The 72089-nt window shown below is 43.9% G+C and overlaps 1 protein-coding gene and 1 pseudogene across 2 annotated transcripts; both read left to right on the top strand.

The window, feature by feature from the left end:
- The first annotated feature begins 21534 nt into the window (after nt 1-21534).
- Nucleotides 21535-25439, top strand: LOC123092986 (uncharacterized; annotated as a pseudogene).
- A 6852-nt stretch (nt 25440-32291) lies between these two features.
- LOC123092985 (uncharacterized) lies at nt 32292-41864 on the top strand. Of its 2 annotated transcripts, XM_044514858.1 has the most exons (9): nt 32292-32543; nt 34441-34526; nt 34622-36874; nt 36967-37085; nt 37636-39294; nt 39492-39540; nt 39630-39868; nt 39984-40088; nt 40925-41864. In XM_044514858.1, the coding sequence occupies exons 3-9, from the start codon at nt 34667-34669 to the stop codon at nt 41151-41153; spliced, it is 4608 nt and encodes a 1535-aa protein (XP_044370793.1). In that variant the 5' UTR covers nt 32292-32543; nt 34441-34526; nt 34622-34666; the 3' UTR covers nt 41154-41864. The 2 variants fall into 2 exon arrangements, with proteins under 2 accessions (XP_044370793.1, XP_044370794.1); XM_044514859.1 differs by lacking the exon at nt 32292-32543 and having other exon boundaries at nt 32952-34506.
- Nucleotides 41865-72089: the final 30225 nt, after the last annotated feature.

Here is a 72089-nt window from a genome sequence, read left to right as displayed (position 1 = left end):
AACCATTTAGTGACTGAAGCAACCTTGGTAGGGTCTACTACTATTCCTTCTCCGGATATAACATGTCCGAGAAATCCAACTTCCTTCAACCAAAACTCACATTTGCTGAACTTGGCATACAACTGATGTTCTCTGAGCTTCTCGAGAACTAAACGCAAATGCTCCTTATGCTCTTCTTCATTCTTCGAGTAGACCAAAATATCATCAATGAACACCACGATGAATTTATCCAAAAACTCCATAAACACCTTGTTCATCATACTCATGAAATAGGCATGGGCATTAGTCAAACCAAATGACATAATTGTATACTCATATAGCCCGTACCTCGTGGTAAAAGCTGTCTTGGGTATATCCTGCTCTCGGATCTTCAACTAGTGATAACCTGATCAAAGATCGATCTTGGAGAATACTTTAGCTCCTTGCAACTGGTCAAACAAATCATTGATGGCAGAGGGTATTTGTTCTTGATCGTCACCTCATTCAGCGCATGATAATCAACAACCATACTCAAAGATCCATCCTTCTTCTCCACTAGAAGCACCGGGGCTCCCCAAGGTGATGAACTTGGTCGAATGTAGCCTTTCTCCAGTAACTCACTTCTTAATTTCCTCCAGATCTTTTGCGGGCATCTGATATGGTCTCTTGGATATTGGTCCGGTGCCTGGCAATAGCTCAATCAAAAACTCAATGTCTCGATCTGGTGGCATGCCTGGTAACTCCTCTGGAAATACGTCAGGATAATCCTTCACCACTGGTACTTCCTCCTGTACAACTCCTGATAAGGAATTCACTTGAGTCCTCCTTGGTACATGCCTGGATACATGCTTGATCCTCTTTCCTTTTGGGGTGGTGAGAAGAATTGATTTACTCGCGCAATCGATGTATCCCTCAAACTTGGATAGCCAATCCATGCTTAGTATCACATCCAATCCTTGTGACTCCAGAACAATCAGGTCGATGGGGAAAACATGTATACCTATGGTTACTGGCAACTGAGAGCATCCCCTACTAGCCATATACTCCGCTCCTGGGGAACTTACTAACATAGGTGACTTAAGGGCTACTGTTGGAAATTTATACTTATCCACAAATCCCCTTGATATGAATGAATGTGATGCACCAGTATTGAAAAGAACAAGTGTGGTAAATGCATTAATCAAAAACTTACCGACAACTGCGTCGGGTTGATCCTCAATCTCCTCCACACTGACTTGGTTCACGTGACCTTTGGTGAAGGGGTTGGGCTTCTTGGCAGAACCTCCATTGCCGTTTCCATTATTGGCTTCAGGACAATCATTGGCATAATGTCCGGTTTCTGGCACTTGAAACAAGTAATGTGGCTCAGATCCCTCTTGGCTGGTGTTGAGGTGTTCGAACGGTTATGACTGTTGCTTCCTTCATTCCCATTGCCATTATTGGGGCCACTGTGGTTGTGCGAACTTGCTTTGTTGTGCATGTGTCCTCCATGGTTATGTGTATGTCCTCCCGAGTACGGGGTATAGCGGGGCTTCTGCTGAGTTCCAGAATTGTTCCTCCCTTGTCCATACTTCCTCTTGCGATTGTCAATCTGCTGGTTCTTGCCTTCTATCTTGAGGGCCCTGTCTACCAACTCCTGGTAGTTATTGAATGTTGCCACCATCAAATACATACTCAGCTCATTGTTGAGTCCCTCAAGAAACTTCTCCTGCTTTGCGGCATCTGTGGCCACATCATCTGGGGCATAGCGTACTAACTTGCTAAACTCATCCCCATATTGTCCCACTATACGACCTCCTTGGTGCAAGTTGCAAAACTCACGCTTCTTCATGCTCATAGCTCCTGCTGAAACATGGGCGGTGCGAAAAGCCTGCTGAAACTGATCCCATGTAACTGTATCAATGGGGTAAGTGGCGGTGAAATTCTCCCACCAAGATGCTACGGGTCCATCAAGCTGATGTGCGGCAAAGTGCACTCTCTCTGCATCTATGCATCCTGCAGTGGTCAGCTCTCTTCCAATCTTGCAGAGCCAATCATCTGGAACAATTGGCTCGGTGCTACTAGAAACACCAGCGGATTCAACCTTGGAAAACGGGCTAGGTTGTTGATACGTCCATTTTGCATCATGCTTTTATATCAATATTTATTGCATTATGGGCTGTTATTACACAATATATCTCATTACTTATGGCTATTCTCTCTTATTTTACAAGGTTTACCATGAAGAGGGGGAATGCAGGCAGCTGGAATTCTGGCTGGAAAAGGAGCAAACGTTGGAAACCTATTCTGGACAACTCCAAAAGTCCTGAAACTCCATGAAACAACTTTTTGGGATTTATAAGAATTTCTGAGCGAAAGAAATAGGCCAGGGGGGCCACACCTTGTCCAGGAGACAGGGGGCGCCCCCCCTATAGGGCGCGCCCCCCTATCTCCTGGGCCCCCTGGTGGGCCTCCGGCGTCCATCTTCTGCTATATCATCACTTTTACTCTGGAAAAAATCGTGGGCAAGCTTACGGGACGAAACTCCGCCGCCACGAGGCGGAACCTTGGCGGAACCAATCTAGGGCTCGGGCAGAGCTGTTCTGCCGGGGACACTTCCCTCCGGGAGGGGGAAATCATCACCAACGTCATCACCAACGATCCTCTCATCGGGAGGGGGTCAATCTCCATCAACATCTTCACCAGCACCATCTCCACTCAAACCCTAGTTCATCTCTTGTATCCAATCTTGTATCCAAAACCACAAATTGGTATCGGTGGGTTGCTAGTAGTGTTGAATACTCCTTGTAGTTGATACTTATTGGTTTACTTGGTGGAAGATCATATGTTCAGATCCTTAATGCATATTATTACACCTCTGATTATGAACATGAATATGCTTTATGAGTAGTTACGTTTGTTCCTGAGGACATGGGTGAAGTCTTGCTATTAGTAGTCATGTGAATTTGGTATTCGTTCGATATTTTGATGAGATGTATGTTGTCTTCTCCTCTAGTGGTGTCATGTGAACGTCAACTACATGACACTTCACCATTATTAGGCCTAGAGGAGGGCATAGGGAAGTAATAAGTAGATGATGGGTTGCTAGAGTGATAGAAGCTTAAACCCTAGTTTATGCGTTGCTTCGTTAGGGGTTGATTTGGATCCACATGTTTCATGCTATGGTTAGGTTTACCTTAATACTTTTGTTGTAGTTGCGGATGCTTGCAATAGGGGTTAATCATAAGTGGGATGATTGTCCAAGTAAGGGCAGTACCCAAGCACCGGTCCACCCACATATCAAATTATCAAAGTACCGAACGTGAATCATATGAGCGTGATGAAAACTAGCTTGACGATAATTCCCATGTGTCCTCGGGAGCTCCTTTCTCATTATTAGAAATTGTCCAGGCTTATCCTTTGATACATAAAGGATTGGGCCACCTTGCTGCACCTTATTTACTTTATTTACTTGTTACTCATTACTATTTATCTTATCATAAAACTATCTATCACCTACAATTTCAGTGCTTGCAGAAAACCTTACTGAAAACCGCTTATCATTTCCTTATGCTCCTCATTGGGTTCGACACTCTTACTTATTGAAAGGACTACGATAGATCCCCTACACTTGTGGGTCATCAAGACTCTTTTCTGGCGCCGTTGCCGGGGAGTGTAGCACTTTTGGTGAGTGGAACTTAGTAAGGAAACATTTATATAGTGTGCTGAAATTTTCTGTTACTTGTCACTATGGAAACTAATCCTTTGAAGGGCTTGTTTGGGGTATCTTCACCCCAACTAGAAGAGCAAAGAGTTGCTCCTCAACCTACTGAACTTTATGAAAATATTCACTTTGAGATTCCTTCGGGTTGATAGAGAAACTGCTAGCTAATCCATTTGCAGGAGATGGAACATTGCATCCCGATTTACACCTTATCTTTGTAGATGAAGTCTGTGGATTACTTAAGCTTGCAGGTATTCCCGATGATGTTGTAAAAAGGAAGGTCTTCCCTTTATCTTTGAAGGGAGATGCATTGACATGGTATAGGCTATGTGATGATACGGGATCTTGGAATTATAAGCGATTGAAGTTGGAATTTCACCAGAAGTTCTATCCTATGCATCTTATTCATCGTGATAATAATTACATATATAATTTCTAGCCTCGTGAAGGAGAAAGCATCGCTCAAACTTGGGGGAGGCTTAAGTCAATGTTATATTCATGCCCCAATCATGAGCTCTCTTGGGAAATGATTATTTAGAATTTTTATGCTCGGCTTTCTCTTGATAATCGCAACCTGCTTGATACTTCCTGTGCCGGTTCTTATATGCTGAAGACTATTGATTTCATATGGGACTTATTGGAAAGAATTAAACGCAACTCTTAAGATTGGGGTTCCGATGATGGTAAGGAGTCAGGTATGACACCTAAGTTCGATTGTGTTAAATCTTTTATGGATACCGATGCTTTTCGTGGATTTAGCGCCAAGTATGGACTTGACTCTGAGATAGTAGCTACTTTTTGTGAATCTTTTGCTACTCATGTTGATCTCCCTAAAGAGAAGTGGTTTAAATATAATCCTCCTGTTGAAGTGAAAGTAGTTGCACCTATTACAGTCGAAGAAAAGACTATTACCTATAGTGATCCTATTGTTCCTACTGCTTATGTTGAAAAACCTCCTTTCCATGTTAGGATAAAGGATCATGCTAAAGCCTCGACTGTTGTTTGTAAGAGTAATACTAGGACTTATACAGCTCCTGAGCAAATTAATGTTGAACCTAGTATTGCTATGGTTAAAGATCTCTTGGATGAGGACTTAGATGGGCATGTCATTTCTTTTTGTGGTGAGACTGCTAATATTGCTAGGCCAAATACTAAGACACGTAGACCTGTCTTAGGCACGCCTGTTATTTCTGTTAAAATAGGATATCATTGTTATCATGGTTTTTGTGATATGGGTGATAGTGCTAGTGCGATACATTATGATCTTTATAAAGAAATTATGCACGATATTGCACCCGTTGAATTAGAAGAAATTGATGTTACTATTAAGCTTGCTAATAGGGATACCATTAAACCTATTGGGATTGTTAGAGATGTTGAAGTTTTGTGTGGGAAAGTTAAATATCCTGCTGATTTTCTTGTTCTTGCTTCCCCACAAGATGCCTTTTGTCCAATTATTTTTGGTAGACCCTTTTTGAATACTCCTAGTGCTAAGATTAATTGTGAAAGGAATATTGTCACTGTTGGCATAGATGGTATGTCTCATGAGTTTAATTTCGCTAAGTTTAGTAGACAACCTCGTGAAAGGGAACCACCTAGCAAGGATGAGATTATTGGTCTTGCTTCCATTGTTGTTCCTCCAACTGATCTGTTAGAACAATTTTTGCTAGACCATGAAAACGGTATGTTTATGAAGGAAAGGGAAGAAATAGATGAGGTGTTCCTTAAACAGGAACCTATGCTGAAACATAACCTCCCGTTGAAATTCTTGGGGATCCCCCTCCACCCAAGGGTGATCCCGTGTTTGAACTCAAACCATTACCTGATAATCTTAAGTATGCTTATCTTGATGAAAAAGAAATATATCCTGTTATTATTAGTGCTAACCTTTCAGAGAAAGAAGAAGAAAGATTATTGAAAACTCTGAAGAAGCACCGAGCAGCTATTGGATATACTCTGGATGATCTTAAGGGCGTTAGTCCCACGTTATGTCAACACAAAATTACATTGGAGGGCGATGCCAAACCAGTTAGAGATCCTCAAAGACGATTAAATCCCAAGATGAAGGAAGTGGTAAGAAAGGAGATACTAAAGCTCCTTGAGGCAGGTATTATTTATCCCATTGCTGATAGTGAATGGGTAAGCCCTGTCCATTGTATCCCTAAAAAGGGAGGTATTATCGTCGTTCCTAATGATAAAGATGAATTGATCCCGCAAAGAATTATTACAGGTTATAGGATGGTAATTGATTTCCGTAAGTTAAATAAAGCTACTAAGAAAGATCATTACCCTTTACCTTTTATTGATCAAATGCTAGAAAGGCTATCCAAACACACACATTTTTGCTTTCTAGATGGTTATTCTGGTTTCTCTCAGATACCTGTGTCAGCGAAGGATCAATCTAAAACTACTTTTACTTGCCCTTTTGGTACTTTTGCTTATAGACGTATGCCTTTTGGTTTATGTAATGCACCTGCTACCTTTCAAAGATGCATGATGGCTATATTCTCTGATTTTTGTGAAAAGATTTGTGAGGTATTCATGGATGAATTCTCTGTCTATGGATCCTCTTTTGATGATTGTTTGAGCAACCTTGATCAAGTTTTGCAGAGATGCGAAGACACTAGTCTCGTCCTGAATTGGGAAAAGTGTCACTTTATGGTTAATGAAGGCATTGTCTTGGGGCACAAGATCTCCGAAAGAGGTATTGAAGTTGATAAAGCCAAAGTTGATGCTATTGAAAAGATGCCATGTCCAGAGGACATAAAAGTTATAAGAAGTTTCCTAGGTCATGCCGGTTTTTATAGGAGGTTCATTAAGGGTGTGTTTGGTTCCGGTCATGAGATGGAACGGTATGGGTCCGACCTGCCCCAGGGCCTTGTTCGTGCGTTTGGTTTGTAAATGGAACGGAACCGAGTCGTACCCACCGAGCGAATATTCTCCCAATATCCGGAACGCGCCGAGACCTCCAAATCGAAGTAACCACGCGGAACCGGTCGTCGCTCTTTCCTCTCCTCCCCCGATACCCCATCGAGTCCTTTCTCAACGTCGCCACCCACTCGTCTCCCCCTCACCTGATCTGTGCCACCGGCGAACTCCTGTTGATCTGCGCTGCCGGTGACCTCCTCACCAGATCTGTGCCACCGGCGAACTCCTGTTGATCTGCGCTGCCAGCGACCTCCTCTCGATCTGCACCGCCGGCGAACTCCTGTTGATCTAAGCGGTCGGGGACCTCCTCTTGGTCTGGCCGCCGGCAACTCATCTCTTCCTCTCTCATGCGGCGGATCGAGCGGCTGGGTGGCAGCAGTTTTGCAATGGGGCGACGGGATAGGTGCTAACAGCAGCGGCATCGTCTCCTCTGAAGATACGACCTCGGTTCCTCTCCCTTGTGTCAGCTTCTCCCCATTTTCCTGTTCAGCCGAGAGACAGAGATATCTGATGTTTCGTTGCTGTTAGCACGAGACAGAGAGACAGGGATATTGAGATATGCGATGTTCGTTGCTCTTTCCACTTTTTTGATTAAAGTTTCTTGTTGTATGCTATCCAAATTAGTGTGTTATTTTCGATTTTTAATCGAACTGCTGCTGTACAGCCTATCTTTGCAAAATATGTTGCTGATGTACAGTCTATCTTTGCAATATATGTTGTTGTCTAATCTATGTGTTATTCTTGTCAATATATAGTTGTCATTCAGCTTCTCCCCATTCTTGTCAATATATGTTGTTGTCTAATCTATGTTGTTCGTCTTGAAAATGCAAATGAAATTTTGTCGTAATTTTGAATTTTAAGTTGTTTCAATTTTCATTCCACCTCTCGAACCAAACAACGGAACAGAACCAATCTATTCTACCTTTTTGCTGTTACCAAACACCGGAATGGAACCGGCCCGTTCCTCTGGAATGGAACCATTCCATTCCATTACACTTGGTTCCACAACCAAACACACCCTAAGGACTTCTCTAAAATCTCTAGGCCTCTGACTAATTTATTGCAAAAAGATATTCCTTTTGTCTTTGATGACGATTGTGTAGAAGCGTTTGAAGTGCTTAAGAAAGCTTTGATCACTGTACCTATTGTTCAGCCACCTGATTGGAATTTACCTTTTGAAATTATGTGCGATGCTAGTGATTATGTTGTAGATGTTGTTTTAGGGCAAAGAGTTGATAAGAAATTGAATGTTATCCAGTATGCTAGTAAGACTCTTGATACTGCCCAGAGAAATTATGCTACTACTGAAAAAGAGTTCTTAGCAGTTGTGTTTGCATGTGATAAGTTCAGACCTTATATTGTTGATTCCAAAGTTACTATTCACACTGATCATGCTGCTATTAAATATCTTATGGAAAAGAAAGATGCTAAGCCTAGACTCATTAGATGGGTTCTCTTGCTCCAAGAGTTTGATTTGCACATTATTGATAGAAAGGGAGTTGAGAACCCCGTTGCAGATAACTTGTCTAGGTTAGAGAATGTTCTTGATGACCCACTGCCTATTAATGATAGCTTTCCTGATGAACAATTAGCATTCATCAATGCTTCTCGTACTACTCCTTGGTATGTTGATTATGCTAATTACATTGTTGCTAAATATTTACCGCCTAGTTTCACATACCAGCAAAACAAAAAGTTCTTTTTTGATTTAAGACATTACTTCTAGGATGATCCACACCTTTATAAATAAGGAGTAGATGGTGTTATTAGATGTTGTGTGTCTGAGCATGAACAGGAACAGATCCTACATAAGTGTCACTCTGAATCTTATGGAGGACACCACGCTGGAGATAGAACTGCACACAAGGTACTACAATCTGGTTTTTATTGGCCTACTCTCTTCAAAGATGCTCGTAAGTTTGTCTTATCTTGTGATGAATGTCAAAGAATAGGTAATATTAGTAGACGTCAAGAAATGCCTATGAATTATTCTCTTGTTATTGAACCATTTGATGTTTGGGGCTTTGACTATATGGGACCTTTTCCTGCCTCTAATGGTTATACACATATTTTAGTTGCTGTTGATTACGTTACTAAGTGGGTAGAAGCTATTCCAACTAGTAGTGTTGATCATAACACTTCTATTAAAATGCTTAAAGAAGTTATTTTTCCGAGGTTTGGAGTCCCTAGATATCGTATGACTGATGGTGGTTCACATTTCATTCATGGTGCTTTCCATAAGATGCTCGCTAAGTATGATGTCGATCATAGAATAGCATCTCCTTATCATTCGCAGTCTAGTGGTCAAGTAGAGTTGAACAATAGAGAGCTCAAATTAATTTTGCAAAAGACTGTGAATAGATCTAGAAAGAATTGGTCCAAAAAACTTGATGATGCATTATGGGCCTATAGAACTGCATACAAAAATCCTATGGGTATGTCTCCGTATAAAATGGTTTATGGAAAAGCATGTCATTTACCTCTTGAACTTGAACATAAAGCATATTGGGCTATTAAAGAGCTCAATTATGACTTCAAACTTGCCGGTGAGAAGAGGTTATTCGATATTAGCTCACTTGATGAATGGAGAACCCAAGCCTATGAGAATGCCAAGCTTTTCAAAGAAAAAGTCAAACACTGGCATGATAAGAGGATACAAAAGCGTGAGTTTAACGTAGGAGATTATGTGTTATTATTCAACTCTCGTTTAAGATTTTTTGCAGGAAAACTTCTCTCAAAATGGGAAGGTCCCTACGTTATCAGGAGGTCTATCATTCTGGTGCCATAAAAATCAACAACTTCGAAGGCACAAATCCGAGGGTGGTAAACGGTTAAAGAATTAAACACTATATTTCAGGTAATCCTATCAATGTTGAAACTAATATTATTGAAACTGTAACCCCTAAGGAATACATAAGGGAAACTTTCTAGAACGTTCCAGACTCCGAAAAGGCATAGGTATGTGATACGGTAAGTAAACCGACTCCAAAACAACTCCAATGGCAATTTTTATTAGTTTTGGAATATTTAAGAATTTTAGGAAGAAAGAAGTAGTCCGAAAGGGACATGAGGCTCCCACGAGAGAGGAGGGCGCGCCCCCTTGTCTCGTGGGCACCTCGTGTGCCTCCCGGACTCCGTTTTCTTGCACGTTACGTATTTTGGTCGGTAAAAATTCATTATATATACTCCCGAAGGTTTTGACCACCGTATCACGCAAATTTCCTCTGCTTTCGTTTCGAGTTGTTCCTGTTGCATATTTAAGCAAGATGTCTTCTCGGGAGTCAGTTGGGGAGAGCTGGATGTCTCACCCAACGCCAGGTCCAGGAGCGAATAGTGATGCCTACCACTTTGGACCATCAACGGAGGATGAGATCGAGGCTGATTTGAAAAGGATAGATGCCATGGAAGAAGATCAAGAAGTCACCTCTCGTCTCCGAGCAGAATTCATGATAGGGGAACTACCAAGCATGGTTGTTCTAACTTTGGTCATCCCTTCCAATTCTAAATTTCTTTCTTATGAAAATATGAAAAAGAGTTTCACTTGTTCTCCAGAAGCTATGCAGCATCCTTGGGTAAAAGGAGCTTTGGCCGTTATGGGTAAGCTCCGTAAAGAGATTATGGATCTCAAACAACAACTCAATAAGCTCGAGGAGGAGAACCGCATCCTGAAGGGCATCATCGCCAACAAGATCATAACACCAACCGTGAAGAAGGAGAAATAATCACATGGGTATGGGCACTCCCCTTGGCAACTGCCAAGCTTGGGGGAGGTGCCCCGGTATCATATCACCATCACACTCCTATCTTTATTGCTTTATTTAGTTCGATCCTTTTAGTAGTATCTTGGTCTAGTAGATTGAAGTTTTGATATCAAGTAGTTTGAGTTTTGCTTTGTGATCTCTTTTTGTATTCGAGTCCGCGAGCTATCTATAATAAAGATTAGTGTTGAGTCAAGGGCTTTGCTATGTGCTATGATCTTGAGAAAGTAGAAAGAATAAAAGAGTTCGTGTTGATCTTATGGATAGTGATAACTTCACACATAGAAAGTATGAGGCATAAAAATTGTTGGGAGTTGATGAACATAGCCTTGGTCATCGTTGCAATTAATAGGAAGTAATAAGGGAAGAGAGGTTCGCATATAAATACACTATCTTGGGCATCTTTTATGATTGTGAGCACTCATTAAGTATGACATGCTAAAAGAGTTGACGGTGGACAAGGAAGACAACATAATGGTTTATGTTTTCTCACATCTCAGTTAAAATATGTTGTCATTGACCTTCCAAACATGTTGAGCTTGCCTTTCCCCCTCATGCTAGCCAAATTCCTAGCACCAAGTAGAAATACTACTTGTGCTTCCAAATACCCTTAAACCCAGTCTTGCCATGAGATTCCACCATATCTACCTATGGATTGAGTAAGATCCTTCAAGTAAGTTGTCATCGGTGCAAGCAATAAAAATTGCTCTCTAATTATGTATGACTTATTAGTGCGGAGAAACTAAGCTTTGTACGAACTTGTTGTGGAAGTAATAAAAGCGACGGACTGCATAATAAAGGTCCACACACAAGGGGTAATATAAAGTGGCGTTCTCTTGCATTAAGATTTTATGCATCAACCCTAAAAGCGCATGACAACCTTTGCTTCCCTCTGCGAAGGGCCTATCTTTTACTTCATGTTCTTACTTTATGCTTTTATTTTGCGCTTGAGTCAAGGTGATCTTCACCTTTCCCTTTTTCATTTTATCCTTTGGCAAGCTCTTCGTGTTTGAAAGATCATGATATACATATCCAATTGGATGTTCGTTAGCATGGGCTATTATTGTTGACATCACCTAAAGGTGAATACGTTGGGAGGCAACACAATAAGCCCCTATCTTTCTCAGTGTCCGTCTAAAACTCCATAACCACAAGTATTGCGTGAGTGTTAGAAATTGTAGAGGACTACGAGATAGTTGAGTATGTGAGCTTGCTGAAACGCTCTTTTATTGACTCTTTCTGATGTTACGACAAATTGTAATTGTTTCAATGACTGAGATTATAGTTTGTTAGTTCCCAGTGAAGTTTTTGAACCATACTTGACATTGTGAATTGCTTGTTACTTGAGCATAGGAAATCATATGACAAAATCTATATATGTTGTTGTTATTAGAATGATCATGATGCCCTCATGACCGTATTTTATTTTTATCGACACCTCTATCTCTAAACATGTGGACGAAACTCCGCCGCCACGAGGCGGAACCTTGGCGGAACCAATCTAGGGCTCTGGCAGAGCTGTTCTGCCAGGGACACTTCCCTCCGGGAGGGGGAAATCATCACCAACGTCATCACCAATGATCCTCTCATCGGGAGGGGGTCAATCTCCATCAACATCTTCACCAGCACCATCTCCTCTCAAACCCTAGTTCATCTCTTGTATCCAATCTTGTATCCAAAACAACAAATTGGTACATGTAGGTTGCTAGTAGTGTTGATTACTCCTTGTAGTTGATACTTATTGGTTTACTTGGTGGAAGATCATATGTTCAGATCCTTAATGCATATTATTACACCTCTGATTATGAACATGAATATGCTTTGTGAGTAGTTACGTTTGTTCCTGAGGACATGGGTGAAGTCTTGCTATTAGTAGTCATGTGAATTTGGTATTCGTTCGATATTTTGATGAGATGTATGTTGTCTTCTCCTCTAGTGGTGTCATGTGAACATCGACTACATGACATTTCACCATTATTGGGCCTAGAGGAGGGCATAGGGAAGTAATAAGTAGATGATGGGTTGCTAGAGTGACAGAAGCTTAAACCCTAGTTTATGCGTTGCTTCGTTAGGGGCTGATTTGGATCCACATGTTTCATGCTATGGTTAGGTTTACCTTAATACTTTTGTTGTAGTTGCGGATGCTTGCAATAGGGGTTAATCATAAGTGGGATGTTTGTACAAGTAAGGGCAGTACCCAAGCACCGGCCCACCCACATATCAAATTATCAAAGTACCGAACGTGAATCATATGAGCGTGATGAAAACTAGCTTGACGATAATTCCCATGTGTCCTCGGGAGCTCCTTTCTCATTATTAGAAATTGTCCAGGCTTATCCTTTGCTACATAAAGGATTGGGCCACCTTGCTGCACCTTATTTACTTTATTTACTTGTTACTCATTACTATTTATCTTATCATAAAACTATCTATCACCTACAATTTCAGTGCTTGCAGAAAACCTTACTGAGAACCGCTTATCATTTCCTTCTGTTCCTCGTTGGGTTCGACACTCTTACTTATCGAAAGGACTACGATAGATCCCCTACACTTGTGGGTCATCAGTTGTCAACAGGGGGTGGAGGCGGTGGGTTGTTGTTGTTGTTGTTGTTGTTGTTGTTGCCTTGGTTCTGGTTCTGAACTAGCATCTGCATCAAGGCATTCTGCTGCTGGATCAACTGAGTGAGCTTCGGTGGGAATGCAAATCCATTGTCACGTCTCGGAGGCATCTGATGGGTTAGAAGGGGTGAGAAAAAAGAATAGAATAAGGTTTAAGAGAGATTCACTACCCATATGCTCACGAGACAAACACAAGGTTCACACAAAGGATCTAACTACGATTACAACTCAATCGTTACTAACTACTTGGAAGAATACTACTAGTTACATGGTGGTCATCTAGAAATTTTAATCAGAGGAAGACTCCATGATATCTGGTCCAGCTTTGTCAACATACTCGTCATCACTGTCATCATTTGCATCACTGTCCATGTCGGTGTCGTCCAAGATGATTTAGTCCTCCGAATGGATCTCCTTTACTGGGTCTCACTTATGTCTCTCCACTGGTATTCCTAGCTTCCTCTTCAATTCTTCATGCTTCTCTAGTAGTACGGCAATTTCTTCCTCATATCCATCGTGTGTAAACTTGTGTTCCTCTTCTAGCTCGTTGTTCTTCTTCATCAGCTTCTTAGTCTTCTTCATGTTGAAACATAGTTGATTCTCTTGTCGACAAATGTGATCACCCATCTCCTGAATGTAAGCTGCAATTGATCCATCCCTCCTGGTACGAATCATCTCCCATTCTTCATCTCGGCGGCCACATATTTGGTAGATAGTGTTTTCCGGCTCCTTGTGATACACCTCACATATGCGTCCAAAGGTGATATGGGCCGCCATGCTCTTTCCTAAACTCCAGCTTGGTGCATCCAGGTAGAAATCAATAGGCTCCGTTGTTGGCGCGAACGTCCCCCCAGGTACCCAGACTTTGATCTTCCAGCGCTCCTCTTTCGGTACAGTTGCAGAGAAAGTCCCCGTGAAGCTTGGTAGTCCGATCTTCAGGTACTTAGTGACTTCCTTCAAGTGTCGTCCAAAAGGGGTGTCATCATCTGGTTGAGTGAACTTGTACCTGGGGTCCGCCATCTATAGAGTAGAAATAGAGGAGAATCAGAAATGAGCAAAGAAGAGAAAATGTGTGGCTTATTCTAGTGGTCACGTCCTACAGTCAGCGTGAGCTCTGATACTATCTTGTAGCGACCACGATCCTAATGGACCGAAGTCTCTGTGCATCAGTGTCATCCCTGGATCGGTAATGCTGACACACACAGTACTCGAGGAATTATAACAGAGTTCAATCACACACTTATTACATCGAGTCCTCATAAAGAGTATGATTACACAAAAATATCATGGCCGAAGGCCATCTAAACTAAATAATTGCGGAAGCTTTGAAGGTAAATGAGTCCATCAACTCCAATGGCATAGCTGAGTGAAAGACAACAACCTATCGCACCTTATCTGTCGTCTGAGTAGTCTGCAACATGAAACGTTGCAGCCGTGTAGGTCAGCACATTGAATATGCTGGCAGAGTTACATTGTAAAGCAATGAATGCAAGAACTATATCTACATGCAATATTTGGCTAGTGGAGGCTCTAAGTTTATGATTTTGCATAAAGCTAGTTTTTCCCTACAACGAAGGAATATTTATTTAACTACTCCCAAGTTGTGCCAATATTTGAGAAGGTTCCCCCAACTCAAATCCCATTCAAACAAGTATCATCATTAAACCCAAGTCAATTAATTATAGAGTGATGAGATCAACAATAATATCTAATTCCACATACTCAAGATGTCCATAACAGGGACACGGCTAACCATGATTAGTTTATACACTCTGCAGAGGTTATGCACTTTTCCCCACAAGACTCGACCACATCCATGATCAGAAGATCGAGACATAGTCTTTCTAAAGCATTAACTCTCTACTCCGGGCAGACCAGTACACCTACTTTCCCTCTACATCTGGTAGTCCGCCTCTTTGAGAGCTCATACAACTTACTCAACTATGCTAGAGCCCATAATGGCTTGTGGCTGCACACGGAAGTTTCTAGTCATGAAATATCATATGATCCCTTTGAGCTTGGGTGGCGAACCTAGGAAAAATCACACGGGTACCCCGGGATTCCCCTTAATGGACAACACTGGGTTCCCCAGTGCCCCAACCAATCCACCCAGATGTGTATTAAATTTGCCACCTTAATGTTATCCAAGATTAATAACTCTCATAACTTCCATGTGAATCACAATCCAATCCCCGTCTACGAGCATGGCTAAGCAATAATAAAGCATAACATACATTACCGGGGTGATCAAAAGGTATTAGGTTCCTACCTCAAGTACTACAACTAAACCACATGTTCCCAATCCTACTCATGCAAATATTTGAGGAGAAATAATAATGCATAGTGAAAACTGGGTATAGAAGAGTATGATCAAAGTGTAACTTGCCTTGCTGATGATCTGCAAACTCTAGGGATTTGTAGTAACAAGCTTCGCACTCCGGGTAATCTAGCATAGACAAACAGTAGCATACATAAGCAATCACTCAAACAAAACAACGAGAAAACAAGAAAAGATCCAAATCGAACATGAAATAAGAAAACGGCTAAACTAAAGTGAAAACAAAACTTAGCAGCTTTATTAACATGTGGATTAGATCTTAACAGTAGGTACATGTGATTAGCTACGATTTGCAAAAAGAAACAACTCAAACAGTGAAACAAAACTCAAGATACAAACGAAAAAGATCGTTTACTAATCTGAACTAAAGTCAAATTTTAAGGTGTCAAAATCATGTTCAAGTTTGTTAACTGGAAAGAACAGATCGTTACGAAGATTTAGGCGCTGGTTTCATCTAATTTGGACAAACGAGCAAAAAGTTTTGCTAGTTTTAAGATCAGGGGCTAAATCACGATAAAACTATTCATGAATAGGTCCCTGGCCAAAAATAAAACTAAAAAGAAAAATCTACCATGCGAACGTTCTTTAACAGAACTAATCTAACGAAAATCATTCATTAAAACGAACGAACGAACGTTCGTTGTATAACTAAATCGGCCTAAAAAATAAACCGAGGAAAACCTAAAAAACGGGCGGTTTCGGCGGTTTTACTGGTTCTCAAAAAAAACGGGCGGCGGCGGCGGGGTGCGGCAGCGGCGCGGCGTGGGACGACAGCGGCGGCGGCAGCACTAGTGGGGCAGTGGCGGAGCTGCGGCGACGCGGGCGGCGACGACGGCTCTGGTGGGGAAGAGAGGGCGGCGGCGGGGCGATATATAAAGGCAAGGAGGGCCATGGCATGCGCAAGGGGCGACGGGGTCGGACTCGGACTCCTCATCCTCGCCGGAGTCCAGCTCCCGCACGGCGGCGGAGGCGGCGGCGCTGGCGGACCGGCTGGGCTTCGGCCCAGTTCGGTCCGGAAGGATTTTTTTTAAATAATTTCACCATGAAAAAAATCCTAAATAAATAAAAAAATCCAAAAACAATTTTCATCATCCAAACCTAGTATTTAGGACAAGATGAACATTTTTCTAGACTAATATGCAATTTTCAAAAATGCAAGTTTTCTCTAATTCAAATAAAATACCAAAAAATTGATTTTAAAGTTCTTTCTCCAATATTTCTCTTAGGTTGAAGAAGTCATATTATCTTCTCTCATTTATTTTTATTATTAGAAATAATTGGAGAGAGAATTATTAATATCAAATTGATCCTCGTTTCAAATTTGAAATAAATTCAAAGATGAAATTTGTGAAACCTCCAACTCTCTCCATAGGTCCTTGAGTTGCTTAAGATTTCTAGGATCACAACCAGAATGCAAAAATAAAATATGATATGCATATGATGATCTATGTATAACATCCAAATTGAAAATTGGGATGTTACAAAATCGTCGCCATTGTCATCACCGTCGATCCTCTCATCGAGAGGGGGTCAATCTCCATCAACATCTTCACCAGCACCATCTCCTCACAAACCCTAGTTCATCTCTTGTACCCAATCTTTGTCTCAAAACCTCAGATTGGTACATGTGGGTTGCTAGTAATGTTGATTACTCCTTGTAGTTGATGCTAGTTGGTTTATTCGGTGGAAGATCATATGTTTAGATCCTTAGTGCTATTCAATACCCCTCTGATTATGAACATGAATTTGATTTCTGAGTAGTTACGTTTGTTCCCGAGGACATGGAAGAAGTCTTGTTATAAGTAATCATGTGAATTTGGTATTCGTTTGATATTTTGATGAGATGTATGTTGTCTATCCTCTAGTGGTGTTATGTGAACGTCGATTACATGACACTTCGCCATGATTTGGGCCTAGGGGAAGGCATTGGGAAGTAATAAGTAGATGATGGGTTGCTAGAGTGACAGAATCTTAAACCCTAGTTTATGTGTTGCTTTGTAAGGGGCTGATTTGAATCCATATGTTTCATGCTATGGTTAGGTTTACCTTAATTCTTCTTTCATAGTTGCGGATGCTTGAGAGGGGTTAATTATAAGTGGGATGAAAGTCCAAGGAAGGGCAGTACCCAAGCACCGGTCCACCCACATATCAAATTATCAAAGTAACGAACGCGAATCATATGAGCATGATGAAAACTAGCTTGACAGTAATTCACATGTGTCATCGGGAGCGCTTGCTTTATATAAGATTTTGTCCAGGCTTGTCCTTTCATACAAAAAGGATTGGGCCACCTTGCTGCACCTTAGTTACTTTGTTACTTGTTACCCGTTACGAATTATCTTATCACAAAATTATCTGGTACCGATAATTTCAGTGCTTGCAGATAATACCTTACTGAAAACCGCTTGTCATTTCCTTCTGCTCCTCGTTGGGTTCGACACTCTTACTTATCGACAGGACTATGATAGATCCCCTATACTTGTGGGTCATCATAGATACGTTGGAGACGTGTCACTCGCCTCCTCCCCCCACCTATATATATGTGGGAGGGGGCGCCACACATAACGATGACAATCTCTTAGCCGTGTGCGGCGCCCCCCTCCACAGTTTTGTCCCGCGGTCATATTTTCGTAGTGCTTAGGCGAAGCTCTGTAGAGATAGTTTCACCTTTAGTGACACCAGGTCGTCGTGTTGCCGGAACTCAGCCACTACTTTGCCGTCTTGCTGGATCAGGAAGGCAAGGACGTTACCGGGATAAATGTGTGTTGAACACGGAGGTGGCGTACATTCGGTACTCGATCGGTTGGATCGTGAATAAGTTCGAGTACATGAACCGCGTTACTAAACGCTTCCGCTTACGGTCTACAAGGGTACGTAGACACACTCTCCCTTCTCGTTGCTATGCATCTCCCTGGATAGATCTTGCGTGTGCATAGAATTTTTTTTGTTTTCCATGCAACGTTCCCCAACACCTACATTACTAATGTGCAAGCTAAAAATTATTTTCCAGAATTTATATGACTAAACTAGAGCACACTTGTAGTTCAAATTTGAATTACTCGATGTAAATCACTACAAATTGAATAAATCAATGAAATATAGACAAAAACACTCTCAAATTCATGAAAATTTGGCAGTTGGAATTCCATGTGGTCTAATTTAGGTGAAAATTGAAAGGGCAGAAACTATAATCTTATTTCTCGCACTTGCTTCACAAATAAAGTCATCTTGGGCACTAGAAAAAGAAAAAGGAAATTATTGTGGTATTGGCAGTCTATCATTTTTTTCCATAAGCTAGTGCACATAAAAAGCTCCCGTGCAAAAGGATTTCAATTTTTTGAGGCTTTTTCATTTTCTATAATTTGTTTCAGATTGTTGTCAAAATTGCATGGATGACTAATCATATAAAGTTGTTTGTACTTTGGCCTCTTTTGTGGCTACTGCCAACATTCGTAATGTGCAAGCTAAAAATTGTTTTTCAGAGTTTATATGACCAAAACTAGAGCGCACTTGCAGTTCAAATTTGAATTACTTGATGTAAATTGCTAGAAATTCAATAAATCAATGAGATATAGCAAAACACTCTCAAATTCATACAAATTTGACGGCTGGAATCCCATGTGGTCTACTTTAAGTGAAAAATCAAAGGGCACAATTTATAATCTTATTTCTGACACTTGCTTCACAAAAAATTCATCTTAGGCACTAGAAAAGGAAAAATTATATTTTGTGGTATTGCCAGTTTATCAATTTTTTTCACAAGCTAGTGCACATAAAAGGCTCCCATGCAAAAGGATTTCAATTTTGAGGCTCTTTTCTTTTTCCATAATTTTTTTTCAGATTGTTGTCAAAATTGCATGTATGACTATTCATATAAAGTGGTTTGGAATTTGACCTTTCTTTGTGACTACTACCTACATTCCTAATTTGCAAACTGAAATTGCATGGATGACTAATTTTATATGTGCTTCCATAAGAAGAACATATTTGCTCCGCGTGAAATCATAGTTGTTCTTCTCAAAAAATATATGTGCTTTCATGAGAATCACATACTTGATTCTCGTAGAAGCACAGATCTGCTTCTGAGTTTCTCGAGAGAAAAAATTGTGCTTCCATGGAAAGCACACATTTGCTTCTGTGAGCTTCTCGGGGAAAAAGTGTTCCCACAAAAAGCACAAATTTGCTTCCGCTAGAACTTATCCGAGAATGGGGGAAACAAGTATGTGCTTCTAAAAAATGAAAAATTACAATCGTACTACCGCTGGGTTTTTTCTTTTGTTTTTGGCATTCGATCTTTTTTTGCGTGAATCAATTGTGTTTTGGTTTTTTGAAACCTATTAATATGAGATTTAGTTTTGAAGACCTTGACACGAGAAATCAAACGCTAGAAAATGGTTCGGTATTTGGATGTGCGATTCAAAAGATAAAATATTTTGGAAAAACAAATTATGAAAAAAAAACACTTAGGTTACGACAAATGACGTCTATGCAATGCCCCATATATCGAACCAGAGAAGGGAAAGTGACATTCGCAAGGTTTTCTAGGCTAACACACGCTTACTCTTTATTGCTCAATAATATTTAAAGGAATACAATTGATAGCAGGTTGCAAAAGCCATAAATGACGGCTTTGAGATAAACTAAGAGCATGTTTAGCGATGTTATGTGCCTCCAAATTCGATGCTCTTCCTTCAAAAAGGAAAGAGCATTATTGGAATTCCTATGCCATAATCTTTATCTCCCGGATGATATGACTATGTTTTTCGCCAGTCCCATCCTTTATGTTTGACACGACACCTTTACAGTCTGATGCAACAATGGTGCTTGTTTGTAACAGCACAAATGACAGGGCCATGACCTCTCGACATGCTAAAGCTTCAACCATAGTGACATTTGCAAGATTTTTTTAGACAAACTCCGAAGTTTTTTATTCAGACGTCACAATGTTTACAGGGACGAAAGAGAGACCGCTCGGCTGTCCCAACCAAACATGTCGGCCAGACGGAAGGGATAATGCATGCTTCGCGAGCTTGTGAGCCTCAATATTCGAGCTCCTAAATTTGTGAGAAATATTACAGACTTGGAAAGCTAATGTATGCTCTATTATTTCATGTATGATCGCACCATACTCTGTTGGATTATTTTCTTGGATATCTTGTACCACCACCTTCGCATCCGAGGCCACTTGGATGTTTGCCATGTTCAAATCATCAGCTAGAGCTAGTGCCTCCCTGATCGACATGCATTCGAGAGTCGCCGGTTCAGATATGCCTCTGAAGACCACTGCCAAGGCTCCCAAGAAGTGACCAGCTGAATCTCTGGAAATCGCAGCTACAGCTCCATGTCTTCTTCCTCTCCGCACTGCAGCATCAACATTAAACTTTGCCAGCCCTCCAGGTGGAGCGATCCGACCTGATCGTCATGGCACAGGTCTTCCAGTTTGCCTTGAATTGATGGATTGCAGTGCGTTGAGTTCATTGACGTATGAGTGTACAAATGCTTGGACTGAAGACGGGCTTTGATAAATATGCTCATATATTGCCTTGCGGCGTGCTCCCCACAATGCCCAAAGAGTGACCACAAAGGTTGTAAAACTCATCATGAGATAGCGCATCTTGCATGAAGAAAAGCCACCTCTTCGGATCCGGTTCCTCGTTTTTTCTCAGCACATCAGTAATATGCTCACAAGACAGCACCCACGTGCTTCGAGAAATTATGCAGTTAAGTAACGCGTGCCTCCAAGTATCTTCGGCTCCACAGAGGCAACACGCGGCCGTGTCCACCATTTTACGGTGATGCAAGAGTGCCGCCGTCGGAGTGGTATGCCTAGCCAATCTCCACAAGAAGACCTTTAGCTTCGATGGTACCCTGATTCCCCAAAGTTTTGTCCAACCCTCCCTATCTGCGTGTGAGTGAGACGACCCCTCTTGCTCATATAACCATGCTTCACGACTTAACTTCATCTGTTGAATCATCCTATAGGCGGTTCTCACCGAGAATATACCCCGCATGTCTTCGCTCCATGCCCAAAAGTCGAATGACATTTGCAAGTGGATCTACAAGGTCGACAGGGTGGGCCGTGGGATTTTTAGACAGGAAATTACAGATGGGCCTGAGAAAGAAAAGCCCAACAAACTCGTCCCGACCCGTCTAGCCCAACAAACAACGCACCCGATTCTCAAGATTGTCTCAAAAAAAAGGACCTGATTCTCAGGGGGGGGGGACGCACCTAGGGGACACTGGGACAGACGCACCGAGGCCCTGCGCGTCCCCGACCTCGGCGGCTCGGCTCCCGATCTCGCTGGCTCGCTGCCTGTCTCGCCGGACGCCGTCAGCCATCGCTGTCTGCCTCGTCATCTCTAGACGCCCAGGAGCCGCCCCGCCCGCCCAGCGCTCGGTGCCACCGCGCTTCCCTGGCGCGTCTGCAAGCCGGGCCGGTCGCCCAGTCCGCTCTCCGCCGATTCCGTCACTCGGCCGGCAGTAAGCCTTGATCCCTGTTTGAGGACTTAAGGTAAGTTGTCCACTGTGGCACTGCCCATTCCCCAATTTCTGATTTAGGGTTTGCTCTTTGCTGTCTATTGCATCAATCAGGTGGAAGAGTCAAGTCTATTGTTGCGTTAACTAAACAACCGGACATGCTATCCAGTACATGAACACACAGTCCTGTGAATACATACACATAATTTTTCTATCCACTGCATGAACACCTGATCAGTGACAAAATAATGATTTTTCTGATTGTTTGCCACTCTAACAATGCCACTCTTTACAAATTGACAATGCCACAGAGTCTTTTTTGAACTTCTCAAGGTACGTATTATGTAGGCTTCTCTTATGCAAAATTGAGAATTTAAGTATGTCTGTAAGACCATATTGATCTATTTCTATGTGCTATTGGTAAATTAATTAGAACGTTGGCATGTCATATTTGTTGTCAAAAGGAAAGATGGACCACCCTGCTCGTTAGGGCCCCTTTATTCAAAGTTGTTTGTGTGACAATGTATGAGACTTGACTCTGTGATTAAATTAGTAGGATAGAAAATTTTGATTATTGGCTAGCAGACAGGTTTGATTTTGACCTGCAAAAACTGAGATGCAGAGTTAAATACCATCCATCGAGATTTACTGTCCCAATACAAGAAATGGGTGGAAAGATAATACGAAGAATGAGAATTAGGAGAAGATAATACAGTGATGGTCCTTCTTCTGAATTGTCCTTGTTGAGAGAGACTTGAGACAGTTTGATGGACCAAATGCATATATGAATGTTGTATCGTTGATGTTGGACCTTTCTGGACTTTCTTCTTTTGAATTTGTGAATTGTTGGTCAGTGCATGCCTATATTATCTTGTAGTATATGGTAATGTATTGCTAGTTCTTTAGCAAAGGTCATGCCATATTTTTCTTGCACCGAGCCTTGACCGGCTTGCGAGCTTCAAGAGCTTGGCCGGAGGCTTGGGCCTGGCTTGTTGGATCTTCGAGCCCTGAGCTTTCTGTCCAGCCTTAGTTGTGTTGTAATATTTGGAAATTTCAAACATATTTAGTTAAGTCTAATGTTGTGAGACTTGATTAAGCTATTCATATTGCTCTTCTGGTCAATTTCTTATTACTGTGTGATGTCAGATTCTTTTGTAGGTGGCCCACTCTATTATTTGTTTCTAGCTCAGCCACTGCCTCAGAATAGCTTAGGACCTGAGAAGTCCTTTACTCCATAAGGCAAAACAATGGAGGACTGTGCAGCCACCCCTGTTCGCCGCCCTGCCGACCCCTCCTCCCCATCCCTAACCCCGTCTCCCTTGTCTCTGCGCCAGTGGCGCCCAGCGGCGCAGCGCAATCTGCGCAACCAGTGGTCGCGCCTGCTTGCCGCCAAGACCCGGTGGCTGGACGCCGCCGCCAGCGGCCGCTCCCATGCCGCCACACTCGTCAACGCCTACCTCTCCCGCAGGTTGTCCCCTCTCTTGCTCTGTGTTTCGGCGACACTTGAGTTTTTGAGATTTTAGTAACTAGTAACTGACCGCGCCTTGGGCTTGTCATTTTGTCAGTTACATGCCAGGGATGGATTTGGGGGTGCTCAAGGACATGCCCAGGATCCGCGACAGGGCGAGCGCCAAATTGGCCCACAAGGAGGTAGCTACGCTGTCGCCAGGAACTCGGCCAATCCTCCTCAGCAGTATATGGTTTAATTTTCTTGTTCATCTCCTCATTTTCATGTCCCTTGCTTGGTTCAGGTGCAATGCCGCGAGATGCTTCTATCAGCCTACAAGGAGATGGTAATGCTTCATACAAAGCCCATGCTTGTTCATGTCATTTTAGTTGGGACCCTGTAAGCCATTAATGATTGTTTGACTTTTGGTGCTCTTCCTATTTCCTGGTAATAGGTCTGTGCCATGTCCGACTTGGTTAAAGCTTCTCATGCCATGCGGATCATCCAAAGTATCTGCTGGTAGCCCACTAGTCCGATTTACTGATCGCCAGGATGATTTGAATGATTTAGGGGATGGTGGAGGAGCTCCAGTATACAGATGGGTCTCCATGTTAGAATTTGGTGGGTTACTCGCATTTTTTTATGCAAACTGGATTAAGTTCCATAATCTTTATTTCCCCTTCCCATGTGACTTTACTTGGTTTTAAGAGATTCAGAAATTTTTGTTCTGAAATACGTACTAGGATTCGGATAGACAGATGAACTTTCTTTTCATTTGTGTTTGGCATGACAGAAATGCATGCTTCGAATCGATTTTGTGTAGTTTGGGAAATAGCTCCAACTTAGTCAGAAAGTCAAGTGACTTTTATATAGTTAGTAAATAATTTGCAAGTTATTCAGTGTAGCACTGCCACATTAGATCAACTTTACTGAATAAATATCTAGTTTCTTATATTCAAAGTGATTTGTCCATAATTTCTTTCTAAAATAGCTACTCAAGATCAGATCTTCCTGATCCAGCAAGATACGGCTAACATATTGATTTGTTTTATTCGTGAATTGATCTCAGAAAACCTCGCCAAAGAGCTTGTTGAGATGTTTGTTTCAGAGCTACAATTGAAGGTATGTCATCACACAATTCTGCTATGTTTTAGCTTGTGCACTTAGAAATCGCTTTTTTTTACATACCCGTTTCTCCTGAACTTTTGGAAAATTCCTGACAGTGGAAATCACTTTGAATGTAGAGACTGATTGTCTTGGACTTCCTGTCAATTAACTTAAAAGAAGGTGCAGGTCCTTCATTAGAATGGTCAGATGAGCTATATGACGGGGAATTGTACGAATTTCAGAGTATTGCCTTGGGGTCTGGAGACAGCTTCCCACTACCTGAGAATTGGAAGGCTGATGTCTTTCAGGGACGGCGACCTGGACATGCTCCATCCCATGAGGTTTTACAGGTGTTGATCCAATTTTTGCAATAGTGTTGCATGTATTCCCTTAGAAATCAACTGTCTCTGTCCTGATGTTTAGATCTTTAATTGTTTGTTTGGTAGACTCGTTGTAAATAAAGGATGAGAGCGGCATCTTTGGTTTAGATCAAATGTGTTATGCTCATTGCAGCATGCTTTCTAACGAGGGTTCTGTCTTTTCAATTATTATTTTACAGGTTTATTTAACCTGTTGGCTTGCTAATGTGAACATCAAGACGAGTAGGTAATTGCTCCATCTGCTTTAGCTTTGGATTTTACAAACTATTCCCTCCGTTCCGAATTACTTGTCGTAGGTATGGATGTATCTAAATGTATTTTAGTTCTTGATACATCCGTTTCTCCGACAAGTAATTTGAAACGGAGGGAGTATAAGGATACCTGAATTTCGAAATTAAGCTGTATCATATGGCTTTGGTGATAATGTGATAGTATTGATCTCTTGATTTTATTTTCAGAGTTGACGAAATATTTGAGCTTGTTGGGGAAGAGATGCAGATCAAACTGCGTTGAAGATTTTGATGCATAGAATTTAAGTGGGAACCATTCGGGAATGTTCAGGTTATTTTTTTCCTTAACGGAAGTGATTTAGGCTAATTAGCCTGTGTGATATGCCCTGAGAAAGAGGGCTCATCTAATCTTTCTCAAATGCATTACTGTTAGCTTGAATACAGTTGCCCAGGCCCACCAATTTGTGTAACAAGGCTGAGCCATGAGCCCACCAGTTCCTGGAAATCCAGAATGCCTTGCCTCTGTTTGACGTTCCAGATAGTAGTACGTAGCTATCGCTAATCCACCTGATCACTTGGGAGATTTGGCGCGAACGAAACAGAAGACTGTTCCAGCAGGAAACATTGGGCCTTCACCCCTTTTAGTCGACTCGTTAGAGATGGGATCAAGCTGTGGAACCTGGCGGGAGCTGAAATCCCTTTCGACCCGGGTTGAGTTCCTGTTTGTGTTTTAGCAGGAGTTGTTCTTTCTTTTCCCTTATTTCCTTTTGAGCCTCTCCCTTGGTTTGGCTCCGACCCTCTCTCTGGGTCTTCCCTGTACTTTGTGTTTCCCTCCTGATCAATGAATTTGGTAGTCCACTACCAACATTCAAAAAAGGAAAAAGAAAGATAGTGCTAGAACGTAGCTGAGAGCAGCCTGACACTAGACTCTTCAAGTGCCAATTTCAGAATCTGCTCATGGCTAGTTTATTTTCAGACACAGCCGGACAGTCGAAATATGTGAGAGAGAAATCAAGTCACCACTATTCTCCGAGTTCTTAATATGTCTGCACACCTCCATGTTCTTGTTAAAGGTATACATGGCATCTCTCCGCCCTTGTTTTGGGTGGTGCTGCCTTGCTCGTTTCCAGCATTCGTCTTGCCATCACCAACTTTGCTCTAGGCCACAGAGTGCAAGCTAGTACAGTACAAAAGATGCCACGAAGGAGCAATTCATCAGTGCTCGCCCAGGGGTTAATGCTAGCACAGCACAGCACAGGAGGAGCCCAACTTATGAGTCAGGAGGATTGTCATGATTGGCTGCAAGGAACAGCATAGCACAGGACCCCCAAAGCTCTTTTAAAACTTGGCCATGCTGCCATGGACAAGCGAGACAATCCAGGTGCCTGTCTGCTGCATGCCCTGCCTGTTCCATTCCACTCCATTTAAAGGGATAGAAAAAGGAAATGAACGTTCACATGATCACATCCCTGTTCCCGGGACACTGGTCAAACCATGTGGCTCCTGCAGTGCCTCCCTGAATTAAAACCACAGGACCTTTTGGCTCCTGCTTGTGACAGAGTACTGGTTTCCTCCGTTTCTTTTCTCCTGGGATCACATGACCGCCCACGTCAGGCAAATGGACAGACAGCCGTGGCACGGCGTCCAGTCCAGTCCGGCAGGGGGGGACACATTATTCTGTTCCGTGGGCGTGGGGAGAATGATGCCATGCCGGACGCGGCGGCCAGCAGCCGCAGCTGCAGCGTGCGATCCGTGTCACGAGCGAGCTGGTCAATCCAGTCGGGCCGCGTGAGTACTAATCAATCAATGCCCTGTGACTGTGAGGAAGAAAGAGAATGTCGTTGGTTCCTTTGTCTCCACTTGGGGATCTGTCCGGCTCCTCTCCTGGCCCTTTCCGATGTTCTTTTCGAGGACGACCAAGTTGTCATACTTGCTTATAAATATACTAGTCCACTCGATCGATATCGCATCAGGTCCAGCCACGAGTGCACCAGCACTTCTCTGCCTGGCAGTGTCGTACTGTCGTTGTCCAGGTGCCATGTCTGTCCTGGTCCTGGTCGTCGTCATCATCGGAAAGTGCGGCGCACACGCACGGACACGTACGGTGGATGAGAATCCGGCCCTTGTTTATGGGGGGGGGGGGGAAGGAAAGTCACGCTTGCAGCTGCAGGGTGTCCATGTCAGCTTGAAAAGAGCCGGCCAACTCAAGTCAACCTCAAGCCAGGCTTAGCCGGACGTGTGTTTGGTTTTAATTCTAGACTAGAGGAGAGAGAGAGAGACCAGAAAGAAAGGAGGTTCCCATCCAACAAAAGGCTGGGATTATTTGATCCTCTCACTCTCACGTTCGAGCTTAGTGAGTGAGTGAGTGACGCAAAGTACAAAAAGGGCGCTCATGATGTGACCAGATCAAATGACCCTCCCACTTTTGCTTGCATTTATAAAACAAACGCACGCACGCACACAGAAAGGAAAGCATCAGCATTCAACGGTAGGACTGACCAGTAGCGTGGCAGTTCTGGATACGATTGGAAAGGTTGTTCGGTCGCTTTACCTTATCTGTCCAAGAAGCTTGGAGCAAGCAAAGCCTGTGATTGGGCATGCAGCTAGCTGATCCAGCCCGTGCATGCATGTGACGTTGCTACCACCATCACGTCTGCCGGCCAGCCAGTCTGACCCGACCTTCCGAATGCTGCTGACTCGCAGGCGGGCAGCCGACACCAGTGGGCACTGCCGGCCGGATAGGGCAACGAACAAGTCACGGTCTGTGCGTCGACCGATGCCGCCTTCCATCCAATGTGTGCAGTGCACCTGTGAGGGACCCTGTGCTTGCGACTGCAACGGCCGCTTGTCCTGTGCTGCCCCTGCTCCTGCTCCTTTTGTGGCCTTGCTCCGGTCGCAATTAAGCAAGCAGGGCCTGCCATGTCCTGCCCGCATCAGCATCGCCACCATGTCCTGTAGCAACTGACTCGCTGGTCACTGCTGACCGATCGACTGACCCAACTGATTCGGATGCTGCGAGCTGCCGCTTTGGCATACGTGGACTAGCTAACAGTGGCAGTGGCAGGGAATGTTCCAAACGCCCCAACAACGGGTACTACTGCTGCCCCACTAGGATAGCACAGTCCCCAGCTCCCAATGGCATGTGACGGTATGTTCGTGCGTGTGATATTTGATTGATGACGAGACGGAAAGGGTTGTACTTTATAGTGAGGTGTGCCCACCGGGAACAGCATGTACGTGTAGCAGGAGGAATGGAATGGATGATGAGCGTGTCATCATAATAACTCCTACCTGTTGGCAGCTTCTTTAACAGACCGTCTACACGGACGGCTTTCACGTCCTTCTGTTAAGCCATCGGCACTTTCAACTTTGGATGCGGGTGGGGACTAGGCTACAACAATAAGGTGTGCCATGCCCATCGGCAATATGCAATATTAGAAACAATCTATATATGCTTTGAGACCAAGTGGTTCGATCGCCGGTTGAATTGATATGTTAGACTTGCGCCTTTCCAAAATAGTGGGTGGGAATGAATAAATCTAACACGGGTGAATTGTTGCATGATGGGGCTGAAATCCTGCATAAGGGGGTGCTTTCCCGAAGATTGTGGACGGCATGGAAGACTACGAATCCGGGATGGTGAAGTTGGTGATCATGACATGGAGGATTCAAAATTGTTGAGGTGGACTGCTTGGCTCTCGATCCCGTCAGAAGTCTATCAGTTGGTGCATACTCGCCTTAAATAGGTGCTGTAACATTCTCTTCTTATTCTATCACTATGTCTTTTATGTCTGGTGTTAGACTTGAACTTCCATCGTTCTGTTATTGATGGTTAGTAGTGGAACCAGACAACATCATGCCGCGTAGAAAAAACAATATAGAGCAGATTGTTTCTTTTAACTACGTTTTCACTATGTGGAATGATCAATATCCAGATATCTATACTCTTGTCCTAGTTGGGGGGGGGGGGGGTCCGTCGTCCCTTCTAACACAAAATTTGATAAAACTCTATCACGCCCAAATTTGTATCCATGTGTAAAGATAATGTAAGGGTGATATTCTTCTTATTAACGTGTGCCAAGATGGACAACCTGCCACTTACCTATGTTCAGTATGCAAGTTCAATGGAAGATTTGTTATGGTGGAATTATTTGAAAATGCACTACAACCATGGGCCATAAAATGAATCCATGTGTTTCCAAGACAATAATTATGGCCTTCCCATTTATCTGCTCTAGGTAAACACTTGTTCTTTCCTTACATTGAAGCACATGTTAAAAATTTCCATATTTAAGTACACATATACATAACTCGTTAGACACAACTAAATCTTGCAAATGCAAATTGAGCTAACTTATTTACTATGCTTATACCAAGTGGTTTACCTAGTTGATAGCCCTTGGTATGCATATGTAAATGTAAGATACAATATGATGTATATGCCTTTTTTGCAAGTAAGATCATGTATACACTCTTGATTAAGGTAAATATAACATACACCATCTATATGTGGTTAAATAGTGGAATACTTCAGCCATGAAAAATGCTAAAAATGACGCCTAATGATAATGCAGGCACACGTGAGATATGTATGTTACCAAAACGACAACACACCAACTATCTCCAACCCTTGCAACTACAAGAACGACAATACATCATTTATGGCCAGCCCAGACCTCCACGAAAACGACAATACAAAAGTATACCACTTATGGACACACACTAGATGATGCCTCACACTCCAGCTACGAGCGCATACCTCGTATGACACCTGGTGGATCATCGGGAAAGGCATCTGAAAACATTAAAAACATGTACACCATGGCCATACAACCTCCCCACTTAAAGTAAAACATATCGAACCACCATCTCACAACTCACCCCCACCCTCAACATAATACCCGTCTCCGCCTCCCCCACCCCGATCAATATAAATTGAGGACCAGGGCCCGAGATAGGTCTTGCCTTGTGTTGTAGCCCTCTACCTTGGTTATGCGACAACGTGGTTATGCGGCGAGGAAGATAGGGCTAGGCGGCTCATCTGGGACAAAAGGGGAGGGCTCGCCCTTACTAATCCTAGAGCGATTGGGCAAGGAAGAGAAGAGGAGGCGGTCTGGGAGTTCTGGCAGCAAGTCTATGCCCTTCTTCTTGAACGGATTTCTCGCGATCCCAAGGTATAAAATCCAGATCTATGTTTTAGGGGTGGAGATCTAGATCTATTTTCTGGGGGTGGAGATCCAGTTCTGTTTGATCCTAATAGGATAGACCTCGCTAGATGGTAATCTTAAAGTGTCTGATTTACCTTCTTTTGTAATGGGTTTCATGCCGATTTTCACGCCCGCGATTTGTTGTTAGGATAAAATATGTGTTGATGGTTGTGTGCAGATATTTGTACATATAGCCCGCTAAAATCATGAATTGCGCTGGTAAAACCCCCCCCCCCGTGGATTACTACTTCTATGGTGTGCCTTAGCTGTAGTATCATGGATCGAGGGATGTCCTCCTTGTTTTGGCGGTTGATTTCAGTTCACGTGTGTCTTTCTTGTGTAGTTAACTTATTGGGTTTATGATTGATTAGATTACCATGACAGAATAATAACAGGTGCGTGAACAACTAACCCCTTTTCTTTTTTCTTCAATAAAAACTAGGTAAAACCAAATTTGTTATACATTGTGTTTGTTGTGTCAATCAATATGCTCATTTTGTTGCACTTTGTGTGACATTAGTGAATTTGCTTGTTAAAAAAACTTGTTGAACTAAAAATAAACCTTTTATTTGTTCATGACTTGGACGTTTGATTTAAGGAGTGGCGTAATCATAGTTTCCATATACTCTTCATTCATGTAATACTTCATATTTTGTAGATCATTGTATTATAACTTTTATTCCAATCTTGCTTCATAGGCAAATGAGAGGAGACATATGTTAGTGTGGCGGGACACAACATATAAGATAGGTTTGTCATCAAATTCTACTATTGCGTGTAGGAACAAAAGGTCAAAGAGATGTTTTTCCCTATGCGCCAATATATAAAAGGATATGGTGAGCACATAAACATGAAATATATAAGAATGATATAATTTGTTTGTCGTACTACTTAAGGTTGGAAGGGCACCTTGCTTTCCATTCTTGCAAACTTTACAGGGTCATGACACTTGCTTCATGAGAGTATGACATTACACATATATGTGTTGTGCAGAAAATAGCAATGCTTCTGAACACCCATTTCATCGTCAAATTTTCTAATGCAACATCTTCTGTAGATTTATGTGTGTGGTGGTACATATTATGAGATGTCATGTTATTATTGTCATCCTATTGAAGTCACGTGGTTATAGAATTAGTAATGGAGTCAGGATTTTTGTCTACAATATATGCAATATGTGTATAAAACTATAAGAGGGTAACCTCATCTCTTGTTCAATGGCTCATTTAGTTAATCCCACCCCCTGTTTGAGTCCCCAAGCCGCCCACTTTGTGTAGCGCCTTCGTTCATATCTGCCCAGTTCTAATCCTGATTCAGTCCTATAGGCCCCCCCCCCCCATTTTCCTGGGGTTTAAATCATCTTCTTCTAGCCTATAAAAAAATTTCTCAGACATTAACTGGGGTGCGAGGGTGAAGATCATTCAACCTGTACAGAGATGGGCCCCCCTGGAAGATTGAATCCCAACTGAACCAAATGAGTGAGGCCTAAAAGAGGTCATCACAAGCTATATGGTCTCAGTGACACAAAAATTGCTCTACCCAACTCAACCAATATTCTGTTAACTCTTCTGCCCAAAACCAATGTGATCAGTTCACTTACATCATACCCAAATATATACCACCTGTGTATCAAATTATAAGAGTTTATGCAAAAATGTCTTATATTTTGATAGGGAGGGAGTATATCTTTTATCCTAGGTATTATAGTACTCCTATTATGTTACCTTGGGCAGAATAGCCAACCACACTTATTTTGAGCGGTAAAAAATCAGCTTGATTAGCCCACTGTCCTGCAAACCCACACTTGCTTTCTTGAGCGGTAAAAAAAAGTCACCCTTGGCTCACCGCTTTCCTTTCTCCGGGGGAGGGGGGGCTCGCATCCCCGTAGCGCCCTTTCCTCCTTTTCTTTCCCACCCGCACCACGCGGCTGTCCTTTTCCTCCCCTAACGCCGTTACCCGCCCCCGTCCCGGATCTGACGGCCCCGAGCCCCGCCCGCCGCCAGTTGACGGCCCCGATCGCGCCTCCCCGCCCGGCCGGGCCCACCGCCGGGCGCCTTCGTTGAAAACTTCGCAGGGCCAGTATACCACGCTTTATCTTCGCCCGTCGCGAGCGAGCTAGAGAGAGAGAGAGAGAGAGAGCTGCTGCCCGATAGTACTCCTAGCTCCGCCTCCCCCTTCCACCCTCCCCCGCTTCTCTCTCCTCGGCGCCGCGGAGCTCCAAACCCTCGCCATTTGGCCGCGCCGAACCCTAACCCTAGCCCGCCGGCCGCTCCCCCGCGGAGCACCCCCCGCGCCGCGGCCCGGGGCCGACAGGCGCGCCGATCCGATCCGCCCGCTCCGCCCGCACGCCCGGCCGCCGCGCCGATCGAGGTAGGTCTTGCACGAATCGGCCCGGAATTCGCGGCCCTCCGCTGGCTGCTCGCTCGTCTGCCGCGCGTGAATCGGGCGGTCCCTGTTGCCGCTGGAGCTGGGGGAATTATTTTCGGGTGGGGGAGTTTTAGGGTTTTTTCCCCTCTCTCTCGGGGGATCTGCGCCGGTGGGCGAACTGGGAGCTCCCCGGCGGTCGATCTCGGGGGCGCGTGGCCTCCCGCGCTTGATAGGCTGCTGGTTTTTGGGGCGCGTGGTGGGTAATTTGCGCGTGACGGGCCCGGGGTTTGGGTCGATTCGAGCTTGAGCTCAGCTCACCTCAGCTCGTGCTCGTAGTCGACCGTTGGTTGGAGCTTAGCTTGAGCTGCCCTCTGCTCAGTGCTCCGGGATTCGGGCGTCTGGTAGTGGGCAGGGAGACGTGGGGGGATTTGGGGATGCTCCAGCAGATGCGCGACGCTTGGTTTCTGCTGTTCCCTTCATTTTTTTTGTCGTGGACCTACTCTCGAGCTCCGAGCTTAGATTGGCTGCGGCAGCGTCCGGGTGGATCCCCTCTTGTCTCTTTTGCATTTTTGAAGATTTGTTCAGCTGTACCCCTCTTTGGAAGGTGTATATGTGGGAGAAAGATGAGAGTTTTTAGGCTTTAGCGAAGAGATGGGAGTGATTGTGCTAGCATCGAAACATTGTAACTTCATTTTGTCTTAGTTTGCTTGATTTGCTCCCCGTATGAGGGGCATGAGGTGTCTGCCGTGAGATTTGGCTGTCCGTTGATTGTAACAAGATGATGTTGTCTTTGTCCTAGTGTTTGTCATTAGAGATTGTAGTGCTGTGTTAGTGTTTCCGTTTTGGATAATGGTAGTGTTTCGTGCGAGGTGAAAGCTGTGGTTTTGCCTGTGTGCTAGTTAAGAGTATTTCTTGCCAGACACTCATGATTTAACCCTGCTTTTAGTGGCCGGCCATCTAGATAACGAGCTCAAGTAGGATAATTGCTACTTGTTCCTGAGTTGTTTTGAACCTTTATCTCTTGCATTGTGCTAATTGGCTTCACTTGCCACCCACAAGCTAACAAATGTGCAACAAGTTCACAGTTGAAACTTAAATTGCACCTCCGTCTATTTCAAAACTGTTCTTTTCTGGCATGGGCACACACTTGAGGTTGTGGATGCCCATATTTAAGCCATTCTCACTAATTAATCAACCATGCTTCTTAGGGCGCTCCCAATTCGTTGGCTCTTAACACGTTATCATAGGTAGTGGATTTTTTAGAGATAATCACCACAATGCATCACATATTACATTTAATTGGTTTAGGACCATGTTTGCATCTCAACCTTGTGGCCTAATTGTGGAGAGAAGGGAATGATTTTGTCTGATATCATGCTCCACTGGCCTTTTGGCCTCCGGAGTAAAAACTAGGGAGATAAGCCACACTGGATCAGAGCATTGAGTACACCGCATAGGGAAACGAGCTAAGAGGCGTATCTCCACTAACATACAACTTGCCTCCCTCTCTTCTTTAAATAAAGTGCCACCTCAGCATTTTGTCTGATATTGTGCTAAGAGACAAGCATTGGGAGTACCCTTAATTCTAATGCATATACACCGGTTGTTTTCAGTTGCAGCTAATCTTGATTAGTTTTCTTATCGCTGTTGAAACATGTTTATGGCTTTAATTTGAATAAGTTCCAAACCCCACAATAGATATGGTTGGCCAAGGTAGTTGGCATATGCACCATTACTTTGCATGCTTTTGATGCTGAAGAATTTTCCTCAGTAGGCTTAAAGTGTTGTCCTCGTGAATCATGAATGCGTGTCCTTGTGGAATATACTGAACTGGTACTGATTCATTTACTGTAGAATCATTGAACAATGTTCTTACGTAAACGTTCTTCAAAATGGGCAGGCTACAGATAAATAGAAGGGACATCTACAGATTCGTTTAGCCTGAGTAAATTCTTGTCAGTCCAGGGTGAGCCTTCTTTGGATGCTGTAAGTTCAGTGGAATCATATTCATCATACCAGCAGGCAGTTGTATCTGGTCGTATTGTCATTTGATATGAAACTTTGGGATTTGCCAATTGCAGACAGTTCACGCTTTCACGGGCATTAGACCCGTAGGGACTTCAGAAATGTCACAGTTTCACCACACACAGCATGGGGGTGATGGTGATTTTCAGATGTGGCAACAACAGATGATGTACAAGCAATTGCAGGAGTTCCAGAGGCAGCAAAATGCCCAGCAGATTGATCATGGAGCCAGAATGCAGCCCTCTTTTGGACAGTTTCAAGCTCCAGCAAGAGCAGCGCCTGCTGATCAATTACCGGTGATAACAAATGAAATGCCAAGCAATGAGGCCACGGCTTATACGTGGCCACAAAATTTTGCTAGTGGTGACCCAAGGTTGCCAAGCAACTCACAAATGGTGAATACAGGTAGTAACACAAACTGGGAGCAGTATGGTGGTGCTCCTGCCATGGGCAATTTCATGAATGGTTCGGTATTTCCAAATACTCAAAGTCAACCGATGCGACCAATGGGGTTAGCTACACAGCAAATGAACCAGTCCTTCTATCAAATACCTGCTACCAGCAGAGGCGGGTCTGTTAACCAGTACCCCCAGTTCTTAGGGATCCCAGCTGATCTCCAGAATGCAATGACAAGGGCAAGCAGTCATCAGCCTGAAAAGGTATCAAGGCCATTTAGCTCGTTAATGGATGAGCCTAGTCCGCAGGAGAAAGGTGCCTCCAGTTCTATGCAGAATTTTCGAGGAAAGGGAGGCTTCTTAAGCAATAGTCCGTTACAAAGTCAAGGTGATAATAACAAGGCAGGCAGCCCTGTTCCAGTGAATCATCTACGACATGGTTTTCAACTCCAAGATTTTCATGGTAGGTCAAACCAACTACAAGCAGGCCTGCAAGAGAAATCAACAATGCAGGTAGCACCAGCAAGTGGTGGCGCTAGCCTTGACCCTACCGAGGAGAAGTTCTTGTTTGGGGATGATGAGGATAGCAACTGGGGAGCTTTGTTGAAGGGTGACAACGATCATGGTAATTCTTTGGATAATGATAACTTTGGTGGTGCTTTGCCATCTCTACAGAGTGGGAGCTGGAGTGCCCTTATGCAGGAAACGCTACAGTCTTCAACCAGTAAAGATAATCCCAAGGAAGAATGGAGTGGCCTCAGTTTGCAGAAAACACAGACAGTCGCTAATAACTCGACTTTACCAGCTCGTGACCAGAGTAAGCTTGCTGCATCAAGCGGTGGACTACAGAATGCACGACCCTCGTCAGCATCTAGCTATGGTGATGGAACAATGAATAATCCAGATTTTACCAGTTTTCAGCATGCTACAAGAAGTCCGTACGAGCAAAGAGATAAAACACCACATGAATCTCCTCGTGCTACTGTTACCAATCATCAGTCAACTGCAGAAGCCAATAATGGGTATATTCAGCAGAGCTTGAAGCAAAAGCAGTCTGATGAATATGGGAGACAAGAACAGGTGCATTTGTCAAATGGCAATTGGGCTCAGCACAAATCTGAAACGCCAAGAAATAGCTCACACTCAACTGGTGCACCATCAAGTACACATGGATTTTGGATGTCACAACAAAACACTGTCGATCACAATATCAACCAAGAGTCGGGCAATAGCCAGAATGACTGGAAGAGCAACAGCCCCCTTGGACAAGACATCAGCAGTACCCAAAATGTCTTTAATAGTGATGGAAACTTTTGGAAGTCAAGTGGAGGTAATGCAAATTCAGTCCACAGGCTTCAGCAGATGAAGCCTGATATAAGCACTTCGCAAATGCAGAAGGACAGTTCTGATGGTAAAGGTGTTAGTATGATGGGCTCAAGCATGCCAACAATAAACCCGAACCAGCATCAGATGGTTATGGGTCGAACCGGTGAGCATGGTGGGATGAACCATAACATTGGACGTAGGGGTTCAGAAACCTCAGAATCTTTAAGAAGAAGTGCTGAGCCAAGACCAAATGACTGCAACCAGGAGTACCAAAATGCAATACATATGGAAAGGCCAGGAAACATTTTAAATCATGGGCAGCATGTGAACAGTGACCATGCTGCCAGGAGGCATCCTTTCTTTGCTGCAAAAGAATCCCAAAATTCGGGATCAGGTCAGCAAGCAGGGGGATCTTACATGTTGCAGAATCATGCCATGGACAACACAGGGGTAAACATTAGGCATTCTCCGGGTAATCCAGTTTCGAACAATCAGTTTCCGCCTCAGTCACTTCAGGGACAAAATAACCTGAAGCCACGATTTGTCACCAACTCCCAAATTGCTGCCAATATGGCTTCAGTTAATGAGGTATGGGTTTCTTGCTTAAACAAGCGTTATGATTTACACATTTTTGGTCTCTTGTAATATATTACTTATGAAGCTACTTTCTTAATTTTTAGAAAATGCTGGTGGGGGATGAACACTTTAAATCTCGACATGGTGTCACTAACAGTTCCAGTGCATCACCCTTTGGAGTATCTGATGCCGGTCTGTCTCAGAATAGAGCAGTTCAGAACAGGTACTTCCTCCTTTTCATTTGTAACTACTCTAGCCAGGTTATTCCTGAGTAAATCCTAAATATCCCATCGTTGAAGTGTTAAAGCTTTACCTATGCAATTTATTTTGTGCTCTTGTTTCTCTCGACTTGTCAGAATAATATCTGGTTAGTTTTGACAAGGTATGACTACCACTAACGAAGAAGGCCCACATCCTTGTACGCTACCAATAACAGTATAGTTTTTCCAAATAGTATCAGAATTGTAGGATCATATCTGTATTGCAGAATCATATATGTATTGAAATGGTCTGGAGAGTCGTTATAGTATTGAAATGGTCTGGAGAATCATGTACTGAAATGGTCTAGTAGGATAAGGGTATCGTAAGATTCTAAGATACGTATCGGGACACTGACAACAATGCTTTGATCTATTACAGTAATAGTCAACATTTTTTGTACCACATGATATTATCTTTTGTCATGATTAGTCCTTCCAAGAGTTTTTCATTAGCAAATTTATACTTGTTGTTCTTTATGATAACTGACAAATATATATGTATGTTTAATGTAGTCAACACATGCTGCAACTTCTTCATAAGGTGGACAACTCAACAGATAGCAATGCACTTACTGACATGGCCAACAGTCCTCTCGATAATGTTGCTAATACTCAGCAGCAACTTAATCAATCTTCTTTGCAAGGATTTGGATTAAGACTAGCACCACCGTCCCAGCGACATCCAACTTCAGATCATTTATGGTCTAGTCACACTAATGCTGATGGCAAGCAACCTGAACACTCAGCAAGGGGAGAACACCAGGCCCAGCTACCTTCCACTGCCACCAATTATTCGTCACCTGCTCATCGAAGCTCACAGCCAACACCATTTAATTCTTCGGAAATGGGTGGTACTGGACAGCCAGCTGCACATTTCCCCCAGTTAGGTTCCGGGCAGCAATATCCTGTGCCAGACACAAGATCAGGTTCTGTACCCATGCCTCAGCAAGACAGCACAGCTACAGTATTCAAGAACGTATGGACAAACATATCGGCGCAACGTCTAGCTGGTACCCAATCTAACAAGATTACACCCAATATTCTCCAGTCTATGATGTTCTCCAGCAACCCCAACTTATGGGGTTCGCAAAAGGCAGACGACCAAGGACAGAAGGTTTCAACACCACCTGATGTAGCCACAAGTTCTGCCAATTCACATAATCAAGAGACAAAACAAGCTCTGGACAGTGATGCAGGGTTAGCCTCTTCTGAGATGGCAAATTTTGATTCGACTGGAGCTGCTGTACCCAGAGGGAATCAAGCCCTGCAGAAGCATTCTTCAGACGGGAACTTTGCCATTCCTGCTTCATCCTTGGCACAATTGCGTCAGCAAGGTATCATGAACCCTAGGCAGGGAGAGAACCCTGCAGCTAACTTTCAGGTTATGAATACTTCTCACAACACTGGTACTAATACGAGTGGCATTGGGTTACATGGAAACCCAACAGCTTCAAACCTCCAACAGACAAATTTTGCTCTTCTGCATCAAATGCAAGCAATGGGTCATGTGGATGTTGATCCAGGCAATAAAACTGGAAAGATGCTTAAACCAAATGAGATTAGTTCTGACGCGTCGCAAGTTGACTGGAAGTCTGCTCAGAGGTTTGCACATGGAGCCAATAACTCACTCAGGTCGTCTATAGATAACATTGGCAGTACTAGTGTCCAAGGGTCATTCCCTTCAGACATGAAAATGCTAAGCTTTGCTCCAAGGAACAATGAGGAGAGAAGTACAAGCATACCTTCTCAGATCCCTTCTAGGGAAGTTCTCTCTCATGGTATGGTCATGCGTAATGATCATCAAAGTCAAGTTCAGTCTCTTGGAACAAATGTATCATCCAATTTGATTGAAAGAAGTGAGAGACCTGGGATAAACCCTCAAATGGCACCCTCTTGGTTTGAACATTATGGAAACCAAAGAAATGGTCAGAGTCCTTCTGTGTTTAATGCTCAGAAGACCCCAACTCCACCATATAATGTTCCAAAAGCTTCTTGGTGCATGGAAAATAACTCTCTCGAGGATAGAGCTGATGCCGGCCAAGCTGCCAGGCCTTTGGTGCCTAATATGAAGACAGCTTTGATGACAAGGCCAAAGAAGCGCAAATTTACAGAACGTGCTCTTGTTTCTTGGCATAAAATCAGTGAAGGCACTCAAAAGTTGAGAAAGACAAGGTGAATTTTCTCCCTTTGCAGGGCAGTAGTTTGGATTTGTGTTGAAGCATATTTTCTGTCCTCTTACTGTTACTCCTCTTACTGTTACTGTCAGCACCAGTAATTTATGTGACTTGCAGTTACTTATTTGTTGAGTTGTTTATCTTATGTTGCCTTGATGTTGCTAACAATTGTGACCATCTTCAATTGCTGGACAGCACGAATGAGATGGATTGGGCTTGGGCAGCTAATAGATTAATTAAGAAGGTTTGCGCTGCTATACTATTTCAGCTACTTTAGGTCTTGCATATTGGTTCAAAGGGTTTCCATTTGACACCAATTAAATTTCTTAACAGTCTGAGGATGATCCGGAAAGTCTGGAAGATGCCCCGGTAAATTATTTACCACGGAAAAGGCTAATTATGACCACAAAGTTGATTCAGGAAGTTTTCCCTGCTATACCAGCAAGAGTTCTCAGAGCACAAGCTGTATCAGCTTATGAAAGTGCTACATACAATATCGCAATGTTCACTCTAGGAGATACATGCATAATCTCATCAGATAACTCTCGCGCTCTTGCAGATAATGAAAATAAGTAAGTCTTTGTAAACTTATCTTTTTTTGCTTATTCTCTCTTGTGGTCATGAAAGTAAAATTTACTTTTATAACCTCATTGCTGAAAGGCTAATTATTACACTGTCATTGATCAGCCCATCCGAACAAAGAACAAGTGCCAAGCAAATGGAAGACAAGTTATCAAAGGTTGTGGAAGTCTTTGTTGGAAGAATCAGGAAAATGGAAAACGACTATATGAGGTACGAGCACCCTCCACCCCCCACCCCGCCCACACACATTGCTTATTGGCTAGCTAGTTTAAAAAACAACATTGCGGTTTTTCATTTATTTATGGGCTCCTGTGGGGTGTGTGCGCCTGCATATAAAAATATCCAACATAATTTGGTAGAACATCTGAGCATGTTAGAATATTTGTACATGTAAATAGTTGTGTAGTAAAAATAATTGCATACACTGTGCTAGAAAGATAAAAGATTGCCAGAAGGGAAACATTTGGGCCTTCTGGACCAGTCAATTTTGAGGGGCTTATTGAGATGTTAGCTGGCTTGGTTCTTCCTTTCTTTTACTTAATTTTGCTAAGATCTTAACTTCCGTTTATATTGCGTTTTCATGTGCAAAATAATATTTTTTGGCTACTTCATCATAACATTTTTTAAGCTGGGCTTGGTTGTTGATGATATATTTTAATATTTCTAGGGCCCTAATTCTTTTTGACTTTGATCATATGGTAGGAATGAACGTTGATATGCTGAATCATAACCAAATGAACAGTGAACATCACTTAGAAATTTTATTTATTCAAATAAAGTTACACTGTTTTCCTATTTTTCTCAAGAATTTTGTTCTTGAACTCGCATGTTTCATATGCGTGGCAATAATCTAATAATCAACAGCTTACTATGTACAGAGATTTCAGTTGCGTCGCATTTCTGAAAACATTAACTAGCTTTTGTTGATCTTTAATTCCTTGTGCACTCTCACTCATGACACCAATTCCATTTTACTACTTTGTTGTCGACTTATCTCTGTTTAATTGATGATAGTTCTCTCAACACCGTTTTCCCTCTTGTTGCAGCTTGAGCAAGAGGGCTTCGATGCTAGATGTGCATCTGGAGTGCCAGGATTTGGAAAGGATTTCAATCGTAAATCGTCTGGGAAGATTCCATGGCCGAAACCATGCAGCTGGTGTCGAGGCCTCATCTGGCTCACAAATGGTTTCTCGCAGAATTTTCCCTGATAGACATGTAATGTCTTTCTCTGTGCCAGGAAATCTTCCCGAAGAGGTGCACTGTTTGGCACTCTAGTGCATCGATTTCTTGCATTGTTCCTCAAACCTCTCCTCAGATCACCTCTGTGGCTACAAGTGTGATTTCCAATGCTCCCTTTTCTCCTGCAAAGCACGGCGTTTATACAGAACGGTCAGATCCAGGGGTGGTTTGGAAATCTCAACCGTCGCATATGCCACAGAGGCGCCCAAGGGATGTGTCCGGCCGATCAACTCAGTGCGGGCTGTTGTTATTTCTCCCTTGTATGAAGTATAGGTCCCTGTATATTGTGGAAAGTATTTCATCATTTTACTGATGAAGGAAGGGTGTTAGCTTCACAATTCGTTAGAGAAGTCGATGCTTACTAGCTTTAGTACATCTAGCGGAAGTTTCCGCTACTTGTCATCTTTTTATCCATGATGATGAAGAAAGAGTGTTGGCAGTTTAGAGGGGTGAATAATAACGAGAGCCTTGTCCTCTGGGTTCTTTTGTTCCTTTAGGAATGGGATGCAAATTGGCTAGCGGTGTCCAGAGTCGAACTGACCTACCTCTCCCCCTTTGTTGTTACTTGTTAGTCAGCAGTTGATTACTTGTGTCATGTAGTGCTGAGAGCAATTCATGGAATGAACAAAAACGCCGGGTAAAGCGCTTGTAAAATGTTGTAATCTTATATAAATCCCTGCGATGTTGAAAGCCCTAATGGGTTCTTGTAAATTTTAAAGTGCGATTATCACCGAGGCCGTTTTATCATATTCTGCAGCAGAAGTTGGCGTGGAGAGGATGTCTGCAGCTACTATTAGATGTCTGAGAGTGCTGCTGATCCTATATTCGGCTTAATTGCTTCACATGTTTTGTAGTTTGGTTTTGGGATGGGTTTTTGCTGAACCAGGAGTGGGTCGTTCGAAGAGCCTGCAGGGACCGGCGGTCAATCTCTTTTTGAAATGAAATCATATTCAGGTGGGGATTTCTCTCCCATTTTAAAAAAAGGGTAACAGGAATACAAGATCTTGATATAATGCACTGAGAAAGTAACTAAAGCAATTGCAAGTCAGGAACTAACTAGAAGGAAGAAAAGATCTAACCTGTCTACTTGACAACCCTGAACCAACTTCATTCCTAGCTAAAACGTTGAGCAATATTCCTGAAATAATCATCTACTGACAATCCACCACCACAGAACCACAAACACAAGTCCGAATTTGTGAATCTAGTACATTTCAGCGGTTCATTATTTATTTATTTTCTTTTTCGAAAATCTCCCCCCTCCACTCACCCAAGTCACGCGAACTGCAACTCGAGAGAATCAATCAATCAAACAAAAAACGGATGAAGAATAGGGGCCTCGATCGGAGTTGCGTTTTGAACTGAATGCGTGACTCTCCCAAGCTCGGCCGGACTGCGCGTTCCCGCCGCGTTGCGTTGTGTCATGGGCTCCGGGGAGAACTCGGAGGCGTGCGTGACCGCCGCGTTGCGTTGACGCCATGATAGAGCTCGGCATTTCGAATCCGACTCTGGACGAGCTCGGAGGCGTGGCCGCCACGCGATCACGGTGATATTAATTATGCCCCCACCCCGGCTGATTCGATCGCAGTCTGCTTCCTCCACCTCCGCCTCCCTCCACACCGAACGTACGCGGACGCGCTCTAGTTGTAGATCATGGCGCTTGCATCCGGGTTCTGCCCGCCGCCGTCGTACACCCCGGGTGCGTCCCAGCGCGCCCCCTTCTTCCTGGGCTTCGGCTTCGGCGGCGAGTGCTGCGACCCGTCGTTTGCCGACTACGAGGAGTACGCCCCATCGAGCCCTTCGCCGCTCACGAGCTCCAAGGACTACACTCCGTCGACCCCCCTGCAGTCGCCGGAGCCGGACTACACTCCGGCGAGCCCCGACTACACTCCATCAAGCCCAGACTACACTCCGGCGAGCCCAGACTACACTCCATCAAGCCCCGACTACACTCCGGCGAGCCCAGACTACACTCCGGCGAGTCCTTCGCAGTCGCTCGAGTACACTTCGTCGAGCCCTGTTCGCCTCGCTTTCATGATGCCGCCTCCTCCGCGCGGCGCATCGCCAGACTACACGCCCTTGACGCCGTCAGAGCATGCTGCTACATCACCTTACTACACTCCGTCGACTCCTCCCGGGCGCGCTTGTTCGCCTCCGTCCCCACTGGTGGTGTCTGACGCCGAGTCGTGCGCGTCGCCGTATTACACGCCGTCAACTCCTTCAAGGCGGGCCGCGTCGCCGGACTACACGCCCAGCACGCCGCCTCCATCGCCCCTGGCGTCAGAAGCAGACTCGACCACGTCTACAGCGCGCTGCCGCCACCATCCGTACCAGAGGAGCGGCACTGGCCGGATCAACCGCGGCGGACGTCAGCGAGCCTTGGCATATTGATATCTTGTAATAGAATTGTAATAGGAGCAACAGATTAGATTCTCTTTGTATAAATCTCGAATTGCTATGCATTTGTTTATTCCTTGGGGAAATCTTGTATTACTCACGAATCGATGAATATTATCTGTATCGAGCTTTTGTTTAAGATGCGAGATTGTTCTCTGTTATTGTTTCTCGTTTTTTATGGCCGGACGGACGTCTTTGTTTGTCATCGATGTAAATTGCAACATTGCCTATGTGATTCGACGAAAATCACCCAGATACCCAGCAATTGGTAAAGGTGTGTCTGTGTGATGTATTGATGTAGTATGAGAGAAGCACATTGTTGCTGTTGCTCTGTAAAACTGAAGATTGCCGCCTGAATGTTGAGCTTGATGAAACAGAGCCTGTCACCTGGAAGCAGTCTACTGCTCAGATAGCTGTTTTTCTATGGGCCCGACAAGACGTCCAAGTCGAACTGGCCTCCCCCTTTTTGGTTAGTACTTGTCAGTCAGCAGTTGATTACTTGTGTTATGTAGTGCTGAAAGCAATTCATGGAATGAACAAACGCCGGGTAAAGCACTCGTAAACTGTTGTAATCTGAAATCCCAGCGATTTTGAAGCCCTCAGGGTCCTTGTTTTTTAAGTGCAATTACCACTGACACTGAGGCCGGTGACTAAGCTTTTTCATATTCTGAAGCAGATGCTGGAAACGATGTCTGCAACTAGATGTCTGTTTGGTAAACATCGGGAGTAGACTCAGTTTGGCTAATATGTTGCTCTCTCTGTAAATAAATATAAGACGTTTTATAGGTCACTAAAATAGTGATCTAAAACATCTTACATTTGTTTACTGAGGAAGTACATCTCTACATCAGCATGCTATTGTGCTAACTGAATTGCCTTGCATGTTTTGTAGTTTGGTTTTGTGAGGTGCTTTTGCTGAACATGGATTCAGTAGCTTGGGCATGGGTACATAGCATAGCATCTTGTGACTCTTGTTTGCACCTCCAGTTAAACTAACCCGTTTGCATCTACATATACTAAAGCAAAAGAAGCAAAAGTAGGAAAGAGAAAAAAGTTAACAAAACGCATGGATAGGAGATAAATACACTCATGGTCACTATAGTTGCGACTGAAGCACGATACGGTCACTGAACTTAGGAATACGCTCGATACGGTCACTGAATACAATATGATGTGAAAATACAGTCACTGTAGCACGTACACGGTGGGTACAACGCTGTTGACCACGTGTTGACCAGTTGTCCAGGCCAGGTGGCAAACCGCGGAGGCGTCACCGTCGCTCTTTTGCATTTAGCCCCCCGGCCACAATGGAATCCACCCATTCACCCCTCCTCCAGTCACGTTGCCTCTTCGTCTTCGATTAAAAACAAGGGGGCGGCTGCTGCATAGGCGCCGCCGCCGCCCCCGGCGATCGTCGACGGTGCAGGCGAGTTGAGGCGTGGAGCTCGTCAGCGGTTGCACGGGCGGCGCCGCCGCGCGTGTTCTTCTCGTCGAAAGCGTCGGGGATGGCCCCTTTTGTCGCGCAGAAGGGGCGCCACCCCCTGTGTACAGTAAGTATCCGCCCCCATGGAACCCGAGCCTCTTTGTGCGTTTTGATCGTCAAAAGACCTCCTTTTAGGGCCGCATTTCCATCGTAGATGTGTTCTAGTTGCAAGGTAGGACCGATTGTTCTAGGGTTTTCAGTCAGGAATTGGGGGTTAAGGGAATTGGGGCTTAGGGTTTTTGAGAGGTTACCAAATTGAAGATATCATCGATTGTGATGCATATACTGCTGTTGTTGTTGTTCTGTCAGGTCGTCGAAGCAACAATTTTTCGGTGCAGATCAACCATGGTGGATTTTTTGTTGGCCAAGGCAGTAACCGTTCTTATGTAGATGGACATGCCATTTGGTATGATCAAGTTGAAGCGTCACCTGGTCTCCTATTATGATTGAAAATCTTGTGGAAGAACTAGGTTATGAGATGGCAGGGAGGGTTAAGGTTTTCTACTGTGTCCCCATCCTCACACTTGGCAGAAATGGTCTCAGGGCAATTACTGATGATGAACAGGCTTCCAGAATGCTAATGTTTCTTGATACTGGTCACCACTTTTTCAGTCTCTTTTTGGATCATGATGATAGCTTCTGTGCAAATCTTAGTGAGGATGATGTTGTGAATCATCCAAGAGCTACTCTGCCTCCAGTTTTCAGCCCAACAAGAAGAGTTCATAGCAATGCAGAGAATGCAGAGGATGATGAGGCAGAAGCAGAGCATGGAGAAGCTGATGCAGAAGCAGAGCATGGAAAAGTTCAAGTAGAAGCAGAGGCTGGAAAAGGAGAGGAAGCAGAGACACATGTGCCACCAATTCGTATTCAAGTTGTGTATCCTGATTGTGATGAGGAGGAGGATGTCAACCAGTTTGAGTTTGTTAAGAGGGCATCAGTTGAGACAGAGGATGGTAATCAAAGACATAAAGAACATGCAGAGCTAGAAGGTGATGCAGGTGGAAATCTGAGAATGAGGAGGAGTGCCAAGCAAAACCAGGTGAACTATGCAATGGAATAAGAGGATGGAACAAGTGATAGTGATGATGAAGATTATGAACCTGATATGCTTGTGGACAGTGACAATGAGATAGGACATGGTGATGATGATTTGTATGTAGATAATGTAGATGAGGATGAACCTGAGCAGAGAGATGAAAAGAAATCAAATGAGAAAGCAAAGCAAAAAGGGAAAGATAAAGTAGTTCCTACCAATCAACAGAAAGGGAAACAAGCATACCACTCTGATGAAGACATGTCAGAGACTGATGATTTGTTGGCTCCTGATTCAGATGATGAAGAGCTCAGTTTGAAGTTCAAATCCTTTAGAGAAGAGGATCTTCATAAGCCAAAGTTTCATGTTGGGCAGGTGTTTGAGAGTGTAGAGCTATTAAGGACTGCCATCAAAGAGTACTCATGTCAGAACATAGTTGATATCAAGTTGCATGTGAATGATAGGAAGAGACTGAAAGCAAAGTGTGATGAAGACTGCACATGGTACTTGTGGGCATCATATGATAACATGACTATGGCTTTCATGGTGAAAAGATATGTGAGTGAGCATACATGCATCAAGAAGTGGAAGATTAGGGCTTTCACAACTAAATTCCTAGCACATAAGTACCTAGAGATGTTCAGGGCTGATCAGGACATGAACCTTATGAATTTTTCTAGGGTTGTTCAGAAAGAATGGCATATGACACCAGGCAGGATGAAGTTGCAGAGAGCTAGAAGGATGGCAATGAAAATAGTATATGGTGATGAAGAAGGGTAGTACAAGCTTCTGTGGAATTATGCTAATGAAGCCAGGAGAAGCAACCCTGGCTCATCATTTTATGTCTCACTTGGTGAGAATGCAAGGTTCAACAAATTATATATGTGTCTGGATGCTTGCAAGAGAGGATTCCTTTTGGGTTGCAGGCCAGTGATCTTCCTTGATGGCTGCCACATCAAAACAAGGTACAAAGGTCAACTACTTGCAGCTGTTGGTGTAGATCCAAATAATTGCATCTTTCCAATAGCAATTGCTGTTGTTGAAGTGGAGGACACCCCTAATTGAGCATGGTTCCTTGACACACTGAAAAGGGATCTTGGCATCATCAACACTGAACCCTGGACTATCATGTCAGACAAGCAAAAGGTAACACTTGGTAATCTTGATCTTCATCTTGTACTTGTTTCATGCACTTGTTACTGTTTGTCCCTATAGTTAAAGCCTTTCATTCATGCAATGTGCAGGGTCTCATTAGTGCAGTTGAACAACTATTCCCTCAGTCAGAGCACAAATTTTGTGTAAGGCACATGTGGCAGAACTTCCAGCAGCATTTCAAAGGGGATATTTTGAAGAACCAACTATGGAAGATAGCAAGGAGCAACACTGTTAAGTTATATGAGATGGGGATGGAGGAAATGAAGCTACTTAATGCAGATGCTCACAAGTGGCTTCATGAGCAGGAACCCAACACTTGGGTGAAAGCCTTTTAGAGTGATTTGCCAAAATGTGATATACTACTGAACAACATATGTGAAGTTTTTAACAGGTTAGCATGATCACTTTTTGATGCTTAGGTTATTTTCTAATGCTTAGGTCATACTTAGGTTGTTCTAATACAAGTGACATTTCCAGGTATATTTTGGAGGCTAGGGAGCTGCCAATACTTACCATGGTTGACAGAATATATAGGCAGCTTATGACCAGGCATTATAACAAGCAGATTGAATCAAACAAGTGGCCAGGCAATATATGCCCTAAAATCAGGAAACAAGTTGAGAAAGCATGTGAGTTTGCAAACACATGCTATGTGGATTGCTCAGGTGATGGTCGTTTCCTGGTAGGTGACAGAGGGACATATTACATAATTGACTTGCATAAAAGAACATGCACTTGTAGAAGAATTCAGAAATCAGGGGTGCCATGTTCTCATGTGATAGCCTGCTGTAGGCAAGAAAGAATTGATCCTCTTGAACTAGTAGACCCGTGCTTTTCCAAGCAAATGTTCAAGAAGGCATATGAAAGCATTATCTACCTTGCAAAGATAGGAGAGAGTGGTAGGACATGTGTGGGCCCTCAATATTGCCACCATTGTACCATAAACATGTAGGAAGGCCATCCACTGCAAGAAGACAAGCACCTAGAGAGGTTGATCATAGAAAGGGAGGGAAAAAATCACAAGGCATGGTGTAATCATGCATTGTTCATATTGTGGTGATCCAGATCACAACAAGTCTGATGCAAATACTTGAAGGCTAGAATTCCACCACCAAGTGCAAGTAATAGAGGCAATGGTGCACCCAGTGTGCCACCCACAACTCCAGATGAAGACAATGGTGCACCCACTGTGCCACCAACAACTCCAAATGCATCACATCAAGATGATCCAGCCTTAAATCAGGTAATAAAGAGTTGCAGCTCCTGAAAACCAAATCCATTATCTTCATGATTGCAATATGTAGGATCGAAAGTATGTCTAGAGGGGGTTGATTAGACTACTTGACCAAATAAAAATCTAGCCTTTTCCAAATTTTAGTTCTTGGCAGATTTTAGCAACATAGCACAAGTCAAGCAATCAACCTACACATGCAATTCTAAGAGTATAGCAGCGCAATGCTAATCATTGCATATGAAGGTAAAGGGGAGGAGTTTGGAGGGAGCAAACGCAATGTTGACACGGAGATTTTTGGTGTGGTTCCGATAGGTGGCACTATCGTACATCCACGTTGATGGAGACTTCAACCCATGAAGGGCAACGGTTGCGCGAGTCCATGGAGGGCTTCACCCATGAAGGGTCCATGAAGAAACAACCTTGTCTATCCCACCATGGCCATCGCCCACGAAGGACTTGCCTCACTAGGGTATATCTTCACGAAGTAGGCGATCTCCTTGCCCGTACAAACTCCTTGGTTCAACTCCACAATCTTGACGGAGGCTCCCAAGTGACACCTAACCAATCTAGGAGACACCACTCTCCAAAAGGTAATAGATGGTGTGTTGCTGATGAACTCCTTGTTCTTGTGCTTCAAATGATAGTCTCCCCAACAATCAACTCTCTCTCATAGGATTGGATTTGGTGGAAAGATGATTTGAGTGGAAAGCAACTTGGGGAAGGCTAGAGATCAAGATTTATGTGGTTGGAATGGAATATCTTGGCCTCAACACATGAGTAGATGGTTCTCTCTCAGAAAATGAATGATCAAAGTGCAGGCATGTTCTGATAGCTTTCTCCACGAATGAAGAGAGGGTGGAGGGGTATATATAGCCTCCACACAAAATCTAACCGTTACACACAATTTACCAAACTCGGTGAGACCGAATCAGAAAACTCGGTCAGACCGATTTAGTTCATAATGTGACCGTTAGGCATTTCGGTGGGACCGACATGTCAACTCGGTGGGACCGATTTCCTTAGGGTTAGGGCATAACGTAATCTCGGTGAGACCGATTACACAAACTCGGTGGGACCAACTTTGGTAATAAACTAACTAGAGAGTTGGTTAGGTAAACTTGGTGGGACCGATTCGCTCATCTCGGTGAGACCGAAATGTTATGAAAGGGAAAGAGAGAGTTTGCATTGCGAACTCGGTGGGACCGATCGCTCATATTGGTTAGACCAAAACGTTACGAAGGGAAACAGAGAGTTTGCAATCCCATCTCGGTGAGACCGAGATCCCTATCGGTGAGACCGAATTGACTAGGGTTTCTGGCAGTGGCTATGTCAAATGAACTCGGTGGCGCCGGATGGATCAAATCGATGGGGCCAAGTTTGACTTTTGGTTTGGGACATATGTGGATATAAGAAAGTGGTTGAGGGTTTTGGAGCATATCACTAAGCATTTTGAGCAAGCAAGCCATTAAGCAACAACTCTTCCCCTTTTAATAGTATTGGCTTTTCCTATGGACTCAATGTGATCTTGGATCACTAAAAGTAAAATGTAGCGTCTTGAGATTTAGAGCTTGAGCCAATCCTTTGTCCTTAGCATTTTGAGGGGTCCACATTCCTAATCCATGCCATGCCATGCCAATCATTGAACTTTCCTGAAATATTCATCTTGAAATAGCATTAGTTCAATGAGCTATATGTTGTTGATCATTACCAAAACCACCCAGGGATAGTTGCACTTTAAATTTCCCCCTTTTTGGTAATTGATGACAACATATAGATCAAAGCTTCGACAAATGATAGTAAGATTGAAATACATCGTCGCTTTGAGAAGTATGTTATAAGCAAGAGCTCCCCCTAAATTTGTGCATTATTTAAGGTTTGCTTTTGAATGCAAATGCACAATCGATTAGTATCATGGGTTACTCTTCCATGTCACATACATCTTGGTGGAGCGCTCAAAATGATAGCAATTAAAAGCATGCACTCATCACCAAGCAAAGTGAATGATCATATATGGATATAAGAGATAATATCATCCAAGCAAACATTAAAGTAGCATATGATCAAACACATGATCATACAAGTATCTCACACAAGGACATAAGGTTCAAACAAGCACACAATAAAGTTCAACCAAATAAAGTGCAAGAAAGACAAAAAGCAACACTCTCTCTCTAAGCCTATGATCTATACATATTTCTCCCCTTTGGCAACAAGTTACCAAAAAGTTCAAATATGCATAGTGTTATGCGTCTCTCAGGCTTGGTCTCCGTGAGGTGGTGTAGAGATGACTCCAAGGATGAAGGCTTCAGTCAATGTAGCTGGAGCTGGTGAAGTGGCTGCTGGAGGTTGCACTGAAGCTGTAGCTGCTGGTGCTGATGTAGTAGCTCTAGTATCAAGTACTAGCACTACAGCTGACCTCTGACCTCTTGGCACTCGCTGAAAAGCTTCTGTAGTTGCCTTCCCTTTCTTCTCTTCTGCTTCCTCCTGGAGTTGCTCAACTACTGTCTGTATATCAGTGACTTTCAGATCAAGATCATAGATTTTTTGTTCAATGATCCTCTCCAAGCTCCCCTGATTCTGAGTCAGGGTGGCCAAGCCCTTGTCAATCCTCAAGGTAGATTGGATCATAAATACAAGTTGATCTTGTTTGCTCTTCAGGAACACTTGAGATGCCTCTTCAGCACTTGGCATCTTTGCGGCTTTCTCTGCCCTTGCCTTTGCTCTCTTCTCATGTGCTTGCACTGATGAAGGGTCATTCTCATCCATCACAATTGTGTTGTCTTCAAATTTTGGCTTGAGAGGTAAGTGCTTCTTGTCCAACAAGTAAGTGCCGGTGCCCATCTTTGAGTTGATGAGCACCTGAATGTGTGGAGCATACCCACAAGATCTTTTCTGATCAACAACTGTCCTCTTGATTGTCTCTACAATCATACTCATGACTTTGAATTGTTGAGGGACATAAAAAATGTGCAGCAAGTTGATCAAATGTCCTCTTATCATCCTATGATCTCCAGATTTGGGCAACAGAGTATGCCTTAAGATGGTGTTGATAGTAGGCAGACCAGACAACAAGTATTTCACTGAGCCCAACTTGTAAGTTTCCAGGGCTTCATCAGGAATTTCCTTGTACATACTTGCCATGAAGTTGTGGTCTTTCTTCTTCTTGGCATACACATCCAAATCATCCTCATGGTCTTCTGGTGCATTGATCAACTTTGCCCATTCTTCAACAGTTGACTGGTACCTTGTACCTTCAGACATCCACACTATCCTTCCATCTGGATAGAAATGAGCAGTGGAGTAGAATTGCATGATTAGCTCATCATTCCATTTGGTGAGCTTCTGTCCAACAAACTTGTCAACTCCATAAGATTTGAAGCTGTCATATACACCTGGAGAGTGATCTTCATTCTCTTTGATGTATTCCCAGTCAACCCATCTCATATCACATACAATTGGCTTCTTGTCAAGCAAAATGGTCTCATAGAAGTCTTGCTGTTCTTTGGTGTGGAATCTATAGTCCACATCAGTTCTCCTTCTCACAGCATAAGGATCATTCTTCCTCCAAAGTCTCAGACCTACATCCTTCCTGATGTTCATGTCCTCTGCCACTGGATGAGTGTCATTGTGGTCTGGAATCTTTGGTTTGAGTTTTCTCAGCACTTGGGCTTCAACATCTTCTTCTTCAACTTCAGGCACTGGGGCCTTGTTCTTCTCTTCAGATGGGATGTTTCTGGTGCTTCTCTTGGGTGTAGACTTGGTGGTTTGAGCAGCAGCTTTGGGAGCAGGTTTGGGCTTAGAGGCAACCCCTAACTTGATTGCATCTCCCATAAGCTTTTGAGATTTGGGTGCTGGTGCAACATCCTCTTCCTCTTCAGAATCTCTCACCATAATTGACTTTCCAAGAACTTCTGCAATTGTGGTTCTTGCGCTCTTCTTCTTCTTTTGGCCATCTCCAACTGCCTCACCATCATCTGATTCTATTGTGAATTTCATGGTTTCTCCTATTGGAACTTTCCTTGGCTTGGATGTTGGGACTCTCCTTGCTGGTGCCTTCTTGTTCATACCAGGCTTTGTTGCAGCAGCAGTGCCATACCCCTTCTTTAGCACTTTCTTCTTTGAGGTGGCCTCATCCTCAACAGCAACATAATCCTCATCCTTAGAGTCTAAGGTTCTCTTATTTCTTGTCCTGGTGGCTACCTTGGGCAAGTTACTTGCTGTGCTCCTGCTGCCCTCATCATAGCTGCTTGAGGGACTAGTGCCCTCACTCAATTGCATTTGCTCTTTAGATCTATTCTGGCTATCACTCTGGTCAGACATCTTGGCAGGCAAACTGACAGCAAACCCTGTGAATAGATATAGATGAGGTAGAGTAGATGAGCATCACAAAATGCAAAGATTTTGCAAAACAAATGAGTCAAAAACTTAGTTTTAGTTCTCTACTAAAATGATTTCGGAGCTACCGAATTGATAAACTCGGTGATACCGAAGCAACATTTGGAACCTAAACTAGTGAACTCAGTCTGACCGAGTCACAGTTTGGTGGCACCGAGATTGCTAGGGTTTCACAAAGAATTGAACTCGATCACACCGATTTGCAGTTTTCGGTTAGACCGAAAAGCGCATGTGCAATGGCCTAAACCAAATCGGTGAGACCGATTTCTATGATCCGGTCGGTCGGAGATGAGTTCGGCGGAGACCTAACCCTAAATTTTCGAATCAAACCAAGCCTAAGGAAGTTTTCTATGGATAGATTGATTTCATATGTGGCAAAGAGCATGGCATTGTCCTCGTGCTTAGAATCGAAGGTAAAATGAGAGCACAAGGGGTCGAACTCATACCCTAGTCCGGCGGGAGTTTGCTACGGCGGCAACGGCGGAATAGATTCCCATTGACGGCGATATAAATCAGTGGTGGGAGGTCGCTGACGGCGAGGAGACGATCCAGAGAACCGAGGAGGAAGAGTAGGATATGCGTGGGCTGAGGGGTTTTGAAGAAATTTCCAAAATCTCACCCGTGGGTATATATATCCCGACCCTGTCGGTGTGACCGAGTGGAACAACTTGGTGGCACCGAGATGCAGAATCGCAAGCGATTACTGCAACTCGGTTTGACCGAAATGTTCAAATCGGTTGCACCGAGATGAAAACCTAGATCAACTTAGTGAACTCAGTGTGACCGAAATGGATGACTCGGTCATACCAAAATGCACAAAGAGGTTTTGGAAGTTTTAAGTCTATGGCGAATCGGGGACTCCGAGTTCTCCTCACACAGAGTGGTTCGAATCTGACTTGATCAAACTTTGTGATGTAGCATGAATAGATTTTGAGACGAGAAAAGCATAGATGACCAGAGGAGGTTCTTAGGCATTCTTGTCCATCCACTTGGCAAAAGAGAAAGAGCCAAACAATCAATGCAACAAGTGGATGTCCTCGAATGAGTAAAATATGCAACCAACATGCTCACACAATAAAATAGCAAATGAAATATGTGGCAAAGCATGCACAAACACTCTAGCATCTATCAAGCAATTTGCGATGACTAGGTCATCTATATATGAGTATATTGACTTAGGAGTCAAATGAGAACATTTGATCATAGGTCATACTCATCGTGTAAGCACAAGTGGAGTTACCACTTTTACATAAAGCATTGTTGTGTTCACACCATTAGAGTTGCTTTAGCTCAATTCTTAGAGTAAAGCCCCCCTAGATGTGATATCCCCCCTAAGAGGGATGAACTAACCTTGGGTTTTGTCGATGATGACTTCATGTAGGTGTTGAAGATGTGGACACTCAATGTTGATGTAGATCATTCAGAGCAATCCATTGGAGTTAGTTGCACTTTCAATACCTACACGGGTTAGTCCCACAAGGAACAAACAAGGATATCCATAGACATAGAATGATGGACACACAAGATGATGTCCATGAAAGCATTAGGTTACCTTGTCCCTTGTCTTACCAACAAGAGGGTTTGTGACTCCTTGAACTAGTGCAAGATATGGAAGTTGTTTGCACTTGTTCTTGCCAAAATGATATGAGTGAAGTGTGTTGGCGGAGTCACCCTCAAGAACTCTCTAGTTCTTCTTCTTCGGGATCCACATCATCTTGATGGGAATCCTTGGGGTTGTAGTCATACTTGATGAAGTAGGACTTGATGTAGTCTTGGGAACCCACTTGACCAAGGCCTTGGGAGCTTCTTCAAATGCATCAATCTCCTCTTGAAGCTTATCCTTGCCTTTTTGTTTGTGGTCTTGTGGTGGAAGATCATCTTGAGCTTGTGTCCCTTGGAAAGAAGTAGGATCATACTTCTCTTGTTGAGGAACAAACTTCGTCTTGAGGTATTGACCTTCTTCCCACTCAACTCCATTGGCATTGAACTTTTGTTCAAAACCAACACCTTGATTCTTCCGGTGCCTTCCTTGCTTGCGTACAATTTCCTCCAATTTCTTACTTCCGGCAAGGCTCTTGTAAACACCTTTCTCTATAATTCCCTTCAATAAGCTATTTTCTTGCTCAAGTGTAACTTGGCTAAGAGAATCATTAGTGGAATCAAGAGAACTACTAGAAGCAACAACATTGGATTTAGCATGATTATTGTTACTACTAGAGGAAGAATCTTTCTTACTTTTGTTGCTAGATTTAACTTGTAGCATGTAAGTAGACAAGAGTAAATGCTTCGCAATGTAAGAAGAACTTTTCTTGCGAAGATTATCATTGATTGCCTTTAAAAACTCATGTTCTTGCTCAAGGTTGAGCTTTTCAAACCGTAACTTCTCACGAGTCTTTAAAAGTTCTCGATGATCTTCCAAGGTAGTTTCATGAGCTAACTTAAGAGTATTTAGCTCTTCAGTTAGACGATCAATCTCCTTCTTATCATCGTCATTCGTTTTATCTTGATTAGCATGATTAATGGCAAATTCATCATAGTTTTCATAACTAGAGTTATCAACAAGTAAATAATCATCACCTAGCAAGTCATCTTCATCACTATTGAAATCAACATACTCGGGATGTGATACCTTTGGGCCTTTAGCCATGAAGCATATTCCAATTCCTTCATTTGGTGAGTCATATATGTCGTAGGAGTTGGTTGACACAAGTGCTAGACCGGCAACACCTTCATATTGAGTATATTCGGAGTCGGAGTGATAACTTCTTTCGGGATGATGGTCGGAATCGGAGCCGGATACCCATTCACCAACATGAGCTTGCTATCTTCATTTTGTGTAGCTCTTTGATGATTTGTCCTTCCTTTCCAAATCCTTGCTTCTCCGGGAGGTTCTTCGTTCATAACGATCATCTCTACTCCTTCTCTCTCTTGGTGGTGATTCTTCTCTTCTACTTCTTCTTTTAGGTGAATCTTCTCTTCTTTTGTAGGGAGCCGTACACTCATTGGAGTAGTGTCCGGGTCTTCCACAATTGTAGCAATTACGTTCACGACTCGAAGATCTTTTGTCATTGTATGACCTTGACTTGGAACTTCTTTCCTTGTTTTTACTCTTGTAGAACTTGTTGAAGTTCTTCACCATTAGGCTCAATTCTTCATTGAAGGTTCGTTTCTCACTTGATGATGTAGGAGCATCACATCAGGCTTTGTAAGCACCACTTGACTTGTTGTGAAGTTCCTCTTTATCCTTGAGTGACATCTCATGAGCAACAATTCTTCCAGTGACTTCTGTTGGCTTGAGATCTTTGTAATTGGGCATCATTTGGATCAATGTGCACATGGTATCATATTTTCCATCCAAGACTCTTAGGATCTTCTTGATGATGAATCTATTGGTCATCTCTTAACTTCCTAAGCCGACAATCTCATTTGTGATGAGAGCAAGCCTAGAGTACATTTCAGCGACACCTTCACCATCCTTCATTTTGAACTTGTCAAGTTGACTTTAAAGCACATACAATTTGGATTCCTTGATGGAGTCAGTACCTTCGTGCATATCAATCAAAGTACCCCAAATTTCCTTTGCATTCTCAAGGCGGCTGATTTTGTTGAATACGTCGGGGCACAATCCATTTAAGAGAATATCACAAGCTTGAGCGTTGTATTGCAGCATCTTCAACTCATCCGTGGTAGCTTCACGGTTCGGTTCTCTCCCATCGAAGACTTCACCTTGCAAGCCAATACACACAATAGCCCAAATAGTGGGGTTATGTCCAAGAATATGCACTTTCATCTTATGCTTCCAACTAGCAAAATTAGTACCATCAAAGTAAGGACCTCTACGGTGGTAATTTCCCTTGCTAGACGCCATACTCTCCTAGGTTGTGAAACCAAGTCTATGATCACCAAAAGCTATGGAAATCAAGGCCAATGGAGACTGTAGCTTTGATACCACTTGTAGGATCGAAAGTATGTCTAGAGGGGGGGGGGGTGATTAGACTACTTGACCAAATTAAAATCTAGCCTTTTCCAAATTTTAGTTCTTGGCAGATTTTAGCAATATAGCACAAGTCAAGCAATCAACCTACACATGCAATTCTAAGTGTATAGTAGCGGAATGTAAATCATTGCATATGAAGATAAAGAGGAGGAGTTTGGAGGGAGCAAACACAATGTTGACACGGAGATTTTTGGTGTGGTTCCGATAGGTGGTGCTATTGTACATCCATGTTGATGGAGACTTCAACCCACGAAGGGTAACAACTGCGCGAGTTCACGGAGGGCTCCACCCACGAAGGGTCCATGAAGAAGCAACCTTGTCTATCGCACCATGGCCATCGCCCATGAAGGACTTGCCTCACTAGGGTAGATCTTCATGAAGTAGGCAATCTCCTTGCCCATACAAACTCCTTGGTTCAACTCCACAATCTTGATGGAGGCTCCCAAGTGACACCTAACCAATCTACGATACACCACTCTCCAAAAGGTAATAGATGGTGTGTTGATGATGAACTCCTTGCTCTTGTGCTTCAAATGATAGTTTCCCCAACACTCAACTCTCTCTCATAGGATTGGATTTGGTGGAAAGATGATTTGAGTGGAAAGCAACTTGGGAAAGGCTAGAGATCAAGATTTATGTGGTTGGAATGGAATATCTTGGCCTTAACACATGAGTAGGTGGTTCTCTCTCAGAAAATGAATGCTGGAAGTGTAGGCATGTTCTAATGGCTTTCTCCACGAATGAAGAGAGGGTGGAGGGGGTATATATCGCCTCCACACCAAATCTAACCTGTTACACACAATTTACCAAACTCGGTGAGACCGAATCAGAAAACTCGGTCAGACCGATTTAGTTCATAATGTGACCGTCAGGCATTTCGGTGGGACCAACATGTCAACTCGGTGGGCCCGATTTCTTTAGGGTTAGGGCATAACGTAATCTCGGTGAGACCAATTACACAAACTTGGTGGGACTGACTTTGGTAATAAGCCAACCAGAGAGTTGGTCAGGCAAACTCGGTGGGACCGATTCACTCATCTCGGTGAGACCGAAACATTACGAAAGGAAACAAAGAGTTTGCATTGCGAACTCGATGGGACCAATCGCTCATCTTGGTTAGACCAAAATGTTACGAAGGGAAACAGAGAGTTTGCAATCCCATCTCGGTGAGACCGAGATCCCTATCGATGAGACCGAATTGACTAGGGTTTCTGGCAGTGGCTATGTCAAATGAACTCAGTGACACGAGATGGATCAAATCAGTGGGGCTGAGTTTGACTTTTGTTTTGGGACCTATGTGGATATAAGAAAGTGGTTGAGGGTTTTGGAGCATATCACTAAGCATTTTTAGCAAGCAAGCCATTAAGCAACACCTCATCCCATTTTAATAGTATTGGCTTTTCCTATGGACTCAATGTGATCTTGGATCACTAAAAGTAAAATATAGCGTCTTGAGCTTTAGAGCTTGAGCCATTCCTTTGTCGTTAGCATTTTGAGGGGTCCACATTCCTAATCCATGCCATGCCAATCATTGAACTTTCCTGAAATATTCATCTTGAAATACCATTAGTTCAATGAGCTATATGTTGTTGATCATTACCAAAACCACCCAGGGATAGTTGAAATTTCACAATACAACTAACACAAGGTGTTTCTATCTAATTGCAGGGATAAGAAGAGCCAAGTCTTGTGTTATAAGATTTTATGGTGGACAACATGATTGCCCAGGTATAAATTACTGCATAATCAGTTGCTTTTATTTCCTATTTTTCTAGTATCATATATTTGAGAGAGGCCATTACCTTGTCATACATTCTGCAGATGCCAACACCAAGGGTTGTTGACCTTGTCATACATTCTGCAGATGCCAACAACAAGGGTTTTTGAAGAGAGGACATTACCTTATTCTCGGTTTTTTAGTGCTGCCCAAGTGATGCTCAACCAGACTAATGCAAGTCAAGGTAGTCAAGCTAGCTCAAGAACCATTAGGCCAGGTGAGTTGGCACAAAAGCTAGAGGCAATGAAAAATCAAAAAGACGGGGAGCTAGAGGAGAGGAAGCAAGCCATCCTTGCTTCTAGGAGGGAAGAAGAATTGAAAAAAAGCTTAAGACATAGCAAGAAAGAAATAAGAGCTAGCACAGAAGAAAGCAGAACCGGCTGAGAGAAGAAGATTGGCTGCACTGGAGAGGAGTGCCAAAAGAAAAGAAGAAGCAAGATAAACAAGAAAGCTCAAGCTGAGACCAGACAAATTATTGGAGAAACAATGAAGATTATAGATGCAGAGAAAAAGGCAAAGCAAGAAGCTGAGAGAAGAGCTGCTGTTGAGAAGAAGGAGGCACAAAAGAAAGCAGATAGGGAAGCAGCTGCTGCAAAGAAAGAAGAAGAGAAGAGAAAAGCCACTGCACAGAGAGAAGAAGAGAAGAAACAAGCTGCTGCTAGGAAAGAAGAACAGAATAAGTTGGCAGCTGCTAAGAAAGAACAGGAGAAGAAGCTTGCTGCTGCTAAGAAACAACTGAAGAAGAGGCCTGCTACAAAAAGAAAGCCAAGTTGGCTTGCCAATGAAGCTGATTATCCCAACAAATCAGCAAGATCATCAATGTTTGATGTCTTTAGGTAGTTTCAAAGATATGCCTGTTTATGATCATATAGGAGCTGTTCAAATGAACATGTATGGTACTTGTGTACTCATTTTGGTGGATGATGATGTTTACTACTCTGCATGAATGACGATGTTTAGATCTTTTGGTGGATGATTGTTTTTGGTCTTCTTCTCATGCCAAATTTAGTCCAAGTGAGCAGTGGATGACCATTTTCTCTTGTATTATGCTGATCACATATTGGCACTTCACATTCAAAGCTGGTACTACTTATTTTACAAAGAAACCGTTGATGATCATTAGCAATATGATGACTGGCACTTCACATTCAAAGAAACTGCTTATTGTACAAAGAAACTACTTAATGTTGCCACTTAACATTGCCACTTGATAAGGGTTCACCAGCACAGAACATTTGACAATATCATGGTTCATAAGGGAAAGAAACTGGACTTATCAATTGACAATATCATGCATTGATCATACATAGAACAACACAAAATATTGACATTGCCACTTAACTTTCCATTGCATCATGCTGAAACAAAACAGTTGAAGCACCAACATTGCATCAGGGTTCACCAGGATTCAGCACAACCATTACAAGATAGGACACACACTAACACCAGGGTTCACCACCACCATTATAAGACACAAAATAACTAACAACATGGACCTAGCAACACCGAAACCTAGGAACACCAGAACATCATCTTCTTCACTTCTTCAGCATGATCACCACCAGTGCTGCAACACCTAGCACCACCACAACACCAACCAGCATCTTCATGACCATCACCAGCTCTCTCCCAAGCATCATCAGTGTAGCAACTTGCTGCCTGGTCATCAGATTGGCAGTTCCATCTACTTCCTGGTCATTCTTCTTGAAAACCTTCTTAACATTACTGATAGATCCATTCATATAGAACAGTTCTTGTGCTTTCAGAAGTTCCTCCCTACGTTCCTCAGCCACACCAATAGCATCCACTGCCGCATCGCCAGTGAGATACCACTTCTCAACTAGGTGCTCAACATACTCCAACTCCCACCTCCAAAAATCACAAGTGACCTATCCAAACCACAGACAAAAGTGGTGAAAAAAATCTTCAATCTTTGGATCCAAAACATAAACCAAATCACATCAAGAATGTAAATCGAACAACATAACTTGCCCCATGCTGCTGGCACTTGTAAAAGACCCATCCGTCGTGCTTCTCTATTGTTGAGATGTACATGCGCACCTTCTCCTTGCAGGTCGGGCAGCGGGCTAGCGGAAGCGCCAGTGCACGACGGCAAATAACAGCGGAGGAGGAGCTGGCAGCAGACATGACCACCAGAGGGCAAGGAACTGCCCTCCTCGATGGCGGCGGGGAGGTGAGGCGGAGCAGAGCGACATGAGGGAGGCGGGGCAGAGAGACGAGAGGGATTTGACGAGGAGGAGCTGCGGGTTAGGGATTTGAGGATGTGGAATTTTGCACTTCTACAAAAAAAACTCCATGCAAGATTGGCCGAATCAAAACGAACTATGTGGCAGTCAATAGTTGGTCAAACCCACCGGCTACCCACCGTGTACGTGCTACATTGACCGTATTTTCACGTCACATCGTATTCAGTGACCGTATCGAGCGTATTCCTAAGTTCAGTGACTGTATCGTGCTTCAGTCGCAACTATAGTGACCATGAGTGTATTTATCTCCATGGATAGTGTCCAAGCAAGGAACCTTGGGGAGATGCTTTGTGGGGAGGAAGGGAAAGCAATGTATTGCCCTTTACACCCCTCTGTCCATCTATCGATCTGCCATGGCATTCTCAGCTCCTCCCAAAGCTAGAGCTCTGTCGCCACCGGTGTGAGATCGCCTTCAGTTTCGAGCGAGGGGATCAGGTGACACATCTCTTCGTCTATTATATCTCTGTGCATAGGAATGCCACATGTAATTAAGCTTCTTTTGGTTTTTGCCTTGTCAGATCAGCAACTTTTGTGGTGAGCGCGGGGTGTTCATCTAATCTGCAGACGATGGGCTAGATATACATGCCCGACCGTCATGGTTCTTTTCTACTACTGGCACTAGTAGCAGTAGCAGTTACTAATTTCTTTGGAGAAGATCAAAATGGGTGATACTAGGAGTATATTGGTGAGTTCCTCTCTCCCTGCTAACCTCGTGACACAAGCTATGTATGTCTTTGTTCAAACCTTTTAATTAACCTTAGTGCAAATGACATCCTACCTTCTACGACATTGCTAATCAGCTACAGTACATTACATGGAGCAATAAGACATCTAAGTATCTAACGTCCAACATTCTCTCTAGCAACCCACAAGATACCAAGCAAGGATATACGTATTAGTTATTTTGTGCATATTATCTAAAAGAAAAGTTATTTTGTGCACTTATAGGTTACTTCCATTTTATATTTAGACTTTCAGACTAGATGCATTTCTTACTGACCTTATAAGTAACATCGCATCATTCATCGTACCACACTCCCGATTTTATTCATGACAAATGATGTAGCCATTGAAACTATGGTAGTCATATATGTCCCGCGAAAGAAGCGACTAACATCCGTTCATTACTACAAGAGGTAGATGATTGTGTTGACCCCACCAGTGAGCTCCTACAGTTTTTGCAATTTCCAGACTCATCATATTACAAAGGCAAATTATTCTTCTTGGAAAGCTGGTACGGCTGGGGTGTAGGAGCCTCTACTCTTCTTACAGCCATAGCCGAATTCCTAAAATCTAGAAGATGTGATCCTAGCACAAGAGAGCATTTTGGAAAAAGTATCCATGTAGATTGCTCTATGTGGAAAAATAGAAGAGCTGTGCAAAGGGTAATTGCGGAGGAGTTAAACCTTGACCATTTAATGCCCATGTTTGATAAGCAAGACGGGGATGATGATTTTAGTGGGATAGACTTCAGCTCCAGGGTAGAGATACCTAGCATCGGGAGTGAGATCAATGCGTATCTAAGAAATGAAAGATTTCTGATGATTTTTCATTATGGGGGAGAAGAAGTAATTGATCTGGCAGAGTTTGGCATTCCTGAATTTGGAGCCTATGCTTTAGGAAAATTATTATGGAGTAGTTATGTAAGATTTCAGCTCTCACCGAGAGGAAACAAGTTGAAGTTCAATTATGGTTATGTTATAGTAATTCATTTATATCTTAAGGGTCTTTCAACTGTGAGCCCACTATTGTGTCATTCATTACGTGAAGAAGCTGTTGAACCTGATTGGTTACACCGGCATGGATGGCATCAACCCAACAATAGTTTTGAATTGCTTCTTGTACTCACTCTTCCTAACAGAGAAACAACATGGAAAACCTATTAGTGTTGACTATGCTTGGGATACTCATGCTTGCAACTACTAGATATGTGATGTAATCCTTCAAGGGGACAAAGCTTATGAGGTTGGCAGCGCATTGCATGCAGTGATGCAAATGTTGTGCTATCCATCCGACAAAATAAAAGGATTGGTAGACTATTTTGGTCGGCATGGAGAACAATATGAACGCTGGGTTTCAATCTCATCCAACCAATCAAGAGATCAAGACATCTCAATTGTTCTGTCAATGCATCATCCTATTTCCTAACAGTTGCGGGCGACAATCAGCTACAACTACCAAATGATATGTTTCAACTAGCCATGAACCTCCACGTGCTAAAACTCCACAAGTGCAGCTTTGATTTTGCATCCCCTCCTTTCCGATTCTGCCACAACCTAAGATTCCTTTGGATCAAGCATTGCACAAACTCAGGGGGGGGGGGGATCAAGCTGGATGGCAATGTTTCCCAAACCTGTTGGTGCTTGACATACGCTTCAAAGATTTTGCCTTGCCGATAGAGATGACCGAGCCGATGACCAATCTTAGGGAGGTAAATACAAAGGGCATCTCATGGAGGAATTTAAGTCATGCATGGAAAAAGCTACACAACCTTCAGAAGCTCCGAGTGACCGAATCCTTAGATGTTATCACGGTAGAGACATGCTCTTTCTTTGATATGATAAATCTTGAGCTCTTGGACTTATCGGATAGCATTCATATGAAATCATTGCCTGCAGTGTCATCATCAGGAAACTTAAAGATGCTTGTTCTTGATGGTTGTTCCATATTGAAGCATGTTGCACTCGAGGGAACCACTCCACAACTCGAGAGTTTTAGCTTTGATGGTTATGGCCCATCAGTGAAATGGACACATGATGTACAACTGCCAAAAATAGAACTGCATCCCAAGTCCCGCAATGCTTCACTTCCAGAAGCAAAGGTGATACAGATCCCCCTAAAGGGTTGCAATCATTTGCGCAACATATTCTTGCATGCATTACCCAGTCTTGAGGAGTTGGACCCCTCTGGCACATCTGTTAAAACACTTGACCTCTATACAATGGGTGTCCCACGGCTCAAGAAGCTATTCCTGTTGGGTTGTGAGCAACTTCGTAGCCTACTCTGGAATCAAAGCAACACTTCATTAGAAGTTCTACATGTAGACACTCGAGGGAGTAAACCATTGTTTTACTTTGGAGACCATATGTCCCCTGTCTTTGGGTTACTTATGGCTTTTACAGATGGAAGGTTCTTTTGGTCTACAATGAGGGGACTCCATTGGCGGAGTTCTATGTATAGCTACAAGGTGCACCTCCATATCTCCTCTATGATCCAAAGCCAAGTAAACATCACCAAATGTATTGACATGGTCCTAGCCAAGAGGGTTTGGTTCCAACAAGGCCCTTCTTACCTTACAACGATATTGTACTTAAGAAGGATATTGTCACGTGCTGGTCCTTGGTGTGGGACCACCAAAAACTTTATCCTTTAGGTGTGCATATCGAGATTGGTGAAGGAAGCCACCATTTAGAGAGCATGAATGCCAATGAAGATTGCAAATTTTTCATAGGCTATCAAGTTCAATCATTACATGTGCACGGCAATATCTTGATCAAAACGGTCCTTCCGGGGGAATCAAGATCTTGGATGCATCTAGAATGGTGTCATGTTGAGGGGTGCCCCAAGCTACACACTTTGTTCCCTGCTCATGAACATGAGTTCTTTGAATCAATAAGGATATTTTTTGCATCTGATCTCCCAATGGCCTATTGCATCTGGGGTAGAAGCATCTTTCATCACTCTTCCAGCTTTGAAGGCTTACAACACATATACTTGCACAATTGTCCACGGTTGGTGTTTGTCCTCCCTATTTCTTCCTTCTCCTTGCCACACTTGGAGTCCATTCAAATTGCACATTGTAGTAATATCCAACATATATTCCCACTGAACGATGAGTGCCCTCGAGAGATAGCATCTCAAGTAACATTCAAGAAGCTGAAGCACATTAAGCTGTACCATCTCCACAAGCTAGAGCAGATATGCGAGACTAGCCTGATCACCATTCTGGCCTTAGAGACGATCAGCCTCAAGGACTGTTGGGGCCTGAGACGGCTAGCAGTCTTGTCACGTGAAGGTCCCAAGCCGGTGGTGGACGAGAAGGACTGGTGAGATAGGCTGGGTTGGGACGGATCCAAGGCCAACCATGAACCATCACTCTTCAAGACATGCCACTCTGCTTACTACAAGAAGACCCTCACGAGGGTCTCCGCTCTGAGGTGCGTTCGATGTGGATTTTGTTCTACTTATAGATAATAAGTTGGGCAAGTGTCACTGGTTTACTTAATGTTTTTTTTCCATTCTTCATTCCCTAGGTAATCTGAATCATGCAAAGTGAGGTTGATCGGCTTACATCGACCATGCATCAGTCTATTGGTGTTACAATCAGATTGTGATCTATCACAACTCTTAAGTGTTTCTCATTTTCGGTGTGACTTGCAACTAGGTGTGTTTGTCACAAGCTCGATCTGCAGTGCCGTGAGGGTGCAAGTAAGTCTTTGTTGCTACATACTTGCACAACAAGGAATAAATGGTGCTCTTTCTTCTGCAAGCAATACCTGTTGTGGATATGATTTTCATTGGATTGGATTTGAGTGATGTGTCACACAGCACTGGGTTGCTTGCTTGGCTTCTCCATCTTGGTGTGGCGTTCACGGTCAAGCTGGCTGGCTTCTGATGGTTTACATTACTTCCGAACCCTTACTTCTTTGTAATAGAAGGTTAATTTGTGTGGACCTGTGGGCATTAACCACACAACCTAGCACGCACATGCGTGTGTGATTGATGAGCCATAAACTGAGCTTAATTTGTGTTTGTTGATGAAACAAGATATGTTACACTGTCATATGGTAATTTTCAGTTGTGCGGAAGAGTTTGAGTGAATAATCTTGTGATGTTTCCATCTTAGTTAGTAGTATGATATATTCGTTAAATGCATTCTAGCATCCTGTCATTTCTAATCGATCATTAACTTGAATTATCTCCATCTAGTAGATTTCATTCAGACGGTGGACTACACGTCATGCCACTTAGAAACAGTCGCCGCTGCTGCACGAGTAGATTGAACGAGTTAGGGATGCTACACTAAAAAAGTCCTATCACTGAGAAATAAATTAGTAGCACGTCCTAATTAATCAAACCGTCATCAGAACTGACACCCCATCCTCATCATCCCCCTCCTCGACCCTTAGCTGCCGCCCCTCTCCTCAACCCCCTTCCTCCCGATCTCCTCCCTCCCGATCTGATCTAGGCCTTCGAGCAGCCGCTGCGCCTCTCCACACCCCGTCGGAGCTCTACGGGGCAAAGCCTAGACATGGATGATGGCGGCGGCGGGGCCTTCCTTTGTCGCAGCTCTGGGATGCGGTTGTGGTGGAGATCCGCATGGGTGTCCTGGACATGTGCGTCGTCTGGCATGGACGGCACAATGGTGAGGGCCCCTCCGTTGTTGATGGCTCACCCAAGCGGGGGCGGAGGTTTCAGGCGGTGGTGCGGCTCCGGTCGTGCGGTTTTTCGGCAACAGAGGTCACCCATGGGCGTGCTGGATGACGGAGGAGGTCGATCTGGTGGTCTAGCCAAGGATGTGTGCGGATTTGCTAGCAAAAGCTTGGTTCGACCTTGGCCAGAACCGTTAATGGCGGCGCCTACGCACGTAGTTACCTCGTTGGAGGCATTCTGGGGTGATCCGCGTTCCCTCTGTACCCCGGGGGAAACTCCAGATTCGGGCTCTCCAGGGTGGATGATGGTGAGGTTCCTGTGTTGTCATCCCCATGGGGCATCATTTTGAGGTTGTACAATGGCTGGAGGGACAAGTGTTTGGCTTGGTGGCTAGGCGTAGATCTCCTTATGCTTCTCGTGTGGTGACCAAGGTGGAGAGGTGTGCCTTCTACAATATCGACGCCAATGAGTCTTGGCGGCAAGGTGTAGCGGAGTCTCGGTGTTGGATACGTTTGATGGGCATGCATAGGAGGCTAGCACTGTCCAGCGTTATAGCGGTGTCGACGGCTGGAAGGTTTGGCAAGATCAGTGCATTGATTGCTCCAGAAGTTGTGATTGCGAAAGAACGCAACGATGGATTCTGCAGCAAGCGCATGCGGTCATGCGCATGCCGAGGGTATGCTAGACCACTTAGTTCCCCGGCTAGCCGGCAGGTGGCTTGGTGATGACATTGGATTCTTGGTGCGCGTGGCAGGAGGTCAGGGCACATCATTAATCTTGTAGGTAGGGCGACATTTTCACGAGGAAGGTGGCTTTGCGTTGACTTATGTATTTATTTTGTAAGTCCTTATTGAATAATGCAATAAAGATGGATGCGTGCATCATAATATAAAGGCCGGTATAATCCTTCTTTTCGATTTTTTATAGCAAAAAGCCATGATCAGGGACGGAGCCAGGATTTCGACATGGAATGGGCGAAGATGACAATGAAGAGGACACATAGAAAACACGGTATATGTTGCATTCTCCTATATCCTACCAAATATTGAGTTTTTTAGAAAAGGAGGAAAACCCTCGGCCTCTGCATCTCTTGATGCACACAGTCATATTATTAAAGATCCAGGTTCCAAACAAGATCTCAAAAGGTCTTACAAATATTATACAAAAAAATCATATGCCACAACCGGCAAAAATATGTTAAGATGACTAAACACCTATTTTATTATTGGACTGCCATCCAAACCGGTTGTATGTATCCCGTGCAACCATCTCCCATCGGTTGCACCTAGTATCCATAAGCTCCCTATGGTCCACATGGCTGAGTAATGACCACGTACGGATCCAAGCTGACGCCCTGAAGATAACTTCTAGAAAACTTCACTACAAAAAAATACACTTCCGTGATGATACGTATTTGTCACAGTAGGTCACGTTTTTTGTCATGCATGTACATCCATGACAATTTTATGACAGAATCAAGATAGTCATACATGTGCTATCGTAGAAGTGTTCCATGACATTACCAAAATTATCATCATGGAAGTGTCCACTTCCATGACGATAAATCGCGCGTCATGGAAGTGCTTTTGTCAAGGGTGACCGACACATGGCATCCACCGTAACAGGTCGCTCTTAAGCTATTGGGTCCGGTTTTGGATCCGATAACCCGCTAACAGCCACGACCAACGGGGATTTTCCACGTGTAAATTTCTCATTGGCCGGAGGAACCACGTGTCGGCTCACCGTTGGGACAGATGTCATCCACTCATTGGACCGAAGGCGCCTATGATAGGCACGGCCCAACAGAGGCCCATATAGGTTAAAAAGGCTGGCCTAGTCAAAGGCTCGTAGGATTTACTCAGGTACTAGTGGGCCATCCCAATAATGGCCTTTTTAAACATGTCCCATTGACGGCCCGTAGCCAGATCTGGCCCGTTAATTGTTCACCGCATATTTGGGCCCAATTATGATCCAGTGACATTATGGCGTGTTAAAGGCTGTCAGTGTCAAAATCAATGGATCTCGAGTAGGGGGTCCCGAACTGTGCGTCTAAGGCTGATGGTAACAGGAGGCGGGGGACATGATGTTTACCCAGGTTCGGGCCCTCTCTATGGAGGTAATACCCTACTTCCTGCTTGATTGATCTTGATGAATATGAGTGTTACAAGAGTTGATCTACCACGAGATCGTAATGGCTAAACCCTAGAAGTCTAGCCTATGAGATTATGATTGTTGTGACTAAACCCTAGAAGTCTAAACCCTCTAGTTTATATAGACACCGGGGGAGCTAGGGTTGTACAAAGTCGGTTTACAGAGAATGGAATCTACATATCCGAATTGCCAAGCTTGCCTTCCACACCAAGGAGAGTCCCATCTGGACACGGGACGAAGTCTTCTATCTTGTATCTTCATAGTCCAACAGTCCGGCCAAAGATATAGTCTGGCTATCTGAGGACCCCTTAGTCCAGGACTCGCTCAGTAGCCCCTGAACCAGGCTTCAATGACGATGAGTCCGGTGCGCAGAATGTCTTCGGCATTGCAAGGCGGGTTCCTTCTCCGAACAATTCAAAGTAAATTCCGAACACAAGAATCGTGTCCGGCTCTGCAAAACATATTCCACATGCACCTGTAGAGAATACTTCACAAGTCCAATCCGCTGATAATTTTGGTAGTACGACATGACGTCATTGCCCAACCATTATTTTGAATCGTTTTCCAGCCTGCTGCCCCATGTCTCGGGGGGCGGTTTTTATTGGCATGTATTGTCAAAGCAGAGATCGTGTCCCCTTATTACGGGATTTTCATCAACACAGGCGTGGGTAACCCAACTGTTCTATTGGCATAATTCCTCGGGAATAGGCATGTTTTAAGGCCACGGAGGGGACGCTTGATATCCATCGCCTTTATGAAGGGGTTAGGGCCTGTCCTCTTTCTTCTGTGCTAGTTCTTCCCTCTGCCTCCCCCCTCAAGCCCCAACACTCAAGGGTCAATCTAGTTGCTTCAAGCCTCCAGCCATGTCCAGACCCAGCCTTCAAGGCCGGTGGATGGCCTCCTCTGTCACATAGGAAGACATCTTGAAGCTTAGGGAGGCAAGATACTTGACTGCGAAAATCTACCACAGGCTTCCTGCGCAAGGGCAGGTTATTCCTACTCCCTGATCCAATGAGAGAGTCATGTTCATCTCTCGCTTCCTTCGAGGGCTTGGGTTTTCTCTCCATCCCTTTGTTCGAGGACTTATGTTTTATTACGGGCTAGATTTCCATGATCTAGCTCCGGACTCCTTCCTCCACATCTCGGCGTTCATCACCATGTGTGAGGCCTTCCTCCATATCTCCCCACACTTCGGCTTATGGCTCAAGACCTTTAGTGTGAAACCGAAGGTAATCGGCAGGAAACAAGCGGAGTGCGGAGGTGCTTCAATAAGCAAGCTTATCAACTCCACTTGGCCAAAGGGCTCCTTCATAGAATCTTCTGATTTATGGCAGTGGGAGTGGTTTTACATAACCGAACCCTGCGGTACAAGGCGGGTAGCTGCTCCTGCATTTCGGTCCGGTCCTCCACCACAACTGGCATCGTGGATTAACAAGGGGCTGGACTGGGGATCTACAGACGAAGTGCGGACACTGCACAGCCGCATCCAGAGCCTTATTAAGAAGGACACCGGTCTCATCGATGTAATCCAAGTAATGCTGGTCCGCCGGATCCTACCCTGTCAGCGACGCCCTCTATGTATGTGGGAATTTAATCCGGAAGGTCCACAGACTCTTCAGTACCTCTCCGGCACGATGCTCAAAGAGATGTGGAAATCGTTCTTTGGCGCACGAAAAAAGTGGCCGGATACTACAGAAGACATCGGTCTTGACTGCAACCATCCGGATACTCCAGTAAGTACTTGACTCCCAAACACAATTTAGTCGAATTATCCATGACAATGTACTGATAAAACTCTATCCGGCCAGGGCTGGCTAAAGAAGGCGGAGAGAATCAGGTGTTCGGCTCCACTTCCCGAAGATACTGCCGATCCATTATTAACAAGGTAGCACACTTGAAGCATAAAGTTGATGCGACAGATGATGACATCACGCTTATGAACATGCGTCTCGACGAGGCGCAAGGTATGTCTCTGGGGCACTCAGTACATGCTAGTATTGTGAAATGAGCTTGGTACTGAAATTTTTTATATGCATAATTGCAGATAGTGCCGTCGCAGTTGAGACCCTTCGGGTGGGACTTGCCCAGGCCAAGGAGCAAGCCAAGATGAGTAATGCGGCTGTCGAGAAGACAACCGCCGAATTAAAAGTGGAGCAGACCGCTCGGTGTCAATGCGAGGAGAGGATATCCACCATGGCACTTGAGTTGAAGAATGCCACTAGCCGATGCCAAGATCTTGAGAAAGATAACAAAGCCAAAGCGGACGAACTGGGCAAGGCCTTACAATGGGCGAAGGAAGCCCGGTCTGAGTCTGGAGTAGCTCGGGAGGAGATCCAACAAGCTGGGGAGATCGTGGCTGGTAAGCCTGTTTTGTTGCAAAGTAAGTTTGGCGATCCAAAGTATGCGCCGCTTAATCAACGGTGGAGTTCTCTGAACCCCTTTATGGACCTACCGAAGAGTGCTGCCGATGCGAATCCGTTTTTCTAGGCGCAAGAAGGACATGCAACGGAAAAGCTGTTTTGGTCGCAATTTGACACGCCGAAGCGTCCACTGTTGAACAAACAGATGGCCCAATGGGCCGAGCTCCACAGGATGTCCAACACTGCCATAAAGGACATCATAGCCCGGCTGTGGCCAACTGAACCCATTCCGGATAGTTAGTTCGGTTTGGTGCGGCGGCTTGTTATCTGGGCTTTCTTCATTGTTCCGACATTTGTTTTTGTTGCGTCGTGGTTTTCCATTTCCATCCCTGACCTTAGAGGTGCTGGGATCACTGGTGCTGCTATGGGTTAACCAGCTGTCTTCGCCCGTGCAAAAGCGGGTCATGAGTGTAGTTAAGGCGTCCATTGTCCTTGGCTTTTCTTGGCGATGGTGTCTGGCCAGCCATTCATCCCGGACGCCGTGTTTGAAGGCCGCTAAGGCTTCGGCGTCTGGAAAGTCGACAATTTGGTTCTTCTTAGTAAGAAACTTGTTCCAAAGCTTACAGGCTGATTCTCCGGGTTGTTGGATTATGTGACTTAGATCGTCTACATCCGGAGGCCGGGCATAGGTCCCTTGGAAATTGGCCCGGAAGGCATCCTCAAGTTCTTCCCAGCTTCCGATGGAGTTTTTGGGGAGGCTTTTCAGCCAGTGCCGAGCTGGTCCTTTTAGCTTGAGGGGCAAATGTTTAAGGGCGTGGAGATCATCTCCGTGAGCCATGCAGATATGAAGAATAAAGTCTTCTATCCAAACCGTGGGGTCCGTCGTTCCATCATATGCCTCGATGTTTACAGGTTTGAACCCCTTTGGAAAATCGTGTTCTAATACCTCATCGATGAAGCACAGGGGGTGTGCAGCACCCCTGTATATGGCTGTGTCGTGGATTGGGTCTGGCATTTGTAATATTCGGTATTGGTTCTGAGCTGGTAAATGATCGACATGTTTTGTTTGATAATAGTGATCCCGTGTAGGAGCACGTTCCCTGGATCCATAGATGGACCTGGTTTTGCCAGCTTTTTTGTCCAGGTCCTCATGTAGATTGTGTTTCTGGTCCTGGGCCGCAGCCTTTCTTCCTTTGCTGGGAGGGGGTGCGAGCTTGTGTATGGCATTGCTAGCCGCTCTGTCGCGACCACGAGGTGGTCGGCCCGGCCAGTCGACCGTATTGTTTTTCGGTGGTATAGGCGCGATAGCCTCGTCCTCGAATTTGGGCACCAGCTTGCGTTTAGGATAGC

Source organism: Triticum aestivum, chromosome 4B, assembly GCF_018294505.1.
Source record: "Triticum aestivum cultivar Chinese Spring chromosome 4B, IWGSC CS RefSeq v2.1, whole genome shotgun sequence".
Lineage (NCBI taxonomy): Eukaryota > Viridiplantae > Streptophyta > Magnoliopsida > Poales > Poaceae > Triticum > Triticum aestivum.
This window is presented reverse-complemented; position numbering and strand designations above follow the sequence as displayed.

Excerpts from the sequence above, each read along its gene's own strand:
- LOC123092985 (XM_044514858.1), top strand. The coding sequence starts at position 34,667 with ATGTCACAGTTTCACCACACACAGCATGGGGGTGATGGTGATTTTCAG. Across the intron at positions 36,875-36,966 it reads ATATGGCTTCAGTTAATGAG|AAAATGCTGGTGGGGGATGA; the intron begins GTATGGGTTTCT and ends CTTAATTTTTAG. Across the intron at positions 39,869-39,983 it reads CTTGCAGATAATGAAAATAA|CCCATCCGAACAAAGAACAA; the intron begins GTAAGTCTTTGT and ends GTCATTGATCAG.